The sequence below is a fragment of the Anomaloglossus baeobatrachus genome, chromosome 8, assembly GCF_048569485.1.
Source record: "Anomaloglossus baeobatrachus isolate aAnoBae1 chromosome 8, aAnoBae1.hap1, whole genome shotgun sequence".
Classification (NCBI taxonomy): domain Eukaryota; kingdom Metazoa; phylum Chordata; class Amphibia; order Anura; family Aromobatidae; genus Anomaloglossus; species Anomaloglossus baeobatrachus.
The window spans coordinates 219,910,930-219,983,018 of record NC_134360.1 but is presented as its reverse complement, the minus strand read 5'-3'; the positions used below and the strand labels follow the sequence as shown (position 1 = coordinate 219,983,018).

At 46.6% G+C, this 72,089-nt stretch overlaps 1 long non-coding RNA gene across 2 annotated transcripts; it reads left to right on the top strand.

Moving 5' to 3' along the window:
- The first annotated feature begins 23,977 nt into the window (after window positions 1-23,977).
- Window positions 23,978-49,810, top strand: LOC142249452 (uncharacterized). 2 transcript variants are annotated; one of them, XR_012725053.1, is made up of 3 exons: window positions 23,978-24,102; window positions 31,913-31,979; window positions 49,614-49,810. It is a non-coding gene; the product is annotated as an uncharacterized LOC142249452 (long non-coding RNA). The 2 variants fall into 2 exon arrangements; XR_012725052.1 differs by lacking the exon at window positions 49,614-49,810 and adding an exon at window positions 32,867-33,238.
- Window positions 49,811-72,089: the final 22,279 nt, after the last annotated feature.

Sequence of the window (72,089 nt, the reverse complement as noted above, 5' to 3'; positions counted from 1 at the left end):
ACATTGTGAGGAGGGGGCAGCATGCATGGGACATTGTGAGGAGGGGGCAGCATGCATGGGACATTGTGAGGAGGGGGCAGCATGCATGGGACATTGTGAGGAGGGGGCAGCATGCATGGGACATTGTGAGGAGGGGGCAGCATGCATGGGACATTGTGAGGAGGGGGCAGCATGATGTGAGGTCAATGTGCAGATCATATTTCATAATTGAGGAAGGTGTGGTGGGTATAATTTATAAGGGAGGGCAGTGTGTAGTTTATTAGGGGCAGTGTGACAGTCACAGTATATAAGTGGGGACGGTGTGGTGGGAATATTTTATACTCATGCTATGTTTTGATGTGCCCATGGTGATCCCCATTGGGGGGGGGTTAGTGCCCTTTGTTTCTCATTTATACTTTTTAAAGTGTTTTACAAAGTAGATCTGCCTTAAACAGATGTCGAGTGCGAAAACTCAGTTTTACGTTGTCACTAAAGGGCGCGACCACTTAAAGTGCCTAGGGCAGCTCGAAGGCAAAATACAGCCCTGCCTCCAGCACACATCCTCCATGTGCGGCACTCTCAGGCTTCCCTCTGTTTCTAAAACTAACAGTCTCTTAAACCCAACCGGATACACCCACAGGTGGAGGTATGTGATTCTCCAGCTCTGTCCATCACACTGGTCACAGTTTAAAGGGAACCTAACCCTTAATTACAACCCAAGTTCTGTGGAACTACAGGTCCCACAGTCACACCTTCAGTTCAATATCACAGGGGGATCCTTCTCCACTGCGACCATCCACAACATTGGTGGTCGCTACCTCACATATCCCCCCCTCTGTTCAAACTTGTAGGGTTGAACATTTGATAACCCACAGGGGCCCTGAGACAGGGCATTAGTGTTACCTTGCCCTACAAGTCGAGAGGGCCCTCTCTGATAAATTTGAGCTTTAGCTCCTGACATAAAGTCGGTCATTGTCACCAGACTCGTCTCAGTCAACCCCCTTGTCAGATACGCCCCCCAGTCAGACCTCTCTCTCCATGACTGTCTCCAACGGCTAGTGTAGTAGCGAAAGTCTCTTCCAGTTGAAACTACTGTCTTGTCTGAGCCACATCTGATCCACTAGAAGGGCTACTGTCTGGGCACCTCAGCATTGAGCGGATAGACGATCTGCTATATCTAGACCGTCTGCATTCTCTTTTTGCAGATTTACTATGGCTTTTCTGCCATGGCGTCTTCGGTTGTCATCACTCTGTTGGTGTGTTCTCTCAAGACCATCCTTCGCTGTAGATACATCACTCCCTTCATCCATTCCTTTGGAGTTTAGAGTAGAGGACTTGGACCATTCAGAGTCTATGCTATAGCCCAAAGTATAGTTAGGTCTTCCATGACCTTGGTTCTTTTCATTATAGGACCTACTTTCTGTGCCAACTGAAGCAACACCTTTATCAGGTGGGCAACCCTTCTCCTGGCCCCAGCCTGAAAGCGGTCTCCACCTCATACCCACTTGATGGAGTTGTTCTGCAATATTCTGCCTTTTTAGGTTCAACTGCCTTAGTTCTTCCAGGTAACCCAGGCGGTACTCTAGGAGGACTCGTACATTTTCAACACACTCCTTTGTTCCCACAATGACACATGGAACCATACCAACTTCACAGAGTATCTTGGCTTCATTATGAATATCAATTCTTGCTCTCGTCACACTGGACTTGTCAATCATCTCCTGCATGACTCTTCCATTTCTTCCAATCAGCTTCTTAACCAGTTCTCTGGGCACTTGTGTGACCTCCTCCACAAACTCCAACAACCTTCGAGCTGTCTTGACTGCTTCTGCAGTTTTCCCATAGATTCGGAATGTTCCACTGGTTTTTTCCACTTCAATAGCTGTAATACCTGGAACCTTCCTGGCTTGCTGAATGTTACTTCTCAGCGCTCTTATTGCAAGCCCAATTAATGGTTTCTTCACAACCACCACTTCCTGAAACGCTGTGGTGAGCTGCTTCATATGCGCCAATCGTCTAGTGTCTTCTTCCATCTTTGTAGAGATGAGCCACTTTGAGCGAAGACACTGTAGGTGTATGCCACTCAGGATAGCCATCCGCTTCTTTGTGACATCACTTATAGAGCACACCACCAACCGACAAGACTCTGGGGCAAAGTACACTTTATAGGCTCCTACGGCCGTCTTGAATTTTTCATGTACCGCCTCATTGGCACAGGCTTTTCTCAAGTCTGCAGGGACTTCTACCATGCACGTAAAGACTGGACGAATTTCTTTACCTGTAAGGCCATCGGACCGTTCCTTGGGTCTTCCACATCCACCCTCTTTTCTTATCACAGGCTCCACCTTTGGAGTTGCATTCTCCTCAGGATTTTCCATAGCCTCAGAGCCTTTGAATTTTTCCTCATCTTTGACCTCCAGATTCTCAATCTTCTGAACCAAGTACATCTTTATGGCCTCCATCTTGGTCTTACCAGTAAGTTCAGTTAAGCTCTCAGCTGCTGATGGGGCTTCTTGGCTAGATTTCCCTACTTTAAGGGTTCTCTCAACTTCTGCAGCTTCAGCCATCTCTTGGGACTCTGCAGCATCTCCCTCAATTTCCTCTTGATTCTCTGGAACTTCAGAGGCTTTCTTGCACTCCATCACTTCAACCTCAGATTCTCTGGAGTCTACAACAGCTTTTATGCCGTTGGCAATATTATTCACCCCAGCACTGGGTGGATCACTGGTCTGCTCACCATGACCTTTGTGGATTTTTCCTCCACCAACAGCCTCCAGGATTTCTTCTCCTATAGTGTTCTCACTCAACAGACCATCAGCTTCACACCAGGAAATCATAGGGGACATCACCACTACTGTTTTGGTCAGCTCCTTTTCTGAATTTTCACCCTGCTGATTTCTGTCGTTACAATGTGTCAGTTCTAGCTCAGACTCATCTTTCTTTTGCATGATTTTGCTGTCCAACACTACATTAGCGGTTGCTATTGGCAACATGCCTTTCTCAACCTTCTCTGCACACTCAGATTCTGGAAGGGAATCCACACTTTGGGCAGAAATACATGACACTGTCTCTACCTGGACCATATTTTCAGAGGTTGTAACTTGCTCCGCCTATCTACGCCTGTTGCGCCTTCGGCGACGGGAGGAGGTTTTCCCCTCTTTGCTCATCAGTACGTCACTGTACTTGTTTGTCACTTTAGTAGAGTTAGTGTATTTACTGGAGTCGTCACTCGCCCTGGTGTCCTGGACTAACGTGTTCCCACCTAACCAGGTGTTGACTCCCTTTTCTGGAGCTCCCCCGCCACTAACGGTCATATTGTCATTTATTTTCTTACACATCATGTCACTAAGTTGGGCATGCCCACCTTTTACTTTGCTCCCCACTAACTTAAGACAGTCAACTTTAGGGGGTGCTATCTTCACCTTACCACACATAACCACCCCACAAGGACTCTTTTTAACCTCCCGCTGTGGTGGAGCTTCCTTTGGACCGTTTCGGCTCTTACACAAGCACCCGGACACTTCCCCCTGCTTCCACAAGTCCACAAATAATTTAGAGTCCCAACCTATAATAATTGGGTGCTGTAAATCTGAAACTACACCAACATCATGAGAACCAATGTCACTGTCTGTCTTAAAGACCACGCTGGACATTGGGTATTCTTTATCATTATTGTGGGTGCAGTTGGCATGGAACTTCTTTCCAGGAATCAGGTAGACATTAGTTGTGGCCCTCACCAGGGTCACCAAACTCCGTGAGTCTACGAGTCCAGTTACGGATTCTCCATCCACTTCCACGGTACACAGACGTGGCCTATCGTCAGATGGGTGGTCTACACTGCAGACAGGACACCTGCAGCATGAACACCCTTGTACTTGATTACTGTCCATCTGCGCCACTGCACCCTTGTCTATGGGATACTCCACCCCCTTTTGGGCAACCACCCCTTCATGGGATTCCACCCCCTTTTGGGCAACCCAGTCCCGAGAGTGTACATTCCATGGCCTTTCCATGGAAAACGCATGTTCCAAACCACACAGCACCTCGGTGCCCTAGGTATCCTTCTGAGCACCCTGTGTGTGCACTGGCCCCACAAGGGACTGTACCCACTTGTCCAGCGCCACCAAGTCCAGACGCTCTGCCAGCGACTCCTGTCGCCGCTGCAGCTCATGCTGCTTTACCTTTTGGCGGCCAGTCTCCTGCAGTCGCTGCTCACCGACCCGCACCAGGTACTTTAACAGTATCTCATCCACACAAGCTGCTCCAGTCATGGTCGCTCAGCTCCCACAGACCTTCGTGGACCCGCCGATCCACCGCAAGCCGCTTGAGTGCGCCGTCAACGTTCGTGGACCCGCCGATCCACCGCAAGCCGCTTGAGTGCGACGTCAACTTTCGTGGATTCGCCGATCCACTGCAAACCGCTTCGAAAATTGTTTTCGTGGACCCGCCGATCCATAGGCAACACTTCCTTGCAGTGTGTAGACAGTAGAGAAAAAAAAAACCTTCGTGGACCCGGCTGATCCACAGGAACAACACCTCTGCAGTTGCTAGACGTGCTGCCTAGATTGCTGCCCGCAGTCTAGCACCATATGTAAACGTTGCTTACCGCAACCCGGGGGTTTCACTCGCTTGCAGCGGTGCTAGGCAGCTTAGACAACATAGGTATCACTGTCTCTTATAAAACGCAGCAGTTTATTTATTAGACTCAACATGAACTGCTAAACAAAATGTAACAAAGCCCCTCCCGGCTTAAAGGAAAATATAACATCCACATACCGTGGGCTTCCAGTCCAATTAAATGTCCATAGTGGAGTCTCCACACTCTGGCCCCTGCCAGCGAACACAAGTCACTGTGGTTGCTTCCTGCAGCCTCCAGCCCTCTGCAGCCAGGCTGCAGTATTTTCCCCAGTCCTCACCTGGACTGATTTCCAGGAGTCTCTCTTCAGTCTTCACACAGATTGAGATCTCCAGCACACATCCTCCATGTGCAGCAGTCTCAGGCTTCCCTCTGTTTCTAAAACTAAAGGGGGCTTTACACGGTAGCGATATCGCTAGCAATTTCTAGCGATAGCGAGCGTGTAAGTACCCGCCCCCGTCGCACATGCGATTGTTTGTGATCGCTGCCGTAGCGAACATTGTCGCTACGCAGCGTCACACATACTTACCTGGTCGGCGGCGTTGCTGTGACTGCCGAACAATCCCTCCTTCAAGGGGGAGGGACGTTTGGCATCACAGCGACGTCACCGCAACGTCACTAAGCGGCCGGCCAATCAAAGCAGAGGGGCGGAGATGAGCAGGACGTAACATCCCGCCCACCTCCTTCCTTCCTCATTGCGGCCGGCGGCAGGTAAGGAGACGTTCCTCGCTCATGCGGTGTCACACATAGCGATGTGTGCTGCCGCATGTGCGATGAACCACAACGCTAAACAACCCTTACCGATTTTTGACTTTGGGACGACCTCTCCATGGTGAACGATTTTCACCATTTTTGAGGTCGCCTAAGGTTGCTGGTAAGTATTACACGCTGCGATATCGTTAATGACGCCGGATGTGCGTCACTAACAACTTGACCCCGGCGACCAAACATTAACGATATCGTAGCGTGTAAAGCCCCCTTTACAGTCTCTTAAACCCAACCGGATACACCCACAGGTGGAGGTATGTGATTCTCCCGATCTGTCCATCACACTGGTCACAGTTTAAAGGGAACCTAACCCTTAATTACAACCCAAGTTCTGTGGAACCACAGTCACACCTTCAGTTCAATATCACAGGGGGATCCTTCTCCACTGCGACCATCCACAACATTGGTGGTCGGTACCTCACAATATATATATATATATATATATATATATATATGTATATATATATATATATATATATATATATATACCGTATATCTGCCATGCACATACTGTGTGTACAAATACACCAAGTGTCAGTGTTATTATCCCGTACCCTGAATGTTGGTGTACGGTGGGGGGCCCAGGTCCAAATTTTGCAACGAGGTCCATCAAACTCTAGTTACGCCACTAATGGCTGTGACACACTAACCGACCTTGATCGGAGTCTTTCCCGTGTGCTCTAAATCTCGGAGTGACCTGGAGGGTGTGACTGAATTACAGATGCTGGCCCACCCCTCACCACACCTCTCATAGAGGCAACTTGTTTCAGTTTCACTTTCTTCCTTCCCATGAACTAAGATGGAGTCAGCCTGTTGTAATTGCTAGGCTCCTCCTCACATTTGCAGTACCCACAGGGCATAAACTGTTCACTGCCAAGGAGGACACCAGGGAGCAGCACCAGAGACCGGCCACTAGATGGCCCCACCTGTAATATACACTAAGCAGATTAAGGCCCTATGTGCGCTGGGAAAAAGTGTTTCTAAGGCTGGAATCACACTTGTGCGTGTAAAATTGGACCGAGTATCATGCTAGAAAGTAGCATGAGCTCTGTCCGAGCGTTGATCAGTATGCAATGCGATTCTGTGATTTTTCTCTTGATTGTAGTCCGTGTTTGATCCGTTTTTATTGTCAGCAGCTATGTCATCTGCTATTCAGCTCTGCTATATGGCCGCTGACAGCAAACACAGATGGAGCCGCACGATTAGAATAAACTCGGATGACCTTCACCCGACTTCATTGTCACCCTGCGGCTCGGTCTGTGTGTCGTGGCCTGATTTACCCCTGAGTGACAGAAGTGATCTGGTGATCTGCGTGATCAGCGTTGCCGTTACTGGGGTTATCCGCGGCCACAGCTGAAGTCCTCCACCTGAGATCTGTGGCCGCGGGTAACCTGAGTGACATCATCGCTGATAGCGCGACTCATTTCAGTTGCTGCGGGGAGCTCACAGAGAGCGGTCCGGTCTGTGCTGCTCTCTGTCAGCTTCCGATGTAGCAGAGCTGAAAGCGTCGTGTGATCTCTGTGGATTACGTCGGACATGGAAGGGTATTTGGGGACTTTAATAAAGTAGTGAATGAGGTTGGTTTTTTTGGTCATTTATTTCAAATAAAGGATTTTTGTGTGTATGTACAGTTAGGTCCAGAAATATTTGGACAGTGACACAATTTTCGCGAGTTGGGCTCTGCATGCCACCACATTGGATTTGAAATGAAACCTCTACAACAGAATTCAAGTGCAGATTGTAACGTTTAATTTGAAGGTTTGAACAAAAATATCTGATAGAAATTGTAGGAATTGTACACATTTCTTTACAAACACTCCACATTTTAGGAGGTCAAAAGTAATTGGACAAATAAACCAAACCCAAACAAAATATTTTTATTTTCAATATTTTGTTGCGAATCCTTTGGAGGCAATCACTGCCTTAAGTCTGGAACCCATGGACATCACCAAACGCTTGGTTTCCTCCTTCTTAATGCTTTGCCAGGCCTTTACAGCAGCAGCCTTCAGGTCTTGCTTGTTTGTGGGTCTTTCCGTCTTAAGTCTGGATTTGAGCAAGTGAAATGCATGCTCAATTGGGTTAAGATCTGGTGATTGACTTGGCCATTGCAGAATGTTCCACTTTTTTGCACTCATGAACTCCTGGGTAGCTTTGGCTGTATGCTTGGGGTCATTGTCCATCTGTACTATGAAGCGCCGTCCGATCAACTTTGCGGCATTTGGCTGAATCTGGGCTGAAAGTATATCCCGGTACACTTCAGAATTCATCCGGCTACTCTTGTCTGCTGTTATGTCATCAATAAACACAAGTGACCCAGTGCCATTGAAAGCCATGCATGCCCATGCCATCACGTTGCCTCCACCATGTTTTACAGAGGATGTGGTGTGCCTTGGATCATGTGCCGTTCCCTTTCTTCTCCAAACTTTTTTCTCCCCATCATTCTGGTACAGGTTGATCTTTGTCTCATCTGTCCATAGAATACTTTTCCGGAACTGAGCTGGCTTCATGAGGTGTTTTTCAGCAAATTTAACTCTGGCCTGTCTATTTTTGGAATTGATGAATGGTTTGCATCTAGATGTGAACCCTTTGTATTTACTTTCATGGAGTCTTCTCTTTACTATTGACTTAGAGACAGATACACCTACTTCACTGAGACTGTTCTGGACTTCAGTTGATGTTGTGAACGGGTTCTTCTTCACCAAAGAAAGTATGCGGCGATCATCCACCACTGTTGTCATCCGTGGACGCCAAGGCCTTTTTGAGTTCCCAAGCTCACCAGTCAATTCCTTTTTTCTCAGAATGTACCCGACTGTTGATTTTGCTACTCCAAGCATGTCTGCTATCTCTCTGATGGATTTTTTCTTTTTTTTCAGCCTCAGGATGTTCTGCTTCACCTCAATTGAGAGTTCCTTAGACCGCATGTTGTCTGGTCACAGCAACAGCTTCCAAATGCAAAACCACACACCTGTAATCAACCCCAGACCTTTTAACTACTTCATTGATTACAGGTTAACGAGGGAGACGCCTTCAGAGTTAATTGCAGCCCTTAGAGTCCCTTGTCCAATTACTTTTGGTCCCTTGAAAAAGAGGAGGCTATGCATTACAGAGCTATGATTCCTAAACCCTTTCTCCAATTTGGATGTGAAAACTCTCATATTGCAGCTGGGAGTGTGCACTTTCAGCCCATATTATATATATAATTGTATTTCTGAACATGTTTTTGTAAACAGCTAAAATAACAAAACTTGTGTCACTGTCCAAATATTTCTGGCCCTGACTGTATTTATTTCCTTTAACTTACAGGTTAATCATGGAAGGTATCTCGGGGAGACGCCTGCCATGATTAACCTAGGACTTAGTGGCAGCTATGGGCTGCCAGTAACTCCTTATTACATCGATTGCCACCGCACCAGGGCGGTTGCTTAGGAATAAACATCACAGCACCGCCCATAATCTTAACCCTGCGTGCACGTGACGCTGGGCACAGTGCTCATCCCCGAGAGATGGGCACTGGGCATGCGCGGGGATGGCTGGAGCAGTGGGCGGCGTCCAGAAGTATTGAAATCAGCGATGGGGGCGGCATACAGGACCAGGGGGCAGAATAACGGCCATCAGGCAGCCCGCCCCCGTGACGGATTTACAGAATCAGAAGCCAAAAAGGTACAACTTTATAAACACTTTTTTTCGGTCAGAAAGTGGGCACAATCATAACAGGGACCTTTATAGAATGCAGCCCAGGAGCTGCAGAGGGGGAATCTGTTAGGTTTTAGGGGACATTTCTGCTGACAGGTTCCCTTTAACTCTGTATGTGTAGAAGACACGTGAGCGTTCTCAGCTCTGCTACATCAGTAAATGTCTCATGCGCACTTTTTAATTCTGAAGAAAGGCGCCGGAGTTTTTCTGCGTCTTGTGACTAATGTGCATGATATAAACACTAGATTAAGTCTCAGAAGAACCGTGAAACGGGCATAAAGAGGAGCGGAGATGGCCGATCCACGAGATGGTAAATAGGACACTAAACATGAAGAGTTTGCCGGTAAAAGGCCAATTAGTGCAAGAAGACAAGACGAGACGCGACTCCTAAACAACCTGAGCAGGAAACCTTGTGTTATAATCCGGGGGACGCGGCATTTATCCTCCAGAAACTGCAGAAGTCAATTAAAAAATTCTACCCTCCCGAACAGCAAAAATGGGATTCATCCCCCCCCCAAATCTAACGTCAGTACATTATATATAAATCAAGGTCCACTAAATACAGAAATGCAAAAGCAGCAAATCAGCAAAAAAACAAAAATGCAAACAAAATATTTTATTTTGCTTACTGCAATTTTGGGTTCTTTGCCTCATTTTGATTATTTTGTGTCTATCTGCTGCAGCAAGACGACCCCATCAGATGGGTCCTAAGTGGTTTACCTGCAGCTACATTGCTAATCAGGTGCAAGAATACTTATTTTACTGGGGATTAACATGTTTGTGGCTTTTCGCTACCTGGCACCACTGGGGAAGTTATTATAGGGCCATTTAAAGAGTAACAAAAGCTTTTTCTAATTTAATTATTGATCAGCAATCGAAAGGCTAAAAATCTTTGTAATATTCTCTATTACAATCATTTGCTTCCTTCTCTCTCATGATGAAAGTGCTGTTTTAACTGCCTACTTCATGCTCCTTTACAAGCTGCTTTGAACTGCTGCTTTAGGATAAGAATCTTTTGATTTTGCTGATTATTTTTGGATAGTCTCACTGTATGAGGGTCTCTGCTCCCATCCACCACGCCAAGACAGACAGAGTATTCATACATAAGGTTTAACTAAGGATTAGGGGACTAGGCAGTTAAAGCAGCACTTTCTGGGCTTTGAGGGGGAAGAATGGAGCAAAATAAGCTGATGGAGGAAATTATAAAAATGCATATCTTTACAAAGGTTGATGAATAATTAATTAAAAAAAAAAGTTTAGTTACTTTGTTTGTGCTCCCGTTACTGTATTTATATGGCTGGGCCCCTTCTAATTTTGCTACAGGAAATTATGAATTCTAATTACATCCCTGCTCTGTACAACTTGTAAACGTTTCCAGAACATCTAGATGTCTCCTGAGAAGAGGAAAGACCTCACAAACTCTGGTGAGAGGTGGAAAAGTTCTAGGAAAGCCAATGCTTCGGGTACACTCTCGTGACATGACAGCTGGGTGCTCCGTCATTAGGGGCGCACCCTACAGTCTAATTGTCATGGTTCTGATTTGCGGTGCTCTACTCTCCTGCAGAACCGATGCTCTGTTGTTGTATTGTGCTCCAGTGGACAAGTTGTTTCCTGAACTCGAGTCCTGCATTTGTGCTGGGAGGGGTCTGTTCACAGGAGCCTCGTTCCATGTGATTGTTCTCCTTTAGTAGGGAGCAACCTCAACCGAAACACTGCCAGTCGTAATTCCTGTTCTGCAGCAAGTGCTTCTGGCTCCCATAAGTGTACTGTTCTGTTCTTGTCTCCCGAACCATGACCTTAGTTACCCTTGTCCACCCATGCCCCTTACTCTGATGTAAACCCCTGGCTCCTGACCTCCAGTTTGTACCCTGACCTCGGCTCCGCTTTCTCCCTGTGTTCCATACGTGAGCCCTGGCTCCTGACCTCCAGCTTGTACCCTGACCTCGGCTCCGCTTTCTCCCTGTGTTCCATATGTGACTCCTGGCTCCTGACCTCCAGTTTGTACACTGACCTTGGCTCCTCTTTCTCCCTGTGTTCCATACATGACTTCCTGGCTCCTGACCTCCGCTTTGTACCCTGACCTCAGCTCCGCTTTCTCTTTGTGTTCCATACGTGGCTTCCTCCTGGCTCCTGACCTCTGGCTTGTTTTACTATTCCTCTACTAGTTGTATCTAGTGACACCTAGTGATTGAGCATCACATTAATTCAATGGATAGGCAACAAGGTTTTTTGAAAAAGTGGTCTGGAAAGGGTCGTGTGTTTCTTTAATAACATTTTTGTTCTGGAGTACAAGATCCTCTCAGAGAACCATGCATGGAAGTTGTCACGGATGCTTGCAGGTGACATAGACACGGACATGAAGGTAAAAACACCACAGGTCTCAGCACAATGTTCTTTGAAGCTGGTAATTACTCTACTAACGAGATTCTGATGGTGCTAAGTCCCATTATACACTGGATCCCATCATTGGACCATGACTTTATTTCTTTTCGGGGTTGCCTAGAAGAGAAGTCTTGTCCTCGATGACATTCTCCAAGCTAAATCCGTCATATGAAGTATCATGTAGGTGAATGTTCCAGAAAGTGACCCACGACTATGTGAGTGCTGTAAACGGCCAACAATAAGCTTCAGGCTATAGTTAAAAGTAAGCTAAAGACGCAAGCCCGAGATGTGGTGGTCAAAAGTTTCAACACAAAGTATAAAAAGCTAAAAAGATTGCACCCCAAAGTCAACCATGAGCTAGAGGAGAGACGCAACGAGGCAATGGGTCGTTACCCGTTTAATGCAAAACTTCATTAATTTACTGAGAACAGCACAGAAGTCTCACATGTCACCCGCTGATTGATAGACGTCAGGGGATTATTCACCGCGTTCACGGCTCTCGCACGGATCTGTTTTACATAAATGCCGTGTGAGACGTTTTGGCAGAAACCTTGAATTCTGCACTCGATTTATAAGTCACTTGCTGTGGATACTCAGATATCACTCATCCAGGTGTCAACACCGGCCCTGCAAAATAATGTGACGGCTGAGGCCTAGACCAGCGCCTCTGCCGACCGTACAGCAAAGATCTCCTGCAGACGACTTATATATAAAGACAAAAGATGAAATATTAGCATTAGATCGCAATATTACAAGGAGGGAAAGCAAGTGGCTCCACTCGGCCCTCAGAGAGAGACAAGGGCCCGGATACTGCCCATCCCAGCCACTGTTTTCACATCGGATTGGCTTAGCAGAAAGAGTTTGAAGGCAAAATGAGAACCAGTCGCTGCTATTCTGGGTCACGGGAGGGCTTTTCAAGGACAATACTAGGGGCCCATTAGTCAGCAGCATCAAGGTGAGGTTGCAGTTTCCCAATGACTTATCTACTGCTCAGAAGGACTTAGGGAATAATAACAAATGGTGGTTATTAGGTTTTCTATCAGGAGCTAGGCATTTGCAGTAACTCCTCTGGTACATTAGGTCTTCTGTGGTATCAGACCTTAATGGTCAACCTTCCCTCCACACACATCAAAGAGCCTTGGTTTCACATAACCCAATCCCCCGGGGTTGTTCTTCCTTGGACACTTTTGGAAGAGAGTAACAAAAGATAATCGGGAACACCCCACAAAACCCACCATATAATGGGAACAACACTTGTTATACACAGGAACACCCAGCAAGATCCATCTTATACACGGAAAAACCCACAAGACTTTCTGTATACCGGGAGCAACCTAGAAGACCCGCCGTATACCGGGAACATTCCCACAAGACCTGGTGTACACCGGGAACACCTCAGAAGACCTTTATACCATGAACACCCGACTAGACCCTGCCACATACCGGGAAAACCCAACAAGACCTGCCATATACCGCAAATATCCCACAAGAAGTGCCGTATACTGGGAACACCCCACAAGACCTGCCATATACCAGGAGCATCCCACAAGACCTGCTGTATACCAGGAGCATCCCACAAGACCTGCTGTATACCAGGAGCATCCCACAAGACCTGCTGTATACCAGGAGCATCCCACAAGACCTGCTGTATACCAGTAACATCCCACAAGACCTGCCGTATACCAAGAACATCCCACAAGACCTGCCGTATACCAGGAACACTCACAAGACCTGTTGTATACCGGAAATACCCCACAAAACCCAATGTATATTGGGAAGACCCCACAAGAACTGCCATATATTGGGAAGACCTCACAAGCCCCAACGTACAGTCATGGCCAAACGTTTTGAGAATGACACCAAAATTATATTTTCACATGATCTGTTGCCCTCTGGTTTTTAATTGTGTTTGTCTGATGTTTACATCACATATAGAAATATAATTGCAATCATATTATGAGCACCAAAAGGTTCTATTGACAGTTAGAATGAGTTAATGCAGCAAGTCAATATTTGCAGTGTTGACCCTTCTTCTTCGGGACCTCTGCAATTCTCCCTGGCATGCTCTCAATCAACTTCTGGAGCAAATCCTGACTGATAGCTGTCCATTCTTGCATAAGCAATGCTTGCATTTTGCCAGAATTTGTTGGTTTTTGTTTGTCCACCCGTCTCTTGATGATTGCCCACAAGTTCTCAATGGGATTAAGATCTGGGGAGCTTCCAGGCCATGGACATAAAATCTCTGTTTTGTTCCATGAGCCATTTAGTGATCACCTTTGCTTTATGGCAAAGTGCTCCATCATGCTGGAAAAGGCATTGTTGGGCGCCGAACTGCTCTTGGACAGTTGGGAGAAGTTGCTCTTGGAGGACATTCTGGTACCATTCTTTATTCATGGCTGTGTTTTTAGGCAAGACTGCGAGTGGTGCGATTCCCTTGGCCGAGAAGCAACCCCACACATGAATCGTTTCAGGATGCTTAACAGTTGCTATGAGACAAGACTGGTGGTAGCGCTCACCTCTTCTTCATCTAATAAGCTGTTTTCCAGATGTCCCAAACAATCGAAAAGGGGATTCATCTGAGAAAATGACTTTACCTTAGTCCTCAGCAGTCCACTCCCTGTACCTTTTGCAGAATATCAGTCGGTCCCTGATGTTTTTTCCTGGAGAGAAGTGGCTTCTTTGCTGCCCTCTTTGAAACCAGGCCTTGCTCAAGCAATCTCCGCCTCACAGTGCGTGCAGAAGCACTCACACCAGCCTGCTGCCATTGCTGAGCTAGCTCGGCACTGCTGGTAGTCCGATCCCGCAGCTGAAACAGTTTTAAGATATGGTCCTGGCATTTGCTGGTCCTTCTTGGGCACCCTGGAGCCTTTTTTGGCAACAATATAAGCTCTCTCATTGAAGTTCTTGATGATGCGATAGATTATTGACTGAGGTGCAATCTTTGTAGCTGCGATACTCTTCCCTATTAGGCCATTTTTGTGCAGAGCAATGATGGCTGCACGTGTTTCTTTAGAGATAACCATGGTTAACTGAAAAGAAACAATGATACCAAGCACCAGCCTCCTTTTAAAGTGTCCAGTGGTGTCATTCTTACTTAATCATGACTGATTGATCGCCAGCCCTGTCCTCATCAACACCCACACATGTGTTAAGAGAACAATCACTAAAACAATGTTAGCTGCTCCTCTTAAGGCAGGAATGCAATGATGTAAAAATGTGTTTTGGGGGTTAAAGTTCATTTTCTTAGCCAATATTGACTTTGCAAGTAATTGCTGTTAAGCTGATCACTCTTTATGACATTCTGGAGTATATGCAAATTGCCATTAGAAAAACGTAGGCAGTAGACTTTGTAAAAATTAATATTTGTAGCATTCTCAAAACTTTTGGCCATGACTGTAAAATGGGAACACCCCAAAAGACCTGCCATATACCAGGAACACCCCACAAGACTTGATGTATATAGGAAGACCTAAAAAGCCCTGACGTATACCAGGGACACTGCAGTATATTGGTAACACCCACAATACCCGCCATATAATGGAAATACCCCACAAGACTCAACGTATACTGGGAACGCCCCACGAGACCTGCCGTATACTAAAAACACCCCACAAGGCCTACTGTATATCAGGAACAGCCATAAGGCCAGGTGTATGATAGAAGCACCCTAAGATTCCGACCATATGTTGGGAACCCCAAACAAGACCCGCTGTATACTGGGGACAAACCATAAAACCTGGGAATAAGCCAACTTACTTGCTGTATACTGGAAGTACACTACAAGAATTGCTGAACACTGTATATCAGGAAGACCCCACAAGAGCCATTTTATGTTGAGAACACCCCACAGGGCCTGTTATATACTGGAAACAAATATAAAGAGCTATCATATACTGGGAACACAAACAAACTGGTTGTGTACTGAAAACTCCCCACAAGACCTGCCGTTTACCGGAGACCCGCTATTTTGGAGATGGCTATTCAGATATTTGCCCATTTTTCAGATTCCATTATTTAGTGACTGTCGACTCCCCCGCTGACAGACGCTATCTATATCCTCATTACATAAGCACAGGGGGTCCACATTGGCTTCTCGTATAGGGACCCCCTCAGCGCTCCTGTATCTGGCTGGACAGTCAACACCGCAGCGCCTGCGGCGTGCTGAGGACTCGCGCTCAGTCCATGTAATACTTATATATCATGTTCACAACTTCCTGCACTTATTGAATGACACAATATAAAGTGTAGACACAAAATAACAAGTGCAACAACATCAGAGATTTATATGGCTGTGTGCGCAGGGCGGCCTCCTGCTTCTAGGAATATTGATCACAGCGGCTTTCTAAATATCACCGCACCCTGTGTATAAATTCATTCCTGACTAATTGTATAAGTGGAAACCAAATCTTAACAGATCAATAGTCTGCTTCTGTATCTTCAATTCCCTGATAGATCGGGCAGAGAAACCTTCACAATGGCTTTTTCTATATCCAGGCACTTAGGACTTGAGAGGAACTGGAACCAAGTCTAGGTCTATATCCATCATTCATACATCAGAACATGATAATTTCTGCAAATTCCCCCTCCCCCCGTCTCCTTGAGTCGTCATCTTCTGTAAAAGACATTTCTAAGTTGTTTCAGTCCCTCTAAAGCTGGATATTTCTTTATAAATATGCCCCATAAAGTTTCTACCAGTCTTTCCTAACCAGCAAACATAGCTATGTGGCTAAGTGTCACAATAACTATGGAATACCAAGGCTCTTAAGCTGTCCCTCAAGCTAGGGGGCCCTATGCTATCCCTAACCTCAGGGATACTCCTGATGGTGGAGAGGCCTGAGTCTTTTTCCTGGCCCTACTCCTGACAAGTCCTCAGCTGATTCCCCCTCCCCCTCAGGGAGAGACGGGACAGGAGTGTGTAGAAAACCACAGAAATAGACAGATATGGGGAAACCAAAACTCTGTTACTCAGCACACAGACACGTAAGTAAAGACAATAAGAGATTTGGAGGAAAAGAAGAGCAGGAAGGAAGCTACAAAACAACAGGGGTAAACTCCGCAATAGCTCCAAGCAAAAAGCACAACTATCTACAGAAAGTCTGGGACACCAAAGCTCACAGACCAACACAGTATAACCTATAGCTGGCATGGGTAGAAGATTTCATCCAGCATAAATAGGAGAACAGATGTGACTGGCGTCCCCATCACATGTGGTCACAGGAGCCCAACAAGCAGACTAGCAGAGATTAACTCTTGCTAGCCTGTCTATATATCTGCCTGTGTTGATCCCAGACACCAGAGAAACCATCAGGCGGAGTGTCAGAATCTGCAATCTGAACAGTGCCCAACGCCGCCACGATAGTCAGTGAAGTTTGTGCAAAACTCCATGTGACACTACTGACCATTATTCCTCTTTATGCTATAATTTAGGAGTAGCACATTCCCTCTTCATATCTTCACCAACGTGGTCTCCGGACCAATCTTTGGCTATCGTTGCTTCCAAGACAAAAGCTTCCATCCAGCCTCCATTGCTATTTTACTTTGACAATGATGGTCTTTCAGGTGTGAGGTTAATCAATAGGTCTTCACAAGGGAATGTCGCAGTTGTCCTGCTCCCGGGAATACAGTGTGGGGGGCATAATATGCAGCAGCCGGCGGACCCCTTCTAGTCTTCATTCCTGGTGCACTAACAGCTTGGAGTTGCATTGATTTGGTGGAAGATCCAGTGGTGCCGCCATTTTTCCAAAGTGTCCCGATAGCTGTTCTTTAAGACAATATCACCAGGCCGCATCAAGCTTTGGGGTTGGAAGACCTCATTATAATCTGAGCTCAATCGATTTCCATTTAGTACATTGGATGCAAATCAATTTCCAGTCCGAATTCCAGTAAATCTGCGGAACATTTGCAGATTTGCTCATTTGTAATAAATAGTCAAGCACAAAGTAAGGCTGGGCGGACGGACTGAAATTCCCAAAGTTTCCCGCAGCTCATCATTCACAACCTACACCCAATGACCGCCAGGAGGCTGAAAGTCTGAACTATCAGATGCCGGACCATTGGACTCTCCCAACACGGATTTTTAAGGCCCTCATTTAGAATAGCAGCACCTTTATAACTAGTGTAGGGTGAATAAGGGCCAGTCCACGTTGAGCGGGGGCACCATTTTCGTCCATTATTAGGATGCCAACCTCCGCGGCTAGGAAGGGCGTCATCAGGGAATCCTGGCCCGGGTCCCGTCTCCTAAATCTGTATGCTAATACTTTGGTTTTACTTGCACTTTACTAATTTTTGATTTCTAATAAAGTTTTGCATTTTATGGGGGGTTTTCTTGTTTTTTTTAATCTATAATACCCCTTGATACATCCTTTTGAGGTTTGTGACTCTCCCAACACAGACAGGTTCTGGTATGAATTGTTCTGGCTGATGGGATGTTATACCGTTATACACTGCACTTCTGGTGTCATCTGAATCCCTGTGTAATCCTAGATGAAGAACTCGACGACCTTCCGAGTAATTTATGCTTCATTCCTGGAAGAAAGGAGGCTTGATGAATCCATTAATATTAGGATCATCTCTGTGTTTTCTGTCCAGTCGCTCAATTCTGGGGCTTCAACCATCAGACATCGACTTATCTTTTATTTGTCAAAAAAAGAAAATATCTTTACGAGAAGGAACAAAAACTAGCGCTCATTTTCTGTTCAGAATAAGCTCCCGGGCATTCCAGTTTTTGATCTTTCACTTGTTTGGCAACTCGTTTCTAAAACGAGAGAATGTCCGACGATTTCTACCTCTGTCATCAGACCTGTCACTGCCGGGAAATGCCGAAAAAAAAAGAGAGAACAAAAGGCAAAAAAGAGAAACCTGATTGACTTCACGTCTGAATGACACAACGCGTCGGGTTGTTGTTCTCTCCTTGTTGTCAGGGATAGTTAGTTAATGGTAGAAAATTGGAAAATGACCCCATTGTAATGACGGGATTTACATAAATATCTGCTGATAGCACAAAACAGGGCGAGTAACGTGTCGTGCGTATCATCGCAATCGCTCGTCTCCCACTGACAAAGCGGACAAGTTTAAAACTCACAATTATGCAAATCGCACTAATACCAGCTCCTCATTACTGTCATGGTGGTGGAGGCAGCAACGTATCCTCCGCAGACAGCTTGATGCTGGGCCGAAAGCCAAAATGTTTGCTTTTGCTGACATCGATTCTGAGTCAACACAAAGGGAAAAAAAAAAATCCCATAATAGTAATGTATCAGATGAATCCATAACAGAGCAGCCCTGCAACCTAATGGAGGCTGCAGCCTCTGCCGTCAGGGCTTTCATTGGTATTGACCCATGATAAGTGAGCGTACACTTTCTTCAGTCCTAATGAAATAGATTAGAAAAGCATGATTTATTAATATCCCAATATCAAATATTTATTTCAAAGAGGCGATTAACACTTATAAACAAGACGAAAACACTCGGCCAGATTTATCACATATGTAGCAAATTGTAGCATATAGTACAATTGTAATGTTTGGAGGAACAGCGACACTTCTACACAGTGGCACCGTCTGGTACTGCAGCTCAACAGCTCACCCTTGATTTGGGCTTTAATATCAGATTGTCGCAGTTCATCGTCTCACCCCCTCCGAGAGCAGTAGCTTCCTCCTGACCGTCACTGTCCTCCTGCTCCACCGCCTCCACTCCTGTGATCATGTGTCCTGAAGGCTGGCGCGTTCTTTTCTCTGAAGACACCAACTATTTTGTTGTATTGTTGTGTAATGCAATGTGAATTGTGTCCTGCATCTTTGTAAATATTATGATATGTGAAATGGGATGTATTATACTGTATTCCTGTATAGTGTTTAGAACTTGTATATGTAGTGCCCACAATGGGAGGGGTTAGTTTATAGGGAAAGAGACGGTTCCTTCTAGAAAGTTATTGAAGATCTAATGTGTGATAGATACGGACAGATAATCTGTAGGTCATCAAGGTCGCATTCTGTGGGTGACCTGTGGGAAAAGGAGAGGAGACCAGAGTCGAGATAGCGTGATCCTAAAGTGTTGACCGAGAGAAAGAATGTGAGAAATCGCTAAGACCTGGGACCAACTTTTGAACCTAGTGATCCCAGATAGAAGGGTCCGGAGGACAGGACTTTAGAGGCAAGACCCCAAGCCTCACAGATAATAGGTAAGGATGGACTAATACATGAGTGAAGTTGGCTTTCCTAACCAACTACCCTTTACCCTTCTCCCCTATGAGGAGAGGAGACGTGGATTCCAAAGCATCTGGGAGCATCAGGCACTACTCGTGCCGAAGTGGCAAAACTCCTTAACCCCCCCATTTTGTCTTCAAGGAGAAGAGACATGGATTCCAAAGCATCCGGGATCACCAAGCTCTACTCTGGTCATAGTGACAAAACCCCTTTACCCTTCTCCTCTACAAGAAGAGTTGTGGATTCCGAAGCGACTGGGAGCGCAAGGCTCTACTTTGGCCGTAGTGGCAGAACCCCTTATCTCGATTTACAAGGAGAAGAGACAGAGAGCCACAGAATGGGATCGCGATTTGTTTTGAATTGGACGGTATAAGACTGGGTTGTGAAGGACTCACAGGACCGGTAAGAATGGAAACAATCCAGCAGGAACTGGAAATGTGTCTGGATATGCCTTGTGCAACTGAAATTCACTGGAAGATATTTATAGAGTTGATGAAGATAAACTTTTGAGTAAATTACTGTGGTTGAACCTGAACTGTTGACACTTGGTGGTCTCCTTGTGGAAACGAGTCTACACATGGTCCGAGTCAGCCAACAACAAAGGGGACATGTGGCCTGCAAGTGCATATAATCCATATGATGACACATGACCACACACCCAGCCAGGACCATGCGTTTTATATAGCCTGCCATGGTGTACGGAGTCAATCCCTCGCACATGATAACCACCCAACGCCACTCTACACAGACATCATTGCACTTCCTGTCACTTCTACAAAAATGGCCGCCACAGCCACTGTGAAAAATGCCAATATCTCTTTAAGTAGAGAAAACTTAATGACCACACTTTGGCATCGGCTCTAACTGGTGACTTACTAACATATGGGTAGTTTTATATTTTGGGTGGAAATCCACTCTAAGCCTCCGTGCCCAGTGCTGTGTGATCCCGCGGCGCACTCCACAGAATCAATATTCAAATTCTTCTCATTTTCTAATTAGAGCAGATAATCCTCCTCCGTTCTGCAGAACCTTCACTGTTTTATGGTTCGTTGAAAGGAACAAATGATATTATGTCTGCACATTTCTGCGGCAGGATTGTTTGTTCAGAAATGTGAAATTAGTAAAAGGAAAAAGAATCAAACAAATAGAATGAGTGAAGTCACATTAACAAATCAGTTACATCAATCAAAGAAACCATTCTGCAGGATGAGTTTATTGCTTCACAATTCACTGCGCTTCCAAAGGAAAACAGCTTGATGAATATGCATTAAGGGTTCCGCCCCCGCTTAGCCATCCAGTCAGCTGATTGGACGACTCTCCAACTTCCCATTCATTGAATAATATTGAAAATGGTTGTTCACTTGATGGTCCCAATGCAAAATACTGATCAGGGCCCTTCATTGTTTTCCTGATGTATGTATAGTGTATAGTGTCTCTACTTGACATTGCAATTTCTTATTTAAAAAATTAAAAAAAAAGATATTTAAAGAAGTATTTCAAAATTTTGACTAAAATCATCTTGTTCTGTGGGATGAGGCAAAGTGTCGTTCCTCTACCTCCTTCTTCACCCACTGTAAGGCGATGCTTTCATTGTGGGTTTTTTTTGTGCAAATATTCACTAAAATCCTACACAAAAAAACACTTAAAAAACGCATGTGAACAGCAAAATAGATACATTTCCCAATTTATATATTTGAGAAATCTGCTTTTCTTTTTGTGTTTTTTTTTCTTGTGTTTTTTTTTTTTATTGCAGAAGAAGTTCTGAGAAACACCTGATGGAAAAAAAAAATACCGGTCAGTTCTTTGAAGAACATCCTGAAAAAACTTCTCCAAACTAAGCACTTTTTTTTCCTCGGATGGGAAGTTTTTTTTATAAAAAAAAAAAAAAAAAAAAAAAACCTGCAAACCAAACAGCGCACCAAGCATCCCATTATCACCGGAAACTTTATTAACAATGACAATAAATACAGAAAAACAAAAATCAAGACTTCTCCAAACTAAGCGCCGACCAATCAGAAGGCTGCAAAGAAGCTCAAAAAGACGGAACATAAGCTCGTTGGCTTTAGAGTTTATTCTGCCCTTTTTTCAGGCAGGTTATGGAGATGTGATATCACAAAGCCCCTATGAACAGATATAAGGCATGAAACGGTTCACAAAAGTCAAGACTACCAAAGAAAAATTCAGAAAAAAAATATATTTTATTGAAAAAATTCATTTGTTAAAAAATCTTTTATGGAAATAATCATGGTAATAAGTGGCAACAATAAATATTTATATAGACAGGGTTACTCCAAAGGAGACAAAAAAGGAGGTAATAAATAACAAAGGGACCATTGAAGGCAAATGTTAAAATGACATCCAAAAACAGTCAATAAATATGGAAAATAATTTACCTATTTAATTGAAGAAAATAAATAAATACCAATACATGTTGCAGTAATTGTGTCCCAATTGTAAAAATCAATGCAAACAATAAAGTTCAATAGTGCTTGATAGAATTTCTAATGGGGATACTGGATGAAAGTTTAAATATGGAGTATTGGAGGATGTGATAAATACCTAATGCAGGGTCCGTGAAACTCGTCTGTCCTCAGCCCGATGCGCGTTTCGTTTAGCGTTGACTTCCTCGGGGGGGGGGGTAGTGTGAAGAGTGAGTGTGAGTAGTGAACAGCCGGCTATTTATGCAGGAAAGTATGATAAACCGACGCGGATGGATTTCAAAATCAATCAGAAGGCTGCAAAGAAGTTCAAAAAGACAGAACATAAGCTCGTTGGCTTTAGAGTTTATTCTCCTCTTTTTCAGGCAGTTTATGGGGATGACTGAATAAGACGTTATGTGCTCGATGGTCATAGCAGAATGTGCACACTGAGGTTTTTGGAGCAATAATTGTTTATGTGCGCACCATGTCTTTTTCAGGCAAAATTTGCAGCAGAAACTACCTGAAAAAAAGTATCAAAAAGACTCCAGTGAATAGACAGGTGCAAATCTATGAGAACACATCCTGCTGCTCATATCTTCGAATGATCGAATATCACAATTATTCGGCAATATTCGGCTTCGCGAATATCCGACGAATAGGTCACCGCTAAGTGAATATTCGATGCACAATGTAAGTCTATGGGAAGCCATAGTTGCTATTCGGCAACTATTCGGGTTTCCCATAGACTTACATTGCACATCGAATATTCGCAAATAGTCGAATAGAGGCGACCTATTCGATGAATATGGACGTTGCCGAATATTTGCGGTATTCGATCATCCCTAGTTGAAACCGGTCCGCTCTTCTGACATTTTCCACTCGGAATACGTTCTGCACTTTACAATAAAAGTCAATGGGAAAACTCAAAAGATTACTGGGAGATGGACGGATTTTTTTTAGAGCATTTTGCTATTGTTTTTGCATGAAAAAAATTGTAGCTGTTTCTTCATTATTCAGTGGACTGAAAAAACACGACCGGAAAATGACAGTAAAAAAGACATCACAAACACCACGGGAAAACCCTATGTAAAAAAAAACACCAGCGGCTAAAACAGTCAGAAAAGCAGTAAATGACTGAAGATAAAACAATACAAAAGATAATACATAAAAATAAGTTCCAGAGTTTCCGGCAGGGTCTCCTGCTTGAACAACATCAGGCTCACCTGAGCTTAGAAGACGTCGTGTCCACGTAACCACTGAGCCAAAACTGAGTCGAAGTTACCAAGATGTTCAGGAATTTGGAGTTTTTTGTGATGGATTTGGAGAGTTTTTGCTCAATGTGCACAAACCCCAAGAAAGGATAGCAAACAGGATTAACAATGAGTTCAGACTTTCAAGTTTGAGGTTTTTTGGAACGGGGCAATTTTTGTGGCACCTGAGCTTAGAAGACGTCGTGTCCACGTAACCACTGAGCCAAAACTTAGTCAAAATTACCAAGATGTTCAGGAGTTTGGAGTTTTTTGTGACGGATTTGCAGAGTTTTTGCTCAATGTGCACAAAACCCAAGAACGGATAGTGAAGAGGATTAACAATAAGTCAAAACTTTCAAGTTTGGGGGTTTTTTGGAGCGGGGCAATTTTTGTCACTTTTTTAAAGTTAATCCTTTCCAAAAATCCTGAAAAACCTCTGCACAAAGTCTTAACCCCCTCCTCTCTGCACCTGGTCCTACTGGTCTTGTAAATGACCCCCGTGGACCACCGTCTCCGGCAGCACGCGGCACAGCGTATTCTCCGCACCGTCTATCGTCTCATTTCTCCTCTCTGGAATTTCACTTTCTGGATGTGATATTGGATGCGCTCAGCTGACTGACTTTTATCTTGTCATATTGATCCATCCATGAGTCTATATTAGAAAATGGAGTGTGGATCAGTAAAAGCTGCAGCCATTAGTGGAGACGGCGGAATCACAACAGCCGCGGCAGCGGGACACAGCGCGGAGAATCGTGCAATTTGCAGACAAGGTAAGTGACGAGGATAAGTGTCCCCTTCACGGCGACATGTTGGAAAACACTGCCGGCAGCGCTGACCCCGCGATCTCTCTCCACAATATTACATGCTCCAAGATTGATTTATTTTTCTTGAGATATTTTTTGCAAAAATTGATCTGAGTTAACGTTTTTGCTCCCAGGCTTTTCTCCCATTCTTTGTGTCGACTCATTTACCAAACAGCTCCATGAGATCAGCAGATCCTGGAGCAGAGAGATTGGTGATTCTACTGGTTACATCTGTTCCTCTGAAAGATGAGTCCCTCCTCGCCGCCACCGGTGGCTTTTCCAAAGGTCCATTAGGTGGAAAAAAAAATTAAATAAAATGAAAATAAATAAATAAATAAATATATATATATATATATATATATATATATATATATATATATATATATATATATATATGTTCGTGCCTACAAGTAGTATTCAACCCCCTGCAGATTTAGCAGGTTTACACATTCGGAATTAACTTGGCATTGTGACATTTGGACTGTAGATCAGCCTGGAAGTGTGAAATGCACTGCAGCAAAAAAGAATGGTTTTTTTTGTTGGTTTTTTTTTTAAATTGTGAAAAGTTTATTCAGAGGGTCATTTATTTTTCAACCCCTCAAACCACCAGAATTTTGTTTGGTTCCCCTAAAGTATTAAGAAGTATTTCAGGCACAAAGAACAATGAGCTTCACATGTTTGGATTAATTATCTCTTTTTCCAGCCTTTTCTGACTAATTAAGACCCTCCCCAAACTTGTGAACAGCACTCATACTTGGTCAACATGGGAAAGACAAAGGAGCATTCCAAGGCCATCAGAGACAAGATCGTGGAGGGTCACAAGGCTGGCAAGGGGTACAAAACCCTTTCCAAGGAGTTGGGCCTACCTGTCTCCACTGTTGGGAGCATCATCCGGAAGTGGAAGTCTTATGGAACTACTGTTAGCCTTCCACGGCCTGGACAGCCTTTGAAAGTTTCCACCCGTGCCGAGGCCAGGCTTGTCCAAAGAGTCAAGGCTAACCCAAGGACAACAAGGAAGGAGCTCCGGGAAGATCTCATGGCAGTGGGGACATTGGTTTCAGTCAATACCATAAGTAACGTACTCCACCGCAATGGTCTCCGTTCCAGACGAGCCCGTAAGGTACCTTTACTTTCAAAGCGTCATGTCAAGGCTCGTCTACAGTTTGCTCATGATCACTTGGAGGACTCTGAGACAGACTGGTTCAAGGTTCTCTGGTCTGATGAGACCAAGATCGAGATCTTTGGTGCCAACCACACACGTGACGTTTGGAGACTGGATGGCATTGCATACGACCCCAAGAATACTATCCCTACAGTCAAGCATGGTGGTGGCAGCATCATGCTGTGGGGCTGTTTCTCAGCCAAGGGGCCTGGCCATCTGGTCCGCATCCATGGGAAGATGGATAGCACGGCCTACCTGGAGATTTTGGCCAAGAACCTCCTCTCCTCCATCAAGGATCTTAAGATGGGTTGTCATTTCATCTTCCAACAAGACAATGACCCAAAGCACACAGCCAAGAAAACCAAGGCCTTGTTCAAGAGGGAAAAAATCAAGGTGTTGCAGTGGCCTAGTCAGTCTCCTGACCTTAACCCAATTGAAAACTTGTGGAAGGAGCTCAAGATTAAAGTCCACATGAGACACCCAAAGAACCTAGATAACTTGGAGAAGATCTGCATGGAGGAGTGGGCCAAGATAACTCCAGAGACCTGTGCCGGCCTGATCAGGTCTTATAAAAGACGATTATTAGCTGTAATTGCAAACAAGGGTTAGTCCACAAAATATTAAACCTAGGGGTTGAATAATAATTGACCCACACTTTTATGTTGAAAATTTATTAAAATTTAACTGAGCAACATAACTTGTTGGTTTGTAAGATTTATGCATCTGTTAATAAATCCTGCTCTTGTGTGAAGTTTGCAGGCTCTAACTTATTTGCATCTTATCAAACCTGCTAAATCTGCAGGGGGTTGAATACTACTTGTAGGCACTGTATATATATATATATATATATATATATATATACACTGTATGTGTGTGTGTGTATATATATATATATATATATATATATATATATATATATATATATAATATATTTATTCTTTTTTAATATATAGTATATATATATATTTATTGTGCATATATACATATATATATATATATATATATACCGTGTTGTGTGCGTGTGTGTGTATATATATATATATATATATATATATATATATATATGAGACCATAAAAACAAAAAGAAAATGTAGTGGTCACACCTTCCATTCCCCTCTTTCATCCTCTTCTTCCAAAAGTTGTAACTTTTTAGATTTTTCCTTCCGCGTCACCAGGAGGGCTTGATTTTTGGAAGTTGTAGTTTGGTATCACATCATTCATTTTACCATGTAATGTATGGAAATTACCCCAGTGAATTAGTGAAAAACAATGTTATTCCGCCATAGTTTATTGCATTTTGTTTTAACATTGTAAGAATGACCCGGAAGCCGGATACGCCGGGTCAGTACGATTACAGCAATATTGAGCTTATAAGGTTTTACGTTTTTGTGGTTGAAAAAATTGAGACATTTGTAAAAATACATTTTTTTTGTCGCCATTTTCTGAGATAAAAAAATTAACAGAATTTTATAGGTGGGTAGAGTACTCAGAGGACTAACATTTGATCTCAAAACCCTAATTAAAATAACCGATTTTTATTAATATTCATTGAAATTCCAAATATCCACAGACAGACACACACACATTGAGATTATTGCAAAAATAGAAAAATACAAAATGGATCAGGTTAACCTTGTGAAATCATGCAAGGAAAATGTGTATATATATATATATATATATATATATATATATACACACACACATAGAGGGAAGGGAGGGGTGCTATGATAGGCCTAGATGAAGGGATACCCTACCTGCCAACGGAGGGTATGACACCATAAGATACCGGGTGCCCCCGTTCCACGTCGACTTTCCCTCTCCATGACCCTAATATAGGGATAAGGTAGGAAATCCTATTTACAACACTGCACAAAAAAAGATAAAAAGGCAGTTATATTCCCTATACTGATTTCCACTCCTGATCCATAAATATTTTTACAACCATAAAAATTGTTAAGAGTGGTATACCCAAATATGATATCACAATAAACCTAGAGTCGTATCTCACGGAGCTCAGATAAACTCCCCATACCACTCCAGGCTCTAGAAATAATTGGGATAACCTACCGCTACAAAATACTGCAAAATAGGTATATAAATAAATGTCCCAATCACATTCAGGATAAACGGGGTAAAGATAAATCACTTCCCTGAAAAAGCATGGATCCAGGCCTGCCAGGCCTCAACACGTTTCTCCTCTCCCTTCAGGGGTTCATCAGGAGGCTAAGGGGAGACGGCAGCGGGTCCTGTTCAGTGACAATCCATGGCTGTAAGCCTGTAAGTCAAGATTTTGGTCTTACACACAGCACCACTCCCTCATGTGATAGCAACACTCTTCCATGTGATAGCACCACTACCGCATTGTTGTTGTTTGCTATCATTAATTTATGTTCATTGGGTGCATTAACGTTCTTGCCGGTTGCTGTCTTCTGTCATTTACAGCATTGCTCCGGTCCCCCTCTTCTTTCTACCTCTCTTTCTTGCCGGCTCTCGATGTGGACCATCACTTACTCTTTGTTATTGTAAGTCTCTAAGACACTTGGTCTGATTTTCATAGATTTACATAAAGAAAATGACTTCCGATCCACACAGAAACTCAGTTTCGGTCAGGTGACACAGGGGAGGACCGGGGCAGCGCTGAAAATGGCAGGAGATGGCGAATGTTCAGCATTTGAATGCGCACCCTGAGCATACAATACTGATAGCAGATGGTTAGTGAAATAAATTCAAACATTTTGGAGGGGTGGGGTGCATGACACTTGCTGCTTCTGACCGGTGTCCATTACCTCTGCTGCCAGTCATCAACATAGATGGATAGGGAGACAGGCAACACCACAGATCGATTAGCCAAACAGTCTCATTTACTCTATTCTTCACACTGTTATGACAGACATGGCCTTCCAGTCTCTCTTTGTGGGGTACTCTTCTTCATTCTATTCACCACTATCTCGGACCTCATCCTCAATACTCCAGGGTCTGCGCCTCCTCCACCCTTATTCCCCGTTCCTTCGTCTGCTTCGGGCCCCGGCGGTTTCTTTAGCCAGACGACTCTCTAAGCCCGCCGGGTGAGCCATAGGCTCTGAACCTCCAGAGGATACCATGAGGTTCCCTGACTGACCCTAGCACTGAGGCCACGTCCTCTCACTCTGAACCCACTTCTCGACTCCTGTTCCTCAGGAGCTACCTTGCCTTGCCATCCGCCCTGCCACCTGTCACTCCTCCGTTTCACTACCTATCTTATCTAAAACTCACTCTACCGCTGACCTAACCCAACAGTTAGATGGCGGCATTTGGTAACTCAACAGTCCTAACTGTACTACATACGGAACCTGCTCTTCTCTAAGAACCACTGAGATACTAACACACGTATTTATATTACTGAAGAGCACTTTTATATCATGGGGCTCTGCCCACCTACCACAGACACCAAAAAAAATCTCAAAAAGCTATATGTTCATATACCCTTCATCTGTTGAACTTGTGCCCTGGAGTGACACCTCCGGTTCTGCAGCATCGGCATCTATTCCGCTCTTGCCAGTGATACTTCAGAGCTGAGTGCCGGCGCATTCAAAGTCCTCTCCCGATGCGTTCTGACTGCTCGCGCTGTAGATGGATGCGTTTCTGCCGGAGAATTTCTTCTCAGACCTGTGAGTTATGAACAGCAGAATGTGCAGGTATTGATTCCACTTTTGATAAATATGAAAATCTTCCAGATGTTTTAGTAAAAATAATAAAGATTTGCAGTAAGTGGGTGACAAGGTGTTTTCTGAAGTCGTGAATCATTTTGACAAAAAAGCTAAAAAACTAAAAGGTAAAAAATGAATCAGCCACGAGTAAGAGAATTTAAAGGAACACGACCGATTTACCGGATTTCACTTTTAGTTTGTAGAAAATGTTTGTACATTCTTCATTTTCTGTTGATTTCTCAATTGATGCAAAATTCTGCTATCGGGGAGCAGTGCATTGTGGGAGCTCTGAGGTCACATGACTCTGTCGGGGCCAACACACTGTATCCCGATCCCGAGCAGCAACCAGCAGGATTATTTGCATTAACTTTAGGTGCAAATGGAGCAAAAACAAAGACAGCTCAAAATCAGCACAAAAATTAAAAATTCATTTACAGTGCCTACAAGTAGTATTCAACCCCCTGCAGATTTAGCAGGTTTGATAAGATGCAAATAAGTTAGAGCCTGCAAACGTCAAACAAGAGCAGGATTTATTAACAGATGCATAAATCTTACAAACCAACAAGTTATGTTGCTCAGTTAAATTTTAATACATTTTCAACATAAAAGTGTGGGTCAATTATTATTCAACCCCTAGGTTTAATATTTTGTGGAATAACCCTTGTTTGCAATTACAGCTAATAATCGTCTTTTATAAGACCTGATCAGGCCGGCACAGGTCTCTGGAGTTATCTTGGCCCACTCCTCCATGCAGATCTTCTCTAAGTTATCTAGGTTCTTTGGGTGTCTCATGTGGACTTTAATCTTGAGTTCCTTCCACAAGTTTTCAATTGGGTTAAGGTCAGGAGACTGACTAGGCCACTGCAACACCTTGATTTTTTCCCTCTTGAACCAGGCCTTGGTTTTCTTGGCTGTGTGCTTTGGGTCGTTGTCTTGTTGGAAGATGAAATGACGACCCATCTTAAGATCCTTGATGGAGGAGCGGAGGTTCTTGGCCAAAATCTACAGGTAGGCCGTGCTATCCATCTTCCCATGGATGCGGACCAGATGGCCAGGCCCCTTGGCTGAGAAACAGCCCCACAGCATGATGCTGCCACCACCATGCTTGACTGTAGGGATGGTATTCTTGGGGTCGTATGCAGTGCCATCCAGTCTCCAAATGTCACGTGTGTGGTTGGCACCAAAGATCTCGATCTTGGTCTCATCAGACCAGAGAACCTTGAACCAGTCTGTCTCAGAGTCCTCCAAGTGATCATGAGCAAACTGTAGACGAGCCTTGACATGACGCTTTGAAAGTAAAGGTACCTTATGGGCTCATCTGGAACGGAGACCATTGCGGTGGAGTACGTTACTTATGGTATTGACTGAAAACAATGTCCCCACTGCCATGAGATCTTCCCGGAGCTCCTTCCTTGTTGTCCTTGGGTTAGCCTTGACTCTTCAGACAAGCCTGGCCTCGGCACGGCAGGAAACTTTCAAAGGCTGTCCAGGACGTGGAAGGCTAACAATAGTTCCATAAGCCTTCCACTTCCGGATGATGCTCCCAACAGTGGAGACAGGTAGGCCCAACTCCTTGGAAAGGGTTTTGTACCCCTTGCCAGCCTTGTGACCCTCCACGATCTTGTCTCTGATGGCCTTGGAATGCTCCTTTGTCTTTCCCATGTTGACCAAGTATGAGTGCTGTTCACAGGTTTGGGGAGGGTCTTAATTAGTCAGAAAAGGCTGGAAAAAGAGATAATTAATCCAAACATGTGAAGCTCATTGTTCTTTGTGCCTGAAATACTTCTTAATACTTTAGGGGAACCAAACAAAATTCTTGTGGTTTGAGGGGTTGAATAATAAATGACCCTCTGAATAAACTTTTCACAATTTAAAAATAAAATAAAAAAAGAAATAACATTCTTTTTTGCTGCAGTGCATTTCACACTTCCAGGCTGATCTACAGTCCAAATGTCACGATGCCAAGTTAATTCCGAATGTGTAAACCTGCTAAATCTGCAGGGGGTTGAATACTACTTGTAGGCACTGTAGATATTTATCTTAATATCCTTTTACCCTTTAAAGATCAAGGATTTATTTGCTTTTGCGCTGATGTTTCTTCCTGTTAAGGGTGCTCTACACGCTGCGACATCGCTAGCGATAGCTAGCGATGTCGAGCGTGATAGCACCCGCCCCCGTCGTTCGTGCGACATTTGGTGATCACTGCCGTAGTGAACATTATCGCTACGGCAGCGTCACACGCACATACCTTGACAGCGACGTCACTGTGACCGCCGAACAATCCCTCCTTCAAGGGGGAGGTGCGTTCGGCGTCATATCGACGTCGCTGCGGCGTCACTAAGCAGCGGCCTAATAGCAGAGGAGGGGCGGAGATGAGCGGCCGGAACATGCCGCCCACCTCCTTCCTTCCTCATTGCCGGTGGACGCAGGTAAGAAGATGTTCGTCGTTCCTGCGGTGTCACACATAGCGATGTGTGACGCCGCAGGAACGCCGAACAACCAGCGGCATGCACCACCAACGATATTTAGAAAAGGAGTGAGTGTCAACGATCAACGATTTTAGACGCTTTTGCGATCGTTGCACGTCACTCATTGGTGTCACACGCTGCGATGTCGCTAACAGCGCCAGATGTGCGTCACTAACGACGTGACCCCGACGATATATCGTTAGCGATGTCGCAGCATGTAAAGCTCCCTTTATTTAAAGAGACATGATGTTTATCATGGTTACGCATTGCGGAACATTTTGTATTTGGAATGCTTTTGTCACGGCTCCACTGTGCGGAACATTTTGCATTTGCATTTGAAAATTCAAGTGCCTTGTGCACTTGCTGACATGTTCTCTTTCAGCACTAGGGTCCACACTGGTTTTGGGAGGTGCCTTCGCAGATGTGCCTCATTCCTGATGATTCCTTTGTTTCTTTATTAGGCTTGCTCTGTATGAACTTTGCTAGTTGAACTTCCTGTTTGCTCAGTGTGCTTGGCTCCGTTCTGGTGTAAGTATTCTGATCTTGGCTTCTGACCTCGGACCTCTTTCTGACCACGTCTCTGTCTGCTCCCTGAACTTTATACGTTACCTCCTGGCTTCTGACCTGGCGCCTTTTGCTGCACACGTCTCTGTCTTCTACCTGACCCTTATACATTACCTCCCAGCTTCTGACCTCAGGCCTCTTCCTGACCACGTCTCTGTCTCCTCCCTGAACCTTATACATTAACCCTCGGCTTCTGACCTCACAACTCTTCCTGCCCATGTCTCTGTCTGCTCCCTGAACCTTATACATTACTTCCTGGCTACTGATCTCACACCTTTTGCTGCCCATGTCTTTGTCTTCTCCCCGAACCTTATACGTTAACTCCCAGCTTCTGACCTCAGACCTCTTCCACCTTTTGCTGCCCATGTCTTTGTCTTCTCCCCGAACCTTATACGTTAACTCCCAGCTTCTGACCTCAGACCTCTTCCTGACCACGTCTCTGTCTGCTCCCTGAACCTTATACGTTAACACCCGGCTTCTGACCTCAAACCTCTTCCTGCCCATGTCTCTGTCTGCTCCCTGAAACTTATACATTACCTCCCGGCTTCTCACCTCGCACCTTTTCCTGACCACGTGTCTATCTGCTCCCGGAACTTTATACGTTACTTACTGGCTTCTGACCTTGCACCTCTTCCTGACCATGTTTCTGTTTGCTCTCTGAACCTTATATGTTATCTCCCAGCTTTTGACCTCACACTTCTTCCTGATCATGTCTCTGTCTGCTCCCTGAATCTTATACGTTACCTCCTGGCTTATTATCTGACTATCCTTCTATTCATACTGCTCGTAATGTCTAGCATCACAATGTTTTAATTTTTCTTCATAGACTTATCAGGGCTTGTTTTTTACAGGATGAGTTGTACTTTTGAATGACGTCTTTCCGTTTGCCATATAATGTGCAGAAAAATGGAAACAAAAATTCCAAATACGATGAAATAGTGGAAAAAAAATGCAATTGCACCATTGGGGCTTAAAATCTAAATTCCCTATCTGTATGTTTTTGGAGTGTGGGAGGAAACCAGAGAACCCGGAGGAAACCCACACAAACACGGGGAGAACATACAAACTTCTTGCAGATGTTGTCCTTAGTGGGACTAGAACCCAGGACCCCAGCGCTGCAAGACTGCAATGCTAACCACTGAGCCACCACAAGACTTAAGTGCTAACCACTGAGCCACCACAAGACTACAATGCTAACCACTGAGCCACCGTGCCACCCTTTCACACAGTTTCCTTGTAAGTTATTTTTTTTAATTAAATAGTAAGAAAACGAGACGTATAAAAGAAAGTTATAAGGTAAATGTTATCACAAAGTGAATGTCCTATAAACAAAACCTCAAAAATAAAGGTATAAATGGTAAGACTAAATAAATAGGTGATGGCTATATTTGGAAACAGTCAGCATGCAGGTTGACACTTTTGCAATGTTATATAAATAGTGGGTAGTTACTTATCTTACATCATAACAATGAACAGCGCCCAAAGTAAAACTGAGCATCCCGGAGTGCAAATAAATAATCATTGAGACAGCAAGGAATGCTGGGGGCTTTCAGCTCTGAAGGCTGTAAAATTCTGAACGCAGCTGTAGAGTCTAGTACAGGATGTAAAATCGGAAAAGATATTTACATTTAGAGCATGTAAACTGGAAATAAAGGATTAACAGATGCTTTCAAGAGTGTCACGGTCCTGTCTTCCTGAGATTAGTGACAGGTTGGACTCTCGTTTATCATCTGAAGCCAAACACTGCGTTTTTTTGACGCTGCGTTTTTGTGCATTTTTTTGCGGCAAAAACCGCACAAAAACGCACCCGCATCAAAAAAACGTGGCAAAACGCGTGCATTTTTTTGCTGCGTTTTGCTGCGGTTTTGCTCACTGCGTCTTTATGCGTTTTTTTATCAGTGAACAATGCCATTAAAAATTGTTGAAAAAAAAAAAAAAAGGTCTGATGTCATTTCCTTCTTCAATATGTTCTTCATTCTCAACTAGTGTATGCAATAGAGCAGACAGCTGCAGAACTACAAGGCTCAGCATGTTCCATACAGGAATGTATGCTGGAGGGAGAGGCAGAGGGAGCAGACCTACAAGGCTCAGCATCCTCCATCCAATAGTGTATGCAGGAGAGCAGACAGCAGCTGCAGAACTACAAGGCTCAGCATCCTCCATCCAGGACTGAATGCAGGAGTTTTTTGCCCCCAAAAAAATGACGTGGGCTTCGCCATATTTTTGTATGCTAGCCGGGTACAGAAGGCAGGTTGCCCCCAACCCCAGCTACCTATTTGTACCCGGCTGGGAACCAAAAATATAGAGAAGCCCTTTTTTTATAATTATTTCATGAATTTCATGAAATAATTTAAAAAAAAAAATGACGTGGGCTTCGCCCAATTTTTGAGTCCAGCCGGGTACAACTAGGCAGCTGGGGATTGGAATCCACAGTGCAGGGTGCCCATGCTTTCTGGGCACCCCCGCTGTGGATTGCAGTCCTGCAGCCACCCCAGAAAATGGCGCTTTCATAGAAGCGCCATCTTCTGGTGCTGTATCCAACTCTTCCAGCTGCCCTGATGCCGGGTGGCTCGCTGGGTAATAATGGGGTTAGGGCTAGCTGTATATTATCAGCTGGCCCTAAGCCCGAAATTCATGGTGTCACGCCAATATTAGACATGGCCACCATGAATTTCTAGTAAAGATTAAAAAAAAACCACAACACACAGAAAAATATTTTTTATTAGAAATAAAACACAACACAATTAGTGACTGCATCTTTATTGAAATAAAGAACCCCCCTCCGCAGTAATCCTGGGTCAAGGGTCCCGCGCTGTCCAATCCGGATCCAATATCATCTGATCGGTTTGCTGGAAGGCAAAGCGATCAGATGATGTGTCAGGTTCTAGGGGCTGAATCACATCACACATCAGCTGATTGTATAAAAGCCATTTATACAATCAACAGATGCATCGGTGCAAAAAAAAAAAAAAAAATACTCACTTATGTGCTGATTACCGGCAGCTCCTGCAGCGATGGGGCGGGAGTCTGATCCCGTCCGATCGCTGCAGCAGCTGCCGGTAATCAGGGATGAAGTCTCCTGACGCATCCGCTGATAGCTTAAACCGGCCGGGCGCCCGCGTCACCGCGATACTTACGATCAGCTGATGCGTCAGGTGACTGCATCAGGTGATCCATCGCCAGGTCCTTCATCCATCGGAGGTGTCCCGGCCGTCTGCAAACAGCCGGAGCGGCGATACCGTGAGAGGAGATGGGAGCGGGCATGGCTCCGGGAGTCTTCAGACAGGCGAGTATGAATTTTTTTTTTTCTACTGTTCACTTTTGTTTTCGCAGCCGCTTCCACCTCCCGCCCAGACATGGCGCCGCACGGCAGCATACATGCACAGGATGGGAGGTGGAAGCGGCGGTGACGGTACCGGGAGGATTCACGCTTCTGTGTTTACTGACAGAAGGAATCCTCTTCCTGTACATGTCACTTTACTACCCACCTCCTGCGTTTATAGCTGCGTTTTTGGTCTTAGAAACGCACCAAAACGCAGCTATTTGCGTTTCTCATTGCGTATTTCAACATCCCATTGCACTCAATGGATGAAAAGCGCAGTGAAAAACGCGGGAATAATTGACATGCTGCGTTTTTGTGTCACCACAAAAGCGCAGCTGAAAAAAACGCTGTGTGCAGACAGCAAAAATGAAAACTCATAGACTTTGCTGGGGAAGCAAAGTCATGCAGTTTTCTGAGCAAAAACGCGCCCGAAAACTGCGCAAAAACGCCGCGAAAAACGCACTGTGTGAACTTACCCTTAATGTGTGTTTTTCTTAGGCAGTTGAAGGGTTAATGTCAGTTCTCCTTACTAGCAGTAAGCTCATTAACCCTGCCCAGGTGTTTCCTCTGAGTACCACTCCCAGTCTGGATAAAAACCCTCTGCTGCCAGCAGAAGGTGCTGGTTGTTCAGATCAGTCTGTTCCTGTTCCTGTCTGATGTCTGCGTGTGTGTTAGTAACCTGTGTTATTACCGTCTTTCTTTAGTTACCCCTCCCTGTACACTTTTTGTTGTTCCCTGGTGTACATCTTAGGTGTGCGTGAGTTTTGGTTGTTACCCCTGTCAGTCTTTGTTGGTGGGGTTGTTTACTTCTATTCTTGCCCTCCCCCCGTGAGGTGGGTTGTGGGGTGGGTCTTACCATTATGTACAAGGATAGGAGATAAGGAGACGTTGGGGGCCCAGACTTCTCTACCTTTAAGCGTACCTCTAGGTTGAGGGAAAGCCTAGAGTACGCTTAGTCTGTGGGCCGGTGTAGGGGTTCCCTTCCAGTCACCTCCCTTTCCCTGTCACTCATGTGACAGAGGACCTGTCACTGGGGACATATGTACAGTGTTTGTTCATACTTTATTCCTTCTGCTCACCTTAGCATCAGCTTTTTGTTTTTTTAGAAACAGTCATCCGGTTCCAGAGATATGAGGATGTTTAGTTATTACTACTTCTATGGTCTTCACTAAGAAGGTGTGGCTCACAGGCTAAAGACACGTCCCCAGATAATTCCATGAACCACGCCCCTTTGTGAAGAGTAGGGAAGATTAGCACTAAATAATAAGACCCATATCTCTGGAACTATATGTCAGATTTATATATGACAAAAACCGTAATACTCAGGGGAGCATCGGGGGTCAAATAAGAGTAAAATCTGCCCCCTTTTGACCTGGTGACAAGTTCTCTTTGAAGAGGTGAAAAGCGAGTTCAGCATCAGTACATTTAGGGGTGACAGTGTGATATGTGATGTTCTTGTGCCGAGGAGCCACGTTATGGATACATCACTATGAGCTTGATGGGGCCGATACTTCATCAATCATCCCTTCTGAGCCATCAGACAGCAGAGAACGTGTACAACTTTGAGGAATATACGGCTCACACTGTTTCTCCAATGATATCTCATGAACATGAATCAAAGCCAAAATCAATAATTTCTAAGTGATTTTGCAGCCTCAGACAATTTTCTATGCATCTTTGGTGGCGTCCCGGTGTGCGCTCTCGCTTGAAGCATCTCATCTGGTGAAACAAAGAGGGAAATAACCGCCTTATTGTTGGGATCTTTAAGCTCCGAAGCTTATCCTGACGGAGTTCTACCACGACCTTTGCCATCCGCTGCTGACCTCTGACCTCTCGGTGTTTTCATCTCGCCCGGTAGGACATGTTTGGGTTTTTGCCTTGACAAGAAACACCAGCAGGATACTCCAACTCCTGAAGATATTGTCGGAAGTTAGTTTTTTTTTATTCTTTACTCGCTCTTGACGTAAATGTCTAAATATATTTAATTGTGAGAAATCCACCCCCAGCCGCGTCCTTCAGGGAGGCCGCCATCGATCCTGCGCAATATCAGCGGCCTGCTGTATTCTGCGTAATGTTTCCATAGCTGCAGACGTGGAATCGTCTATGGGATGGAGAAAACAAAAATAAATGATATTCTGAGATTAGGAATAAAAGTCAGGAACAGATCCAACAAAGATTAGTTTCACTCGGTGAATTAGACTTTTCTGCATTAACAGAGATCTATGTAATAAGAAGCCCACTATATAAAAGAATGTAATGCCTTGTTTTACCTGCAGGGGCACTGCAGGGACTTTGAGTGCTTTTTTCGGGTGTATAAATGGAGAGAAGGTTGGAATCACAGGTGTAAGCATCTTCCGGGTGACTCCCCGATGTTCTGGGAGATTAGGCTCGTATTGTTAAATCCGTATATTACAGGATAGCCATTGACTTTTCTCTTTTTAGTAAGAATTTAATGCCATCTTTTCACATGTCCCTGCAAATTCTTCCCTCTGTTTCTCTGCATTAGTGCTCCTTAACACGGAACACAAGAGTACGCCACTTTAACCTCTGATAATACGGACAGGATAAAGGCAGGACTAAGGCAGGACAAAGGCAGGAATAAGGCTGGACTAAGGCTGGACTAAGGCTGGACAAAGGCAGAACTGAGGCCGGACTAAGGCAGAACTAAGGCAGGACTAAAGGTGGACTAAGGTATAACTAAGGCAGGAATAAGGTAGGACAAATTCTGGACTAAGGCAGGACTAAAGGCCACATTACATGCTGCGACATCACTCAAGCGTTCTCGTTGGGGTCACGGAATTTGTGAAGCACATCCGGCCGCTGTAGCGATGCCGTTGCGTGTGACACCTATGAGCGATTTTGAATCGTCGCAAAAACGGTCAAAATCGCTCATCGGTGACATGCCCCCCTATTCTCAAATATCGCTGCTGCTCGGTGTATGAAGTAGTTCATCGCTCCTGCGGCGGCACACATCGCTATGTGTGACACCGCAGGAACGAGGAACCTCACCTTACCTGCGGCCGGCCGCAATGAGGAAGGAAGGAGGCCAGCGGGATGTTACATCCCGCTCATCTCCACACCTCCGCTTCTATTGGGGCGGCGGTTCGGTGACGCTGCTGTGACGTCGCTGTGACGCTGAACGAACCGCCCCCTTAGAAAGGAGGCGGTACGCCGGTCACAGCGACGTCGCAGGGAAGGTATGTGCGTGTGAAGCTGCCATAGCGATAATGTTCGCTACGGCAGCGATCACACAATATCGCATGTACAATGGGGCGGGTGCTTTCGCGCTCGACATCGCTAGCAATTGCTAGCGATGTCGTAGCGTGTAAAGCGGCCTTTAGGCTGGTCAAACACCTTGGATGCTGTCATCCAGCCGCTACCTCTCCTGCTGAACCCTCCACCTCCCTAAAACATGAACGCTTTGGTCATTTGTGTATATCTAGCAGTAAGTTACTACTAGAATCATTTCGTGGCACTCTAAAAAAAAAATCTAACAAAAAATATTGGACATGTTAAAATGCAGCATGTCTGATCTCTCTTTTCCCCAAAATCGGCTACCCAAAAGTTGGGAGGCCCCAATATACAAGATATTAGGACGACTCCACTGAAATGAGCTGGTTTGGTCAACATTAATATGTGTACGAGCACCTCAAAGAGGCTTTCTGGTGATGGGTTTCTGGCCTCTGATTGCCATTTTTAGATTAAAATAATATAATCAGATGTTATTGACCCTCCTCTGATTCAGGTGTTTGTTTCTGGCTACAGCACTTAACACAGTCGGATCAGCAGAGCCCCTGAACTCAGTGATTGGCTGCAGTGGTAAACATAGGTTGGACCAGGGGAGGGTGATCATCAGGATTTTATTATTCCAGCCCAGTGCTGACCATTAAAGACCAGGCCAGTTTGCTACCGTAGCTTCACTTTGATTTGTTTCTGGTTTCCATTCTTTCCTATCAATATGTATTTTGCAAAGGTATCAGCCGTGGTAGCAGATATGTCAGGGAATGGCTCCTTATGCGATTCTCCATTATGTAGGTGCAGTTTGATCCTGCAGAATAAATTCTGTCCTCAGTCTTTGGAAGGAAAGTGAAGAGGAGGCATCCTCGCTTCCCCAGGAGCCGCTCCGCTAACACTGACTAATGTCACCGGCAGCATGTGTCATAAATATTAATACCGTACAGTGTGTAATGCCGCATGTTGTGATGCATTTTGATGTGTAGATGATGCCAGAAGATTCTGAATATTCATTTTCATTGTAAGGCCGCGCTTTTGTCTCCCCCGAAGCTTTACATTGCAACCACAGGACTCCATGCAAATAGAGACAGAGACTGTAAAAGATGGAGGAGGATGGTGAGGAAACACTGCAAACACACATTCTGATATCTCAACTAATATTGACATTATTTTCCATTAGATTTCTTCCCCAACAATAAACAGATGTGACACGCCCAACTCCAGGGTCGGGGGTACTCGGAACCGGGCCGGACTAGTCCAGGGACATCAGCGGTGGTGGGGGTCTGGCTCCGTGACCTTGGCGGTGTCTTTTCTAATAAAGGGGATGATGATGGGAGTTGTAGTTTTGAGATAATTAAAGTTTGGGACACGGGTATGAGAGGGAGCCGCCGCCGCGTAGTGTCTCTCACTGCTGGTGCTGATGGTGCGACGCAGCTAGGATGTTTCAGCTCTCCGCAAGCAGAACTAGGCCCCAGGGAGGACCATGGTGGTTGTACAGAAGGTGGCGCTGAGGTACAAGCCGACTGCAAGTAAAGAGTCGACACAGGAGCTGTGGGTCAAGTTGTTTATTCACCGATTGTCTTTTATGCCCGCGGGGTGCCGGTCTCCACCAAGATGGGCTACAGGCGATCCCGAACTCTTCGGATCCCGGTGCCGGTATTGTGACTGGTGGGCTCTTTCTCTATGTGCTCTCTTGTTGGAGGGTCCCCGTGACTTAAAGCTACTTGGGGTCCCCTTCTTGTGTGTAAAAGTCCTGGTCCGTTCGCAGGCAGCGTGAACCTGTAGTGGGCTGGATCTAAGTCTCAATTCCCAGGCTCTCTGTCCTGCTGTGCCCCGGACACTGTGGTGGGAGGAGAAAACGTGGACTCTCCTCTCCCGCTATCACCTGTGATCAGCGGAAAGCCAGCCATCACCTGCAATCTGCCAAGAAGCCAGCCATCACCTGCAATCTGCCAAGAAGCCAGCCTTCACCTGCGATCACCGAGAAGCCAGCCATCACCTGCGATCAGCGGGAAGCCAGCCCTCACCTGCGATCAGCGGGAAGACAACCCTCACCTGCGATCAGCTGAGAAGCCAGCCATCACCTGCAATCTGCCAAGAAGCCAGCCTTCACCTGCGATCACCGGGAAGCCAGCCATCACCTGCAATCAGCAGGAAGCCAGCCATCACCTGCGATTGGCCAAAAAGCCAGCCATCACCTGTGATCAGCCGAGAAGCCAGCCATCACCTGCGATCAGCCGGGAAGCCAGCCATCACCTACAATCACCAGGAAAACCCCTCCACAGGGGCGATGAGGACATGAGTTGCTACCATAACATCACAGTGGGACAATTTGGTAATGCCTTATTCTTCCAAAGGAAATCAGTGAGCATAGATATAACCTGTTTTTAAGACCAAAAACTGATCTTTCCAATATGGAAATCCTTGTTAAACCCCAATAGCGATTTTTCCAAATGCAATGTTCCATGTGTATCTGTGCAGTCAATGACTTCTCAGATGCTGGATTTTGGGGTTCAATGTTTTGGATACATCTACTTGGTGCTATATCCCTTCTTTACCAATGATCTGTCAGTCGATGAACATTTCTCTGCTTTTCTAGACGTGCCCTATAATCCAGAGTGGTTGATAATTCCTCACTTGTTGAGCGTCATAAATGTCAGATTACGGGGAAAGCGGCGTGTTTTTAGCATGGATTTTTCATTACATTATATTCTCATAAATTGCTGAAATATTTTGAGATGGAATCCAATATTGCGAATCTGTTTTCCCCTCCAGTCGGAGAGACATTCATGCCGTTATGTATCCGGCTCGCCCCCCGGGTAAGCTGCAATCATCCGAAGTGGTGGCTGGTCTAGTGGATTAATAGGCTGCGATGGTAAGTGTTGAATATTGCTAGGAGAAGCGTCCTATTTATCAGCTCAGTGGTGAGCGGGATCCACTTTACGTAGGCAGTTTATAAATAATTCTCAATAAAGATATTTAGGAACCTATTACTACCCCGCTGTGCTACACCTCTAGAAAATATCAATAGGCACGGAGGAAAACGGGGCTTTTAGACTGGTTTCCATAGGAAAGGTAGGGGGAAGGTTATTACTGGTAACAGTCAATTAAAACTTTTATTAGCAGTAAACTGCGAGAGCTAATGGCGATGCCAGCGCTGGATAAAATAATTGTCACAGTTAATTCTGAACTCCTTAATAATAGTAAGCGCAATAGAAAGCATATTACACGGCCCATATCCCTCCTGAGTGCCTGAGGTCTGAATGACTAGTTATATGCCCCCTGAGTCAGATAAAATGCAGATTACTTCTTATCGGAGGCGCAGTTTTTCACGTAAGGGAGGACGTGGAAATGAAAGAGTCTTCCAAACCCGGTTTTATCCCCGGATACACCGCCGTCAATGTAATTATTGATTCCCCAACTCTTGAGAGCATTGTGGTCCGATTAGTTTCATCTCGCGTGAAAAAGTTACTCAACTTCTTGTCTAGGGATGGATGGATAAATTGGGGCAAATGAAACGGCATCTGTCACCTCATAAATCCGTCTTGTGATCCTCAACACCCCGGTGGGAACGTAAATGTCACTTTTTTTTTAAAAGGGTCTACATGCCAACGAGGAACAGCTTCTTCTGGAGCAGGAGTTTGCTTACAGAGAGGCAGACATACTGTGTTAATGAGCCAATGAAATTGTAGACTTTTACGAGCACCTGCAGGATCCCTCGTGATTGTCGCCACTGCAATGATTGAACTCCAAAGTTACAACCAACCGTACGCACAGGAGATGCACAGTTACAAGATCTAACCCTCAATAAGCCATGGCTGCCTTCTGCCGTGAGTAGGGGCTCCATCCACAGCTTTATTGGGTGGGATGTGGTTTATCAAACGCTGCCTTCCCGATATGTATCCTTCTTGACTCTTCTCTCCAGTGAATGTGAAGCCAAGATACAGATGCATCCACCCTTATCATTCTGCAAATTCTGAGGATTCCAATAGCTAGAAATGCAAATTCAATACATTTTGATACAAACACAAATAGACTAAACAACGCCCAAGAGAGTAACACTTTTGTAAGGGGTTTTTAAAAATGTGCAGTTGCTGTATGAGCCTGCGGACTGCTGAAACATCATGTGCACACTGCTGATTCCCCGGTATTTTCCATGCGAGTAGACGCCCACGTGACCGCATGTATATGATTTGCATATTTGTGGACACATGCAGACTAGACTTTTTCCTGCTTCTTCCCTTACAGCATTGAAAGAAACTAGTCAACATGTGACCGCAAGTGGAGTACATAGAGGAGCTGATAATTTTTCTTTTCAGCCCAGAAAACTCCTTACAAACTGCTCATTTCATGGCATTCATATCAGGAAATTGAGCCAATAGGAAAGAACATCAATATCACGGACCCTCTAATATATGACATTGCATGTTCCCTTTCATTCCAGAATATCAGGCTGTTGGATAAACCTCCATAATTGATGAGAACCTGCAACTGAGGAACCATCTTCCCTGTTGTTGTAGTTGGACCACCAGATTTTCTGGCATGTTGTCAGTCAGGTCTGTCATCTCCCTGTGCTTCACTAGGTTTTAAGCCCTCTTGTTGGTCAGGTCCATCATCTCCCTGATGCTTCACCAGGTTTTCTAGCCCTCTTGTCGGTCAGGTCAGTCATCTCCCTGATGCTTCATTAGGTTTTAAGCCCTCTTGTTGGTCAGGTCCGACATCTCCCTGATGCTTCATTAGGTTTTAAGCCCTCTTGTCGGTCAGGTCCATCATTTCCCTGATGCTTCACCAGGTTTTCTGGCCCTCTTATAGGTCAGGTCCGTCATCTCCCTGATGTTTCACCAGGTTTTTAGGTATCTTGTCCGTAAGGTCTGTCATCTCCCTGATACTTCACCAGGTTTTCTGTCTCTCTTGTCGGTCAGGTCTGTCATCTCCCTGATGTTTCACCAGGTTTTCTGTCTCTCTTGTCGGTCAGGTCCGTCATCTCCCTGATGTTTCACCAGATTTTTGGGCATCTTGTGGGTAAGGTCCGTCATCTCCTTTATGCTTCACCAGATTTTCGGGCATCTTGTCGGTAAGGTCCGTCATCTCCCTGATGCTTCACCAGGTTTTCGGGCATCTTGTGGGTCACGTCTGTCATCTCCTTGATGCTTTTTTCAGCTTCTTCTTTGTTCTCTGTTCTGTTTCTATCTTGATCCATCTCTTTTGAATATGCTCTTGGCTTTTCACACAAATTTGTATTTTTCACTGGCCATTTCTCCTTCGTTCACATCTATCCTTCATCCATTTCATGTTCATGGATTTTTCTCATGCTCTTTCCTCTTAGATCCTTTTGCTTCCTTTGTATGTTTTTTTGTCTCCGTTCCTCCAAGTCAAAGAATTTTTCTTCTATTGATAGTATTTAGAGATGAGCAAATAAATTATAGTAATATTGAATTCTCCTCGAATTTTACTAAAATCAGCATTCGACAAAATTCACTTCTGGGCCAATTCAACAAAGTTCTGCCTGCCATTATTTTGAAGCATAAAAGGCCATTGGGAGAAGAAAATTAAAAAATCCTTACACTCACTTTAGCGCTCACATCTCCAGATCCTTTACTACTCACCACCACCAGTATGGTCATGGCCACATCTGATCCCTCACTGATACCGCTGATATCCACAAGTCATAATGCCATGACTGTCCATGCACCTCTGCAGAATCCTCCTGTGTCTCATTAAAGCCTTAAATCCCAGCTCAGCTTGAGAAGCTCGGGAATTCCTTGTTGACCATAATCAGTGGATCCAGTGTTGACCGGACAGCTGGCGATGAGTAGCAGAAGGGCTGGAGAGGTGCGCGGTTAAATGAGTGTAAGAATTTTTTCATTGTTTTTTTGCATATTGCGTTTATTGTGTACTGGGGTGTGGAGGGACTCCAGACCACAATAAGAGACTTTCAATTTGTGGAGAATGTCTGTGACCTGTTCCACAATGTACACCACTGTATTCAGCTGCTGTAATTTTTGTGACCTAATCTATGGTTCTAGATCAAGATGTAATGGAAATGTTCCCTTTATAAGATTCTAGATTTTATCTTTAGTGGATATTACTATACGTTACAACTTTGTGTAATAGGTTGTAAATAACCTTACCATTTCTGCAGGCTAAATGCTTTCCTTACAACCTCACCATTTCTGCAGGTACAATGCTTTCCTTATAACCTCACCATATCTGCAGGCACAATGCTTTCCTTATAACCACACCATTTCTACAGACACAATGCTTTCCTTATAACCTCACCATTTCTGCAGGTACAATGCTTTCCTTATAAATTCACCATTTCTGCAGGCACAGTGCTTTCCTTATAACCTCACCATTTCTGAAGGCACATTGCTTTCCTTATAACCTCACCCTTTCGCAGACACACTGCTTTCCTTATAACCTTACCATTTTTGCAGACACAATGCTTTCCTTATAAGCTCACCATTTCTGCAGACACAATGCTTTCCTTATAACTTCACCATTTCTGCTGGCACAATGTCTTTCTTATAACCTCACCATTTCTGCAGGCACAATGCTTTCCTTATAACCTCACCATTTCTGCAGGCACACTGCTTTCCTTATAACCTCACCCTTTCGCAGACACACTGCTTTCCTTATAACCTCACCATTTCTGCAGACACAATGCTTTCCTTATAAGCTCACCATTTCTGCAGGTACAATGCTTTCCTTATAACCTTACCATTTCTGCAGGCACAATGCTTTCCTTATAACCTCACCATTTCTGCGGGCACAATGATTTCCTTATACCCTCACCATTATTGCGGGCACAATGCTTTCCTTCTAACCTCACCATTTCTGAAGGTACAATGCTTTCCTTATAACCTCACCATTTCTGCATTCACAATACTTTCCTTATGATCTCACCATTTCTGCAGGCACAATGCTTTCCTTATAACCTCACCATTTCTCCAGGTACAATGCTTTCCTTATAACCTCACCATTTCTCCAGGTACAATGCTTTCCTTATAACCTCACCATTTCTGCAGGCACAATGCTTTCCTTATAAACTCACCATTTTTGCAGGCACAATGCTTTCCTTGAAACCTCACCATTTCTGCAGGCACAATGCTTTCCTTGTAACCTCACTATTTCTGCAGGCACAATGCTTTTATTATAACCTCACCTTTTCTGCAGGCACAATGCTTTCCTTATAACCGCACCATTTCTGCAGGCACAGGGCTTTCTTTACCCCTTTTCCTCACTATAAATGTGGATTTGGACTCCGGTCTCAGTCTGATGACTAACCATCTGTGCACAACACGTTCCAGCAGCACAAAGGAAGGTTTCCGGAAGCTTCTGCTGCACCGAGGGCGTTGGACAAATCCCCCAGGAGATCCCCCCTTTTCACTGCTTCATCACTGCATTCCCACCTTCAACCAAGATATAACAAGTCTGACTTACAAAACTTCTGCCCGGACATCAGTGAATCAAGTTGAAATAAAAATAAGTTTCGTATTTGCTAGAATCTGATTTTTTTTGCATTTTGCTTTGCTCCAAATCAACAGACCGGGTTCTGGCTGTCTGCCATTTTGCTGGATTCCTTTTAGTGCCAGGAAGAGGAAAAAAAAAATTATACAATGCTTCTCCTTGTCCCTCACCTGTTCCAATCTGCAGCTCCGTCCGACTCCAGGCACTTCTCAGGGGGTCTTGGCTGCTTTGGGCCGACTTGGCCTTAAAACAACATCATAGTCAGGCCCAGAGGTGCCGAAGAGCCCTGAAGAGTCACCGGAGGGAGCAGGTGAGGGTCGATGAGAGGGCCGGGGAGGGGGAGATTATATACTTTTAACCCTACATCTATCATGCTCTTGAGTTTGGAGAGACCTCAGAGGACAATAAAGATCTTTACATGGCAGAATTGATTGACATAAAAAAAATTAACCCTCCGTCACATACAATATCGGTTCTAACGAGTTCACATACAATGTGACTGTCAGGCGCAGGCTAGAAAAATACCTATAATGTCTAATGTTTGCAATTTCAGTGCTCTAAAAGTGATCAGTGGCCTTCATAGGGATGTAATAAAAGAGACTACACATAATCAGGTGCAAAAAAAACCCATTTACTTAACATAAAACTAATAACTCTGAAATACAAACATTTCAAAACTCCCGACAAATAGTCCCCAGTTCGACTCTGTCAAAAAACTCTACAAAGAAAATTTATGGAAACAAACTTAATTTTAAGGTACCTTAAGCACTATTAAACACATATTCAATCAGAATTAGATCCTGAAGTTTCCCCAGAAAAATTACACTTGCAGAGCATGTGATGAATAAAAACATAAAATACCAACCTTATTGAGTGTGACGTGTTCACATACAATGAGCCTGAGAGATTAGCGCAGTTATATCTGTCCTCCTGAAGCTCTGCAATCCAACTGTGGTATGAGGTTTCACAGAGCTGCTAGATACAGGAGACTACCTGGAGGGAGGGGATTTCCTCACAATCTGGTGAGGAAGGAGAAATGAAAGCAAAAGAGGTGTGCCTGTCAGGCCTATTGTATGTAACGGAGGGTTAAATGTGAATCAAATTTTGTAACTGAATTCAATCTGCACAAGTGTGGTCAGACTCTCCGGTGGAGCCCACGGGCACTTATATAGCATCTCTCTATATTGCTTTTGTAGCAAAGAGGGATATGGGGTACTCGGTTCCGGGCAGTGTCTCTATTGGGAATGTCACGGTGGTGGCCATTACCCGGTTTCGTGCCCTGGGCCCTTTTTGTAATGGGGGATATTTACAGGGGATTTGTGAATAAAGTTATTCATGACGCCACTTGCGGTGATGTGCTATTACTCACAACAAGTTGGGCTGCAGTGTGTACATCAACCAGGCCAAAAGCTAATGCTCTACCAGGATACAGCGAAACCCCCACTAATGTGGAAGCATCACAGGTGCAGGAAAAGCAGATCACACACACACCTCCATGGAATGGAGGGGAGGCGAATTCTAGATGATAAAACTGCATACTAGTGGCTTGCAAAGAGCGCTGTTCACATGCAGATGGCACAGTCACAAACCCGCAGCCTATTAGGTGACGCCCTTCTATTAGATCAGGCGGGCTGCCAAGCCGTACCCCACTGTGTATCATGCACGGACAGACACTCTACATTGCAAGGCCCAACAGAAAGGGGCCTGGCTGTATCCTGTACAAACAAAAAAATATGAGGTTTTTGTTGGTGTTTATGGCCATAAAACGCAAGCCTACACCCTCGTCACGGGACCTCATGTCTGTAGGTCCCTACACTAAATATAAAAATAGCAACAAAAAGAGGACATTGTCCTCTTTTTGTTGCTATTTTTACACTTGCGGTGATGCGGCTAAGTGTAGGGACCGCCGCTGCAGGTTTTGCTGGGGCTGATAGAATGTGCAGCTCTGATGAATTGGGACGTCCGCAAGTAAGGTACTACCCTAGCAGGTATATGGTGCAGTGGCCATCGGAAGAAGGAGTCCTGACAGGTATTCAGTGCAACTGGTTTACTCACTTAACTGGTTGTCCCAGGCCGGCTGGTTACAGCTCCAGGTCCCCTTCATCCCAGTGCCAGTCTGGTTCTCTGGTACCTTCTTTCCCTGCACCTGTCTCTGGTAAGTGGGATCCCATGGTATGGAACACTGGGGGTCCCCGGTTTGGGGTTTGTCCACCTCTGTCCACCTGACAGTAGCGTGAACCCTGTGGGTATGGAGTCTCTGGTCCTATCCCCGACTCTCTCTTCGCTACTGAGTCTTCGGATTCTTTAGGGTCAGCAAGGTCCTTGATGGTCCCCTTTGCTGTGGCAGGTGTTAACAGGTCGGCTTGAAGCTCTTTCCTGTCCTAGGGTCCTGTACCCCGTCGGTACGTAGTTCTGGGAGTAGTTCACCGTACTTCACCGGCAACCACCTCTCCTGGGTACCAGGTCACCGGCAACCTGAGTCAGGATGTTGCTCAGTCACACCTTCCACTTCCACTGTCAACTCACACACTGACTACTGTCTAGTCTGCCCCTCCCACCTGGTAAACTAGTGGACTGGAGTGGCTCCACCTCTAGGCGGCCATCCATGGTCCCACCCTAGCTAGGTACCATTGTATGGGGGATTGTTGGGGAAAACTGGCATTACCTGGGTTTTTGGTGTTACCGGCACTGGGGTTCTGGGTTCCTAAGGGGGTAGGCCCTGCATCCTCATGGTCTCAGTGGTGCTACACTTTGATTAGAGGTGTCAATACTTAATCGTCAGTGGCATCAAGTACATTGTAGATGGAAGCTCTGCTATCCATCCTCACATCCAGAGAGATATTCTGACCACTCTTATCTTGTCTGTGCCGTGGCCTGATATCTTGCCTGTGCCGTGGCCTCTGAGCCCTTATCTTCCCTTCTGGCTTCACCTCTGGGATTTCCAGTAACATATAAAAGGAAAGAAGAGCAGCACTTGAGTCTAAACATAGCCTAATAGCAGAAGTAAAGAGAAAAGGTTCTTGCCTTAATCAGCCATTGTGCAGAACATGAGTCACTAGTTAACAAGCAGAGTACAAGTCGTTTGCTTCCTTCAGATAAGACGCGGCGGAGGAGCACTGAACCGCGGCAGACGCCGTATTGATTAGAAAATGCTTTTTGTTGTAAGAAGTATTTCAGAGCTTTTCATCACACAATGCAACAAAGTAATGCGGTCTAAGGCGAAGCTGAGCGGCGGCTTCAGGGGATTGGATCGGAGACTCTTCACCTGGCAGACACAAAATACACCGGCAAATATCACATCCAATTTGTACCAATTTTTGCCATGAACTGCACCATGATTGTCACAAAGCATTGCATGCGCCAAAAGTGGTCAAAAATGGTTCTTTTTACACCAAGCTCCGCCAAGAATTGTAGACACTATAGAGAGAACATGGTGTCTGTGATGGTGTGATATTGTGGGTTATGTACCATCTTGTGTGGGTTCATGTTTTGGGCGTGGTGGTCTGTCTATTCGATATATTGTTTGTCCTGTTAAGTCAGGTTATATCTCATTGAAGTGCTTCTGTCCCTAGGTCTTGGGAAGGGGGCCTGGAATCCACCTAAACTCTCTGTTTACCTGGGGGATTAGTCATTCTGGGTGAGACTTACAAGAGAGAAGAAGCAAGATTGAACCTCTGAGAGAAATGCTGAGGCTTTAACCAGCACCCCAGAGAGACTGTGAGAAACTCTGATTCCCTGAAGAAGGACTGCTGGAGGATTGTGACTGAACTCCTGGACATTTATACCATTTCTGGACTATTGTTACCCTCCTTGTGGTGGATTATTTGATGGTCATTCTGTATTGCATGGAATAAATATGCTTTGGATTGTTCACTCATCTCTCACTCTGATGATTGTGTGATATCAGAGAAGAACCCTGTCACAGTGACCATACTGTAGACATTGTAAGGACCTATCTTTACGGTTTTACTATGAAATGTAGCGGTCTGGCTTTATGGGACCAGGTGCAACAAAATAAATGTAGGAATGCGATTCGTCTGTGCTGAGAAATCGTGCTTTAAAGATGCATTTGGGGTGTGGTGATGCTCTCTGAATACATGGACACGCCCCCAACACACTTCCAGGCTAATTTGCATGTGGCTTCAAGGCTCGATTCCTCAGCGCTGACACATTTGATGACTACAAGACTGTGGTCATTTTCATTCTTGTACTTAGCTTTATACACACACAAAGTGCGAGTTTCCATAGTAAAATCATCCCAACAGGTCCTTTTAAATGCAAAAAGCTTGAAACTAGATGCTGATATGCTATTGGTGGTGAGAGCAGGGATATAGGTGACATGTCAGTTTCATGAATTTGGATGGGAATTGTGACGATATGCCACTAGGTGTCACTAGAAGCTACTAGAGACATGGAAGTTTAAAGGTACCGTCACACATAACGAGATCACTAGCGAGATCGCTGCTGAGTCACAGGTTTCTGTGACGCAGTAGCGATCCCGTTAGCGATCTTATGTGTGACACCTACCAGTGATCAGGCCCCTGCTGTGAGATCGCTAGTCGTTGCTGAATGGTACAGGCCATTTTCTTCAAAGGCGATGTCCTCGCTGTGTTTGACACTGTGTGACAGGGTCACAGTGACTGCTGAGATCGTTATACAGATCGCTACTGCGACATGTATCATTCCTGCATCGTTGGTAAGGTCTGACTGTGTGACATCTCACCAGCGACCTCCCAGCGACTTACCAACGATCCCTATCAGGTCGCATCATTTTCGGGATCGCTGGTAAGTCATTGTGTGTGACTGGGCCTTAACACACTGGTGGTCAGAAGCCAGGAAGTCAGATAAGGTACACAGGAAGCGAGCAGATCCGAGGTCAGGGTACAAGCCGGTGGTCAGAAGCCAGGAAGTCAGGTAAAGTACACAGAGAACGAGCGGAGCTGCGGTCAGGGTACAAGCCAGAGGTCAGAAGTCAGAAGGATAATGTCAGAGTCCGGGGCACGGGCATAGAAGGGTAACAAACATCCGGGGTAGAGAGGCAAGATCAAAACAAAAAAAAACTCATGGGATCCAGAGAACTCACTGCAGAGCAGGAACTACGACTGGCAGTGTTCCGGGTGAAGTTGCTCTCTAATGAAGCCAAGCACTCACCCAGAATGAGACATCTGAACACAGGGCCCTACCCGCACCAGCGCAGGACCTGAAGGATGAGACACAACCCGTGACCTGGTGCATAATACAGAACATTGTCTCTGCTGGAGAGCAGAGCACCGCGGATCATGACAGGAATGGAACACATTGTAGCCAATAAGATAGTGTTACTACTGACCACAGAAAAAGAGAGAACCAAATATTATTGTACAGTTTCATTTTGTCCAGTGACTGCAGTCAGAGAGAGCATTGGGTGAACACATCCATCATTAAAGAGAGTATTAACAGGCCGGGAAAGTGCTCCTTATATGTTCTAGGGGAACTCCTGATGACAGATTCCCTTAAAGCTTATGTCTCGCTTTGTAAGGCGATGGATTGATGCTGACCTGTTCCTTGCCTTGGAGACACATTGCGTTGTTCTACTGTTGTGTCATGTGTCCATGTGTGATGTATAGTAGGACTATGTGTAATAAGGTAATATGTTTGTATCCACGTATATTGCATAGCACTTGTATATGTGGTTGCCAGACTATAGGGTAAGAGACAGTTAAGTGTTGTGACCAGCTCACAATGGAAGGGGTTAGCTGAAAGGGAAAGAAACTGTTTGTTCAAGAAAATTTAGTAAAGACCCAGTGTGTGATAGATATGGATATATAGCCTGTAGGTCGTTAAGGTTGCATACAGTAGGTGACTTGTGGTAGAAACAAAGAAGAAAGGAGACTGGAGTCGAGGTAGTGGGATCCTTGAGTAGTGACCATAGTCACAGAATGCTAGACAATGCTGAGGCTGGAGACTGACCTGCATACAGAGTGAGCCCTCAGATAGGATAGAATGGTCCGGAGAATGGGACTTTAGCGACAAGGCTGCAAGCTTAGAAGGTAACAGGTTGGAAAGGACTGAGACATAAGTAGAGTTGACTTTCCCCCTTACCGCCCTCCTCTACAAGAAGAAGAGACATGAATACGGAAGTGTCTGTGAGCACAAGGCCCTACTCTGGCCATAGTGACAGAACCCCCAAAACCCCCCTACAAGGATAGGAGACATGGATACGAAAGTATCCCGGAGCACAAGATTTTACTATATCCATACTGGTAGGACCCCCGACCCCCTCCTCTACGAGGAGAATAGACCTGGATACGGAAACATCCAAAAGCACAAGGTTTTACTATGTCCATACTGACAGGACCCCCGACCCCTCCTCTATGAGAGAATAGACCTGGATACGGAAACATCCAAAAGCACAAGGTTTTACTATGTCCATACTGACAGGACCCCCGACCCCTCCTCTATGAGGGAATAGACCTGGATACGGAAACATCCAAGAGCACAAGGTTTTACTATGTCCATACTGACAGGACCCCCGACCCCCAACTCTATGAGGGAATAGACCTGGATACGGAAGCATCCAGGAGCACAAGGCTTTACTATGTCCATACTGACAGGACCCCCAACCCCCTCCTCTACGAGGGGAATAGACCTGGATATGGAAGCATCCGGGAGCACAAGGCTTTACTATGTCCATACTGGCAGGACCCCCAACCCCCTCCTTTATGAGGAGAATAGACCTGGATACGGTAGCATCTGGGAGCACAAGGCTCTACTCTGGCCATAGTGGCAGGACACCCAACCCCCTCCTCTGCAAGGAGAATAGACCTGGCTACGGAAGCATCTGGGAGCACAAGGCTTTACTATAGCCATACTGGCAGGACCTCCGACCCACTACACTATGAGGACATTAGACCTGGAAACGTAAGCATCTGGGAGCACAAGGCTCTACTCTGGCCATAGTGGCAGGACCGCCGACCCCCTCCTCTACGAGGAGACTGGACGTGGAGATGCTGGGGATGGTGACTGTTACCAATTCGACTGCAGTGTTAGGCCTCTGCCACACTCACATGAAAATCACGCACGTGCCGTGAGACACGTATTTTCCCTCCGTGTTGCGTGGAAGTAAGTACGTGACTCCGGTACGTGCGGGCCACGTGTGTTCTCCGTGTGCTATCCGCGATAACACACGGAGAACCGGTAATTTGCATACTCACATGGTCCTTGCTGCTGTCCGTGGTGCTGATCATCGGTCTCCGGTCCTGCCGACTCCCCGCTGCTGCTGCTGTTTCCGGCAGTGAAAGTGAAGTGAATATTAAATGAGCATAATGAGCGGTGGTCGGTAGCAAGCGACAGCAGCGGCAGAGACAGGAGGGCTGGAAAAGGTGAGTAAAGATTCGTTTTTTTTTCTCTGACACGTGAGTTTTCTCCGGCGCGTGTCACACGGGACTGCATCCACACTACATCCGTGTGGTACGGGTGCGGGCCGTGTGACACCCGTGCTGCCGGAGAAAAACGGGCATGTCAGCGTGTTGAAAAACGCACACACGTAAAAAACGGACACGGACACACGTTCCGTGTGGTTTTACGTGTGTGTGCCTGCTACCATAGGGTAGCATTGGTGTACGTGTCTCCGTGCCGCCGGTACGTGCAAAAACATACCAAACACGTACCCGTGGCACGGATGTGTGTTGGAGGCCTTAGGCTGGGTTGTGCTGGGACTCACTGGACCGGTAAGATCTGACGCATCTCAGCAGGAACTGAGAATGTGTCTGAATGAGCCTTGCACAATTGAAACATTCTGGAAGACATGTGCTGCTATCTGAAGGGTGAAGTTGTTGATGAAAACGAACTGTTAAGTAAAATACTGTCATCTGACCAAACTGATGGTCTCCTGGAGGAAATAAGTCATCATTTGGTCTTGGCCAGCCGACATCAGTGGCACCATGTGGCCTGCACGATCGTAGTGCCCATATCTTACAAGTCCACATAGCCAAAAAGGACAAGGTCTTTTATCTAGTGTGCCGGGGCGTGCGGAGTCAGTCCCACTCCCACGACTACCGCCCCGCGCCTCTTTACAGGGTGGCAGCAGCAGAAGTCAGATCTTCTGCCTTTGCAGGAAGCAGTAACTTGTCATCTTGTGATTTGTTAATGAGAAAAGATTTGAAAGGAGCAGAGTATAAAATGATTCAGGAACAAATAAACTATATAATAATAATAATAATAATAATAATAATAATAATAATAATAATAATAATAATAAAAAACTGATAATGAGAATGATAGCAGCAGAGGGGGAGTGCTCTGATCCTGCGGGAGAAAGTGACCAGTCCAGATATAGTATTATGATAATATAGTAATGATCGCGGTGACAGACTGAATCACTTCTGACATTTTTATTGCCCTGAATGTACAAAGTTGCTTATTATATTATAAAAATATGCTTGTGCTCAACAGGAAAATAATGGAATTCATAAAGAAAAGAAAAATTAAACATAAAACCTGTAATTTATTTTTTATTTATTTATTTATTTTAAATGGAACATAGGTAATTTCATTCTACAGTAGAATAATAACGGCATCATTATTCTCCAAACACATTTCAATTAATAGTAAATCATAATTGAACACATATAATCTCTTCACACTGAAAATGATAAGTGCCACAGTGGTAATAACAAACAGTATAGATTATATGTGGGGTCCGTGAGCCGCTCGCTATGAAACCGCGCAATTAGCTCCTCTGAAATCATTCTAACAATATAGAACTGAGAATCCAGCCGTCCCTCCACCATGAAGCTTTCTATGGGTATTGTTTTTCCATTTCTCACTCTCCACCATCTGCTCCAATACAATGCGGTTTTCCCCTCCTTTATTATTATATATTATAATGTGAGAATTGTCAGACGGGAATGATCTATGGGGAGGAAAAAAAATATATTTTTTTTCTGCAAAAGAGATTTGATACTTGGATAGGTCCACACAGCGAATGGCGTATTCTGTGCCATGGGAGGCCGCCATAGCTTTACTATGAGTATAATCTACTGAAGTCAGAAATGTACAAAGTCCCAGACCCACCCCCACTGCTTGTACAGTGACACAGATCCACCACCATAATATGTACAGAGACACAGATCCACCCCATTATATGTACAGAGACACAGACCTATCCCCACTGTATGTACAAAGACCCAGATCCACACCCACCGCTTGTACAGTGACACAGATCCCCCCCATGATATGTACAAAGACACAGATCCACCCCATTATATGTACAGAGACACAGACCCATCCCCACTGTATGTCCAGAGACACAGACCCATCCCCACTGTAGTACAAAGACACAGATCCCTCCCATTAAATGTACACAGTAGACAGACACAGACCCATCCCCACTATATGTACAAAGACACAGACCTATCCCCACTGTATATATAAAGACATAGACCCACCCCCAGTTCATGTACAGAGACACAGACCCACCCCCATTATATGTATAGAGACACAGACCCATCCCCACTGTATGTACAAAGACACAGAACCACCCCCACTGTATGTACAAAGACATAGACCCACCACCACTTCAGGTAAATAGACCCACCCCATTATATGTACAGAGCCACAGACCCATCCCCACTATATGTGCAAACACATAGGTCCACCCCCATTATATGTACACTAACACAGACCCAACCCCACTTCATCTACAGAGACACAGACCCACCCCCACTGTATATACAGAGACACAGACCCATACCCCTTTCACGTAGAGACAAAGACCCGCACCCACTTTCTGTGGAGACAAAGACCCGCCCCTACTTCCTGTGGAGACAAAGACCCGCCCCCACTTCTGTTGTAAACAAAGACCAGCCCCCAATTTCTGTGGAGACAAAGACAGACCGGCCTCCACTTCCTGTAGCTATAAGACCCACCATTTTTGCAAAATGTCACTATCTGTACTCAAAGGGGCTAAAAAGACCTGACATGTTTTCTTTAAAACCGTTATAAAAAGTGTAAGCTATTTATTATACGGGACCCCTCCACATACAGTACTTTGTGTCGGATGTGGATACTTTCCACGTGTGCCGCACTATGGATAACACCGGCTGGCGGAGGCCGATATCGATGGTCCATTTTTTTAATACTTTTTTCTAGAATGCATCTATCCTTAGATGACACCGCGTCGATCCTGACGTACAATTCATCCTGACATTTCTAAGAGATCTTCAGAAGTCTCCGGTGACGGTGACACAATAATATCACTCGGATCTGCAGGTAAAAGAATCGCCAAAAAATACATTTCTCTCATTTCAAGTGAGGAGACTGCGGAGACGGCCCCGTCTGACAAGGTGGCATCGCTGTCGTGAACCATTCCTCTTCTGATGCCGCGGCAGGGGAGATGCACCTTCCCGGCTGTCTCTGCACCAAGTGAAATAATGATCTCTTTCTAGACACTTTACGGATGATTCGGCTGCAGAAAAAAAAAATGAATGTTTCTCTGGATCCTGCGAGGAACACAGACATGGAGCATCTATTTAAGTCTAATTCATAGAGGGCGGCATGTAATGTCATCGGGTTATTTAATGCATCACAAAGATGAAAGCGATATTATAACACAAGAGGCGCTGGGTACTTTCTCTGGCACAGTTTTGCACTTTTGCTGATTGTGAGCTGCGCAGTCAATGATATTATCAGTACTGAGTGCGCTGATTCATGGACCTGTCAATGTCTCGCTCCATCTGCCATTGTCATGCGTGCCCCCTGGTGAAAAGCACGATTGACGACGGCGGCCTGTAGGAAGGGATAATTGCCCGCTCTGAATATACAACTTTTAGGACAAAAGTTTGTGTACAGGTTTTGTTCTCACGTACAAGGGAAGGACGTCTGCAGCAAAGATTTGCTTTTTCATAGTCATTTTTTATCTTACAGGATAAAGGGCCTGGGAGAGGAATTTGGGATTTTCAAACATTGAAAGCAGGAAAGTCTCAAATTTGCCGCCATGAAGTTGCAGATCTCGGCACTTCCACATGTGTTATTTATTTTATAGGAATTATTAGTGATGAGCGAGCACTACTAATTTTGGGTACTCGGTACTCATAAAGAGTAGTTAGTGCTCGGACGGACGTCACTCGAGTACCCAAGTGTCACGAACCAGCCGGGGGTCACACAAGCAGTCCACCGCCCGTTCGCCAACCTATCAATCTGGGACGAAACCACACCTCGCAATCCCATCCTGACATGTCTGATACATCGGAGCCACGCGATAAGACTTTGTCACTTCCGCCAATATGCAAAGTTCCGTGCCCCCAAGGGGTACGTAAGGAACGCTCGGCGCACTGTAACACTGACACCTCCTGTGACCTATGATAGGGCTGGACATGGGCTTTGCCTTCAAGATCCAGAAAATTATAAGTTGGAAGGTTTCCCCATATCTCCACCTCTGAGTGTCCCACACGGAAGATATTACCATCATATTTCTAGTTATGATTTCATCTATCCATAGCTATGAAACATAATGGGTCTGTTGGCTTCCCTCAGTGAGTTATTTATTTTGGGCTGATATACACATTCCACTATTAATGAAAAAATGTGTGACGTGCATCTCGATGTCATGAAGTCGGAATTATGCCTACCCTATTTCAGGTTGGTACGCATTCCCCAATATTGTAACTTTTACCTTTTTTGTTACCCCAGAGCCAGACTGACTGCAAAATGCCTTTGCAGCAGTCCTGAATCTGACAGTTGCCCACCCACTTCCCTAGCTGAAATAATTTGTCAGCAGGGGGTTTGCTGGGGCCAGAGCTGCGTCCTTAATTTAATTTGACATTTTTACCTGCCATTTGGTGCCCAGATCTTGCTGACTTCTTGCTGCAAAGCACAATAAATATACAGTACATATGAAAAAGGTACTCAAGTCGTGACCATCCGAACATCTAATTGCTATTTACAAGTACCAAGCACCTAAGCATGCTAGTGGTCGCTCATCACTAGTTACGAGTACCAAGCACCCGAGCATGGTAGTGCTCATGCATCACTAGTTACGAGTACAAAGCACCTGAGCATGGTAGTGCCCGCTCATCACTAGTTACGAGTACTGAGCACCCGAGCATGGTACTGCTAGTTCATCACTAGTTACGAGTACCAAGCACCTGAGCATGGTAGTGCTCGTTCATCATTAGTTACGAGTATGGAGCACTAGCACTAGAGCAAGGTAGTGCTTGTTCATCACTAGTTACAAGTACCGAGCACCCGAGCATGGTAGTGCTCGTTCATCACTTGTTACGAGTACTGAGCACCCGAGCATGGTAGTGTTCGCTCATCATTAGTTACGAGTACGGAGCACCCGAGCATGGTAGTGTTCGCTCATCATTAGTTACGAGTACTGAGCACCCGAGCATGGTAGTGCCCGCTCATCACTAGTTACGAGTACTGAGCACCCAAGCATGGTAGTGCCCGTTCATCACTTGTTACGAGTACTGAGCACCCGAGCATGGTAGTGCCCGCTCATCATTAGTTACGAGTACAGAGCACCCGAGCATGACAGTGACCAGTCATCACTAGGTACGAGTACCTAGCATCCAAGCATGGTAGTGCTCGCTCATCACTAGTTACGAGTACCGAGCACCCGAGCATGGTAGTGCTCACGCATCACTAGTTACGAGTACAAAGCACCTGAGCATGGTAGTGCTCACTCATCACTAGTTACGAGTACAAAGCACCTGAGCATGGTAGTGCCCGCTCATCACTACCGTAGTTACGAGCACCGACCATCCGAGAATGGTAGTGTCCACTCATCACTTGCAATTATTATTATGTAGCAATCGGAATACATTTAAAGTTGCAGAACATTTCACTAGAATATTAAAGGGGTTAGTCAGTACTTGTACAGCCTCCTTTCAAAGGGAAGTGTGATCCCTGCAATCCGTCAGCAGTCGCTGATTGGCTTCAGCGTTCACGCAGTGTATCAATGTCACATAAGTGTTAGTGTGGCGCCCTGGACAAGCCAGGGGCCACAGGTAACTACACCACCACACCCTACACCCCGGTTAGGCACATCAAAGCCAAAAGACAAAACCCTTGTTGCCTTCCATCAGGGGCTGATGTCCACACCAGGGGGTGGAGCCAGGCGGTTGGTCTCCACCCACCAAGGAGTTCACAGTCCTGGAGGAGAAAACAACAGTCAGATTAGTTGTGGAGGAGCAAGTGTGAGGAGCAGAGTGGTAGTTGAGCGATCTGAAGTTAGTCCGGGTGTGTGGCCCGGACGGAGCAGCAAGGTTGGCAGACGGTGGTGACCGTCTGCAGGAGTGGCCTATCGGAAGTTTACACAAGGAGAAGCCAGCACCATTGGCAGGGGCTTTTCGGACCCCGGCAAGGCTAGGAGTCGCCGTGAATTTGCCGAATCCGTTAGTGAAGGGGACCTCCTGGGTTTCCAAACAGTCAAGTCCCGACAGAAGGCAACAGTCCAACCCAGTGAGAGAGACACCGCCACCGCCAAGGCAACCGTTTCTCAGGGCCAGCGCCTGCGGGCAAAAGGGGCTCCTCCGGCCAATATCCAAGCCGGGGAGCGGGTTACCGGTGGGAACCCATTGGAACCATTTACCGTACTTAGGTGCAGGGAAAGGCAGTCACCGTCAACCTGCCGGGGAAAAGCAACAGCAGCCGTCCGTGGGACCCGTCTTTCCAGCCGTGTGTTTTACCGAGAACTGTGTCATCGTCTCAGGCTGAGTGAGTACCACCGTGCCGTGCGGCACAGCGCTCCTCACCAGGCCCCGCAACCCGCCTGCCATCATCCATCCCTACCCCATCACCGGGCCCCGGGACAACAAAACCCCCTACCCACGGAGGGGAGAACTAACAACTCAGCTGTTCCTTGTCACCGCTCCCGGGATCCCCGTCCAGAGCAGCGGTGGTGTCACCAAAATCACCACAACCGTGGGTGGCATCACGGACAATATCCAAATACCCATATTCAAAACCCCCACAACCAATCATCCCCACCCTTTTCACTCACAGGCGAGGAGCGCGGCTCGAGTCCCCGGGATCCGGCCCACCGCTCGAGCCACCACCGAGCAGTAGCAGCGGCCGCAGCAGCAGCGGCAGCCGGACCCGAGCAGTGGGAGAGCGCAGCGTATCCTCCTCCGCCCGCGACAACTTGGCGTCACGAACAGGATCTTAGCGCTCTGCCGTCTGGTAGAGGTGCGCCTTCTTACTGCCGGAGGTGTCCGGCCGAAAAATTTCAGAAGCCACCATCTTTGGCGCGAAAAGTTCCCGCTCGAGCGTCTCCTCGAGTAGTGGAGGCGCGAAGGCCAAAACCCCGCCCCTGTAGAGGAGGAGCCGGAAAGAGGCTAAGGGGGACGGAAACAAGATGTCTGCGCCCGACGGAGCCGCTGGCGGAGCGGCGGACGCAGCCGTAGGAGCACCTGCAGATGGGAACGGGCCTGCCCAGGTCCCGGCCGCACTGGCGGGGGGCGCCGCGGCCCCGGCTCTCGCTCAGGTGATGCCGTTCTCTTTGCCCTATGTGCCCGGAGCTGCCTGGCTACCGCAGTACGATGGGAAACCTGATGCCTTGCAGGTTTTCCGAAAGAAACTTAGTCCGCTACTGGAGCTGTACCCCCTGACTGATAAGCAACGTGCAGAGCTAGTGCTGGGGCAGCTAACCGGCGCAGCTGAGCAAGAGGCGGAGACCTGGGCCGAGGGGGACCGGTCCTCTGTAGCCACCATCTTTGAAAAGTTACAGGCTGCCTTTGAGACCCGTACTGAAGCCGAGTTGCGGATGCAGTTCTATCAATGCTGACAACGGCCCGCAGATAGCATTCGGGACTATGCCCTGCACCTGCAAACCGCACTTCGCACACTGAAGCGGGTGGATACCATCAACAGTGTGGACAGTAACAAGATGTTAAGTGAGCAGTTTGTGCAGGGGATGAGGTCCTCGGAGGACCGCAAACAACTCCGGCTGTGGGTCCTAGAGCATCCTCATGTGGACTTTGCCGTGTTAAAGGAACGGGCCATCAAAGCTCTGCAGCCCCCTGCATCTGAACCTCATGAGCCCGCCCCATGGCCGGTTGAGACTGCTCCTGTTGTGGTGACCCCCTACCCTAACAACACCTCCAGGGCCTGCAGCCCCAAGTGGAACGATGGAAGAACTGGCTGCCCAGGTCCGCCGCATGGATGGAGACCTCGCCAAGATCCTCGCTGCACTCCAGCCTCCAACCAGATCCCAGGCTCCGGTGAAGATGCAGCTCACCAACAGCCCTGAGGACGTCCCCTCAATGCAGCGGAGAAGGGCCACTGACTCACGGTATGGACCCCCAATCTGTTACAGGTGCAACAAACCCGGCCACTACTCCCGACGGTGTCAAATCTCTTTGAGATTTGATGTGGTCTATTCTATGGTCCTGAGGAAGGGGGCAGAGCTCCTGAAACGCGTAGACCTATGATTGAATAAAGCCTCATTAATCTGACATCCAGACTTGTGATCCTTGGCGCGGTATAGAAACCCTCTTCTATTAATCTCTCTGTTATCAGCCACTGGGTTGCCGCTGCCTGGATCCTATTTCTACGTTCGATTACAGTAGTTGTGACTTTCACAACTGCAGTTGGTGAGTATATTTGCTCCCCCCTCCGTTGCCCTGTACCTATAAGGGTAAGACCCTATTGCGCTTATTTTTCCACAGTTCTCTTTCATTTAAGCTTGAGCTCCTGGCGCTGGTGTGGGCTATCACCGAGCGGTTCCGCCATTACCTAGCAGCAGCGAAATTCACGGACAACAATCCGCTGACCCACCTGGACACAGCCAAGTTGGGCGCGTTGGAACAGCGGTGGGTGGCCAGGCTAGCCAACTATGATTTCACCATCAAATACAGGGCCGGCCGTGCCAACGTTAATGCTGATGCACTCTCTCGGATGCCCCACATGTCGGAAGAAGGGTGCGAGGATGATGACCTCGAAGAGATTGAGTTGCCTGCATTTCACCAGCCGCCAACTGAGAAGGTGCATGTCTACCAACAACGGGTGAACCTGGACCCGCTGCCCAGTCAGGAGTTGCAGGAAGCTCAAGATCTGGCGCCCGCTGTCCGCCTAGTCAAGATCTTGGTGGAGCAAGGCGCTGCTGGGATAGACCCTACCGCCCCGGCTGAAGCCCAACGCCTGTGGCGAGAACGGACCCGGCTGTACCTACACCAGGGAAAGTTGTACCGTGAGCTGATCAACCCGAAGACCCATGAGAAAATCCGCCAGTTGGTGATTCCCCAAGCTAACGTACCCACCGTTCTACAAGCGTACCATGCTGGTGCTGGGCACTTCGGATGTAAGAAACTGGAGATGCTGTTGAGAGAGCAGTTCTATTGGAGTGGAATGCGGGAATCTGTAGAGGCCTGGTGCCGAGAGTGTGGCCCTTGCACGCTGAGAAGGAAGGACGAGGCCAGCCAGAAGGCACCCCTACACCCGATCGTTACACATCAACCGCTGAAGCTGGTCGCCCTGGACCATGTAAAGCTCACCCCCAGCCGAAGTGGGTACACCTACGCTCTAACCATGGTAGACCACTAATCAAGGTTCATGGTGGTTGTCCCAGTCAAAGACCTAACTGGCCGTACCGCCGCTAGAGCGTTCCAGGCTTATTTCTGCCGACCACATGGATACCCTGAGAAGGTGCTTACCGACCAAGGCCCGGCATTTGAGGCTGAGGTGTTCCATGAATTTTGTTGTATGGCTGCAAGAAGATCCGGACCATGCCTTACCATGCCCAAACCAACGGCATGTGTGAAAAGATGAACCACCTGGTCCTGGGCCTCCTCAAAACGTTGCCGCTAGAAGAGCGGAACCTGTGGCCGGAGAAGCTACCTGACTTGGTCGATATGTACAACAATATCCCTTCCAGCTCAACGAAATGCACTCCAGCATACCTGATGAGAGCTCGCTTCGGCCGGCTACTGGTGGATCTGGACATGGGATTGGAAGCCCCGGAGGCACTCCCTTCGACAGCTGAATGGGAAACTCGGCGGAGGGTGCAATACCGACAGATTCAGGAATATGTTGAGAAGAATTTGAGTCGGAGTCGGGAACAACAGGAGCAGCGCTTCAACCAGAAGGCGTCTGCTGGCCCTTTCCAGCCTGGAGATGTAGTGCTAAAGCGGAAGAGAAGGACCCACAAGCTGGATGATCAATGGGAACAAACTCCATATGTCATACAGCCCACAGGATGGGAAGATGGGAAGGCCTACCAGATCAGTCGTGACCAAGGGGGCACTTTGGCCACGGTTTCCCGGGACCATCTAAAGAGGTGCCCACCAGCATTGAGGGCAGCGGCTGAAGTTCCGGTTCCTACACCGGCGGAGAAGGCGAAAGAAGTAATCCACACCGTGATGGGTGACTTCCCGGCGGACTGGCCTACGCAGAACGGTGCGGTGATTCTTCCAGTGATACTGTTCCCACAACCCGTGGATGAGGAATTGATGGAAGCGGTCAACCGTGAGCCAGTGCCAGTGCCCAGGGATGAACCTGTGCCCAGCTCCCCTATGCCTCCGCCTGCCCCACACGATAACAGGGAAGAGGAACTGATTGTTCCCTCTCCCCTGCTGCCTGTCACCACTGACACCGGACCCCGGAGGTCCACTTGTCCCAACCTAGGTAGACCCCCACTTAGGTACCGGGAAACCACTATTTAGAGGGGGGGAACATGTGTGTGTTTTAAAGTTTGAGAAGTTTTGAATGATAAGTGCATAATATACCGAAAATTCATCTGATTGTCAACTGCTGATTGAAACCGGTCGTTGCCGGCACCATTGTCCCCGTGGGGACCGTCTACAGTTTTACATAGAAACTACTATGAACATGCCTGAGAACTTGCAAGGCAACCACAAACTTGTGGCCTGTAAATAATTATTTTGTTACAGCTTCCACCGTTGCCGCCTCCAGAGAGGCAGATTGGAGGAAGGGCCCGCAGTGGAGCAGGCTGGGGCCCAGCCACCACCGGAACCGGTGGCAATCCTCTGGGGGTTTCAGGGGCTCCCCATGGACCTGGGTCCCCTGAAAAGGACAGAACCCGCTCGGGCAACTTGTGCAGGACTGGGGGTCAAGGGGTGCTGCCTGTTTGCTTAGGGGCAGTGTGACGACATGGACTCTCATGGGTTAAAGTTTCTTAAAATTCAGCCAGACAGGATGATAGATTGTCTATAGACGGGGGAGAAGTCCCTCATTGTTTTTACAAGACTCTTGTTGACTCAATGTAATTGTGTTGGCCCCTGAAAGCCAGACGTATTGTTCTCCAGACTTTTTCAGTAATCATTGTATTGTAGTTGTGTATTGATAATGTAATTACCTTAGTAGCCATTGTCTAGTCGGTGACTTGCCGACTCCATGTAGATATACTGAGTCTTTCTATGCACATCATTTAAATGAACATTATCCATGCAGCTTGAAATTCATCCAATGGGAGAAGCAATCTTGTCCAACCAATCGATGAGGACGCAGTGTATCCTAAGGGAAGGTTATGGCTATAAAAGGGACTTCTTTAAGCCACCAGGGTTGATGAAGGTTGATGAATGCTGATGGATCCAGTCTAAGCTCTTTGGAGCTGACTAGAGGATCAGGATATCTTATGGCTTCAATCTGGGGACTCCGGTTCCGGTTGGAGACCATATCCACAGCCTAGGGATTTCGACTCCAGCTGCCAGGATTGTAACATCATACCAGGACTACCTAAGGAGGACACTCAGGTTGGGACAGTTCAGTCACCTGTTACAGACTTTGCAGACCTCACACAGCTTCCTGAATCTGGCTTTATTCCTTTCTCGGTGGGTGCCCGCCAAAAGCGGGGTGCTGCTGGACTGGAGTAAGCGGCCCTGGAAGCTCTGAGGCATGGACATTCTAAATCCCTGGTGAGCCAGCGGAAGGGTGAGACTCTGTTGCCTGTTACATTTGTGTGTTTTGCTGGTTATGTGTTATGTGCCGTTAATTGTTTGGAGATCCAATAAAGTCTAATTATTGTGGTTCCCTCACCCTGTGTTGTCTGAGTAGTGTTACGCCCACGGTTAAGGAGGCCGGCGTTCAGTTGGGATGAGCCCTGAGCCATGCTGTCTTTCTAAAGGCGGCGGGTTTTAGTGGACGAGAGGACCCCCTGAGCCCCGTGTCTCCACAGGCAGCATCAGGGCCAGGTTGCTTGGGTGGGAGAGAGCGGAAGCCGTAATCGTTTACCGTTTGCAACGTTTAAGTAAGAGTACCTCCCGATGTGGGAAGATGTTATTTTAATTGTATTGTCTGTTACCGTTATTTATATCTTTTTCAGTTGGTGAAAATAAAACCGGTGATGGATGGGCAGCCCGCGGACAGTCTGCATTTTGCTAAGGGGGAATGTGGCGCCCTGGACAAGCCAGGGGCCACAGGTAATTACACCACCACACCCTACACCCCGGTTAGGCACATCAAAGCCAGAAGACAAAACCCTTGTTGCCTTCCTTCAGGGGCTGATGTCCACACCAGGGGGTGGAGCCAGGTGGTTGGTCTCCACCCACCAAGGAGTTCACAGTCCTGGAGGAGAAATCAACAGTCAGATTAGTTGTGGAGGAGCAAGTGTGAGGAGCAGAGTGGTAGTTGAGCGATCTGAAGTTAGTCCGGGTGTGTGGCCCGGACGGAGCAGCAAGGTTGGCAGACGGTGGTGACCGTCTGCAGGAGTGGCCTATCGGAAGTTTACCGTAAGGACCGTGGACAGGCGGTGGCCCGGCGGTACCGGACCAGTACACAAGGAGAAGCCAGCACCATTGGCAGGGGCTTTTCGAACCCCGGCAAGGCTAGGAGTCGCCGTGAATTTGCCGAATCCGTTAGTGAAGGGGACCTCCTGAGTTTCCAAACAGTCAAGTCCCGACAGAAGGCAACAGTCCAACCCAGTGAGAGAGACACCGCCACCGCCAAGGCAACCGTTTCTCAGGGCCAGCGCCTGCGGGCAAAAGGGGCTCCTCCGGCCAATATCCAAGCCGGGGAGCGGGTTACCGGTGGGAACCCATTGAAACCGTTTACCGTACTTAGGTGCAGGGAAAGGCAGTCACCGTCAACCTGCCGGGGAAAAGCAACAGCAGCCGTCCGTGGGACCCGTCTTTTCAGCCGTGTGTTTTACAGAGAACTGTGTCATCGTCTCAGGCTGAGTGAGTACCACCGTGCCGTGCGGCACAGCGCTGCCCCCACGACCCTGCACCTCACCAGGCCCCGCAACCCGCCTGCCATCATCCATCCCTACCCCATCACCGGGCCCCGGGACAACAAAACCCCCTACCCACGGAGGGGAGAACTAACAACTCAGCTGCTCCCTGTCACCACTCCCGGGATCCCCGTCCAGAGCAGCAGTGGTGTCACCAAAATCACCACAAGCGTGGGTGGCGTCACGGACAATATCCAAATACCCATATTCAAAACCCCCACAACCAATCATCCCCACCCTTTTCACTCACGGGCGAGGAGAGCCGCTCGAGTCCCCGGGATCCGGCCCACCGCTCGAGCCACCACCGAGCAGCAGCGGCCGCAGCAGCGGCCGCAGCAGCAGCGGCAGCCGGACCCGAGCAGTGGGAGAGCGCAGCGTCTCCTCCTCCGCCTGCGACATTAGCAGATGCGGTGCCATCATTGCTGAGATGGTGCTGGTCTGGGAGGCAAATATAAACTGTTTTTATTTTCGATGTGACCCTGTTTCTCTTAAGAGGGGCTTTCTAATTAGTGAACAACCCCTTTAAGTTTTAATGTACTTAAACTGGAAACCGCTGTTCAGGGATTTCTGGCTCACATTATTTCTGCAATGATACGATTCCATTTGCTCATATTATATTAGCCTCTTATAAAAATGTTAATTTTATATGTTTCCTTGGCAATTTCTTTATTTTAAACAATATTTAGGAAGCCAGAGTTTTATAGATTCTCACAAAAGTCGAATGCAGGAAACCATCTGATATTAATTACAGCGGCTGAATCTCAAAGTATAAACCATTAAAACACTGGGACAGGGGTGGATGGGGGTCTGGAAGTCCGGGGATAATTTAAAGGAACTGTTCATGATGAACCTCTGTCCATAAACATTATTTAGGTATACTGATATCTTAAAGATGCCTCCTGTACTTCAGAACCCATGATGAACCAGAAAGGAGAAGACTCCCAGTAAAAGCAGCTCCCGATGTGGAGGACTTGAGCCGCACACGGACTGCTCCGATGTGGAGGACTCGAGCCGTCCATGGACTGCTCCAATGTGGTTGGATGCAGCTTTCTTTGGGGATCTCAGCGGTTTTCTGACGGAGACAGTGTACCGCCCCGGGGCTTGGCCGGCTGCCGAGCCGCTCGTCGGTGGGTGGCTTGAGCTCTTCCATGGACCCGGGAGTCACGTCGCTCTGAAAGGGGGGGTTGGCGCTACACGTAGGGACTTGGGTGGGGAGTTCCACGGCTGGGGCCGCAGTGGTTTGTAGGAGATTTAAGTTCGTGACGCCACCCACGGGTTGTGGTGAATGGATGGACACCACCACTGCCGTTGACTAGGCTCCCGGGGACGATGTTGCGCAGCTTGGTGTTGACTCCCTCTGTGGGTAAGGGGAATAATGGTCCCAGGGGCCCAAGGGAGGTGCTGAGGCGAGGGGATGGGTGCGTGCTGGGTGCTGGTGCGGTGCGGCGCGGTGCGCGGTGCGCGGCCCGAAGGCACTGGTGTACTCACTATGATACAAAACACTGGAGTCTCTGGTAAACCAAACGGGGTGATGAACGGTGCCCGCAGCCGGCTGTAGCTTCCCCTTAACAGGTTGGTGGTTTCCGCCTTTCTCATGCACCTCTTTAGTGTAGACGTTATGACTCCTATGCCTAAGCAACAGTAGTCCACTCCCCGGCTTGCTGTGTGTCGGGAGAGCCCTGTTTGCCCGCAGACGCTGACCCCTTGGGTCTCTATGCCTTTGCGGTGGCTTTACCCTAATGGTTGGGCTGTTGTCTTCAGTCAGGTCTTGTGTGAGAAAGGTCCTAAAGTCCAGTCCTCAATCAGTTGATTCGACTTAGCCTAGTGGTTTCTGGGCCTCGTACTGGGTCTGAGTACCCCTCCTGGTGCTCCGGTTTCCAATCGGTTCCCCGGCTCGGTACCGGTGGGCCACCGCCCGACCCCGGTCCCTACGGTTCCACCGGCTGTAATCCCAGCTCCTGCAGGCGGCCACCACCGTATGCCTCTTTGCCAAATGTGCCTGGGCTCCAACCCAGACACCAAGTTTAGTCTTTGGCAGGCCTGAGCACAGGTCTGCCCTTGAACTTGACTCTCCTCACTCTCTGTCAAGACTCAACTCTCAACACTCTGTTTTTCCCGCCTCCGGGCCTGTGAGCTCCTCGGTGGGCAGAGCCAACCGCCTGGCTCCGCTCCCTGGTGTGGACATCAAACCCGGAGGGTGGTGACAAAGGTATATAGGTTGGCTGATGTCACCATTCTAAGGGGAGGGGGTGTGTGTGCATGGAACTACCTGGGACGACCTGACTAGTCCAGGGCGTCACAACAGCACATGGACTTGTAGTGACCTTTTGATCCCCGCAGCTGCGGCTCCTATGTCACGGAGGGACTCAGATTCATAACCCCCTTGTGAGTCTTTTTTTCTGGACCTGAAGAAACATTAGATAATCTTGGGAAAAAATTTTGTTCAAAAATTCCCATGTGCAGAACGTTCATATTTTTCAAAGTTCAAAACCAAAAATAAATTGAAATCATTTTATCGTTATCGACTTTCTGTGACAGGGAGACAAGAATGGCACAGGGACCCCTAAGCTGACCTGAAAACCGAGGACCCTGTGCTGTCCTCTATCCCGACAGTAGACCTGAAGGTGGTCAGGGTCGAGCCTCCAATGTGGCCCTGCCTCTTATCCTGGCCCTGACGACTAAGTCCCCACCACGCAGGGGACTGACCAGGATGGAGATCCCAAAAAACCCACCAACACAGAACAACAGACAGGGGGTAAACAAAGACTCACACACACCAAAACCTGCAACAGGGAAACCAAAGGTGTATGGGTAAGGGTAAGGGTACACAGAAAAGGGGGTAATAGGAATGACTTACTACAAACAAAGCCGATAGCAACAGACACATCCTCTCTGCTCCTGGGCTAGCTCCAACTGAATTGAATATCCAGCAACCTCTCCAGGAAGCAGAAGGATGTATACAGGCTGGAAATGAGCAACTACTACCAGTAGCTGAGTAAGTCTGCTGCAGCACCCGAGAAGACGTTAACCCTAAAGTGCCCAAAGGAAAACAACACTATTTAAATGTGCATGGTCTAGGTTGTATTAGAGAACTCTGATCCTGAGCCTGTATACATGTGACACTTTCTAAATTTCACTGGATGGAAAAGACAAAGAGACTAACAATGCGGATTGCGGGTAATGAGAGGCCGAGGATCAAGGGTCAAAATCAAAGGAATCCTTATTGGCGAGCTCGGCGGTCTCAAGGAATTTTCGTTTCCACCACTTGTCAAAATCTATGAAATCACTAGGATAATGATGAGAATAGACAATTGATAGCACCAGGAAACAGATAGGAAATCTCCGATGAACGGCTGTGAATATCTGTCTGGGGCCAAAAGTGAGTGAGGAGCAGAGGGATCTGCTGGGAACGAGGAATGTTGAGTGATGGAGATGACAGCAGGTGTCACGAGAGGTGTTATCGGAAGGGCGTGAGGATTCGGAGCAACTCAAGAGCAAAGTCGATGTTGTGAGAAGTCAATGATACCAACAACATCTGGGACTGATATGGAGGAACCTACTTGAAAAAACAAAATGAACCAGGCACTCAGCTGTGAATTAGGATTTGCCTCAATATTACTGGAATGATTCCAACCTCTTGTTTGCTCCTTTGTTGCAGTAGGACTTGACCCAGCATCTCGATGTCACATCTGTCACTTCCTTGGCCCCATAATGTCATGATGTTGGAATGCTCAGGAACTGACAAAGGCGCAAGTAGATGCCAGGATGCCAACCGCAGATGTAAGAGTGGAACAGACCAGGGGCCACAACTTAAGCCTGCTTTAGCCCTGCGACACACATCCGTGCCGCCGGTACGTGTTTGCCATTTTTTGCACGTACCGGCGGCACGGAGACACGTTCAGCAATGCTACCCTATTGTAGCAGGCACACACACGTAAAACCACACGGAACGTGTGTCCGTGTGCGTTTGTACGTGTGCGCGTTTTTCTAAACGCTGACATGTCAGTATTTTCTCCAGCAGCACGGGTGTCACATGGCCCGCACCCGTACCACACGGGTGTAGTGTGGATGCGGTCCCATGTGACACGCGCCGGAGAAAACACACGTGTCAGAGAAAAAAAAAAAACTTAACTCACCTTCTCCAGCCCTCCTGTCTCTGCCGCTGCTGTCACTTTCTGCCGACTGCCGCTCATTATTCTCGTTTAATATTCACTTCACTGCGGCCGGCAGCAGCAGCAGCGGGGAGACGGCGGGGCTGGAGCCGAAGATCAGCACCACGGACAGCAGGAAGGACCACTTGAGTATGTAAATAACCTGTTCTCCGTATGTTATCACGGATAGCATGAGGAGAACACACGTGGCCCGCACGTACCAGAGACACGTACTTACCTGCATGCAACACGCAGGGGAAATACGTGTCTCTCAGCACGTGCGTGATTTTCACGTGAGTGTGTCGGAGGCCTTACACGGTACAATCTTTCGTGCAATTTCACGATCGATCGTACCCGCCCCTGTCGTTTGTGCGTCACGGGCAATTAGTTGCCCATGGCGCACAAAGTTCTTAACCCCCATCACACGTACTTACCTGCTGTGCGACGTCGCTGTGAGCGGCGAACATCCTCTTCCTGAAGGGGGAGGGACGTTCGGCGTCACAGCGACGTCACACAGCGGCCGGCCAATAGAAGCGGAGGGACGTAAACATCCCGCCCACCTCCTTCCTTCCGCATAGCCGGCGGGTGCCGCGGGACGTACCTTACTGCTGTTCATCGTTCCCGGGGTGTCACACGGAGCGGCGTGTGCTACCCCGGGAACGATGAGCAACCGGCGCCATTTTAATTAAACGAGATTATGAAACTGAGCGACGAGTACACGACTCACGATTTGTGAGCGATACTGCGTTGCTCGGAGGTGTCACACAGCCTGACGTTGCAAGCAACGCCGGATGTGGGTCACAAAAACCGTGACCCCGATGATCTATCGCACAATAGATCGTCTCGTGTAAAGCACCCTTTAGTGCTGCAAATCTCTTTGTCCATCTCTAGTTTGAAGCATAATTGCCAACTCTCTGAAGAGCCAACAAGTCCCCGGCTCTGTCAAAACCTTCTGGAAATCAGTTTTTCACAGAAACGAAAAAAATGACCATGAAGTAGGTGGTGAATAATGAAGCCTATAAAAGGGGCATATTCAAGGCAAAGTATTTCCACCTAACTTCTGATTGATAAGTTTCCAAAAGCTGGCGCCTGTGGCTCAAAGTAGCTGTAATTTAGCATCAGCTGGTCAGGTGCCGACTGTCTCAGGTACCAATAGACCCTCAAGAAAAGACTTTTCTCCCTTGTGGTCTAAGGTCTTCATTAAGCAAGGCCGCAGTCTGTCCTGGAGGCCATTAGTATCTGCAAATTGTAAATGTAAATTTTACCCGGTGCCGAAAACGATCATGACCTTTTGGGAGACTTTAACAAGAAAAAATTATTAAACTACAAAGAAAGTAAAGAAGAAAGTTGGACAGCACCAACCTACATCATACTCAACAATTATGCTGGAATGTCGAGAGGATCACAGAATTACAGGAACCGCCGGAGAAAAACGCCTTCCTAATTCCCCAAAAAGCAGGCAGTGCCAGTGTCCAGATGCACCTCCAGTTACCTCAGTCCGGTGAGGAATGGGGGTTTGTAAGGGTGGGATCTGTAACAGGGGGTACACACCGCACGGCAGGATCTCCCACACTGACACTTCTAAAAGGATGGCCTAAACTATCCCCTAAATCATCCAAAAATATACATAATATCTGCAAAAATACCCTACGAAATTGGGGAAACCACTCGATCACTTTATTTTAGCTGAAACCTATAAATTTTACAAAAACCCATAAATTTAAGTA